General features: G+C 44.1%; 4 protein-coding genes and 1 long non-coding RNA gene across 7 annotated transcripts; 1 reads left to right on the top strand and 4 right to left on the bottom strand.

Annotated features, from left to right (window-relative positions):
* Nucleotides 1–12,832: 12,832 nt before the first annotated feature.
* Nucleotides 12,833–14,000, bottom strand: LOC133898329 (germin-like protein 8-10). Its single transcript, XM_062338988.1, has 2 exons — nt 13,787–14,000; nt 12,833–13,630 (listed from the first exon to the last, which is right to left on the bottom strand). The coding sequence occupies exons 1-2, from the start codon at nt 13,902–13,904 to the stop codon at nt 13,071–13,073; spliced, it is 678 nt and encodes a 225-aa protein (XP_062194972.1). The 5' UTR covers nt 13,905–14,000; the 3' UTR covers nt 12,833–13,070.
* Nucleotides 14,001–16,104: 2,104 nt separating this feature from the next.
* On the bottom strand, nt 16,105–16,834 carry LOC133899469 (germin-like protein 8-5; the record flags this gene model as incomplete). Its single annotated transcript, XM_062340453.1, has 1 exon — nt 16,105–16,834. A coding segment is annotated over one exon (540 nt), but the record flags the coding sequence as incomplete, so codon positions are not given.
* Nucleotides 16,835–35,710: 18,876 nt separating this feature from the next.
* Nucleotides 35,711–36,897, bottom strand: LOC133898233 (germin-like protein 8-7). The gene is made up of 2 exons (XM_062338842.1): nt 36,680–36,897; nt 35,711–36,515 (listed from the first exon to the last, which is right to left on the bottom strand). The coding sequence occupies exons 1-2, from the start codon at nt 36,789–36,791 to the stop codon at nt 35,956–35,958; spliced, it is 672 nt and encodes a 223-aa protein (XP_062194826.1). The 5' UTR covers nt 36,792–36,897; the 3' UTR covers nt 35,711–35,955.
* A 19,081-nt stretch (nt 36,898–55,978) lies between these two features.
* On the bottom strand, nt 55,979–57,102 carry LOC133898331 (germin-like protein 8-10). Its single transcript, XM_062338991.1, has 2 exons — nt 56,907–57,102; nt 55,979–56,749 (listed from the first exon to the last, which is right to left on the bottom strand). Exons 1-2 carry the CDS (start codon nt 57,022–57,024, stop codon nt 56,190–56,192), a joined length of 678 nt encoding a protein of 225 aa, XP_062194975.1. The 5' UTR covers nt 57,025–57,102; the 3' UTR covers nt 55,979–56,189.
* A 6,294-nt stretch (nt 57,103–63,396) lies between these two features.
* Nucleotides 63,397–71,143, top strand: LOC133899684 (uncharacterized). 3 transcript variants are annotated; one of them, XR_009906383.1, is made up of 5 exons: nt 63,397–63,601; nt 63,706–63,807; nt 63,924–64,015; nt 70,508–70,602; nt 70,678–71,143. It is a non-coding gene; the product is annotated as an uncharacterized LOC133899684 (long non-coding RNA). The 3 variants fall into 3 exon arrangements; XR_009906382.1 differs by having other exon boundaries at nt 70,508–71,143; XR_009906381.1 differs by having other exon boundaries at nt 63,572–63,807; nt 70,508–71,143.
* The last annotated feature ends 946 nt before the right edge of the window (nt 71,144–72,089 follow it).

The raw sequence follows: 72,089 nt of genomic DNA, 5'->3' as shown, positions 1-72,089 counted from the left end.
GTCCAATGGTGTGAGAGGTTGTGAGAGGATGAAAGATATAGAATGAAAGGGTATTTCTCTTAGGTGGAGTTAAAAACTTTGAAATATGGAACTTCCAGGTGTACCCGAAACTTTCGAGTTGGCTCAAGATGGGAAACTGAGAGGGGTCATCTAGAATGAACTTGAAACTTCTAGATGGATTGATAGAATCTGGAACTTCCGGGTTGAGACCGGAACTTTTGGTTTCTGGAGGATGACAGAAATGATTTGAAGGAGATTTGAGCTGAGATTTGAAATGGATCTTGGAGATATTGAAAGGTTGGACATATAAGAGGTTTTACCACTTGTGATCAGCCAACAAACAACATCACATAACAATGATCTTAAGTAGCAAAGCATGACCATAAGATCAAAGAATCAAATCTTTTGACAAACACTCCTAAAATAATATTTTCGTAAACTCCTATCTACAAAGCTACTAGACCCAAGCAACCAAGTTTATGCAACATATCAAGCCATGTTACGAGAATATTTAGTTCACTTCTCAACTCACAAAACCTATGCTCATCTAGCGGTTTGGTAAGGATGTCGGCTAATTGTTTTTCGGTTCTCACATGGCGAATATCGATATCCCCTTTTGTTGAATGGTCTCACAAGAAATGGTGTCGGATATCAATGTGTTTGGTTCTTGAGTGTTGCACGGAATTGCTGGCTATTTTTATGGCACTCTCATTGTTGCACAAAAGTGGGACTTTGGTCATATTGTATCCATAGTCTCTCAAGGTTTGCCTTGTCCAAAGTAGTTGAGCATAACATGAACCTACTGCAACATACTCGGCCTCAGCTGTGGATAGGGCTATAGAGTTTTGTTTCTTTGAGGACCAAGAGGCCAAGTACCTACCCAAGAATTGGTAAGTCTCTGAGGTACTCTTCCTATCCACTTTGCAACCGGCATATCGGAAAATGAATAGCCAACACTACTACAGAAAAAGGCTTATACGCCGGCCCATCACTATCGGTTTCTTACGAGCCGGTAATGATGTAATATCACTATTGATTCGTATCATGGACTGGTACTAAAAGGCCATTAGAAAATAATCGGCAGTGAAAATCCACTATCACTGCCAGCTCTAGCCACGTAGTGAAACCTTGACTATCACTACCGGCTCTAGCCACCAACCGGTAGTGATAGTCAAGGTTTCACTGTCGGCTCCGAAACCAGCAGTGAAACCCCTCTATGGGCCGACAGTGGAGTTTTTTATACTAGTGAAATTAGGTTCAAGGATGAACCTTTATGATACCATAAGCCAAGGCAAGGGGCATGAACCAAATATCTAAGAATTCTCTTAATGGTCACTAAATGACACTCTTTTGGAGCGACTTAAAATATTGTACACATGCACAAACTAAGCATCATATCGGGCCTAGATGCACATAGGTAAAGCAAGCATCCAATCATGGAGTGATATACCTTTTGATCCACGACCTTTCCATCTTCATTGAGATCGAGGTGTCCATTGGCTTGCATGGGAGTCTTGATAGACTTGGCATTCTTCATGTCAAACTTCTTGAGCATATCCTTGATATATTTGGTTTGACATATGAATGTCCCTTCCTTAAATTGTTTGATTTGAAATCCTATGAAGAACTTCAACTTCCCCATCATTGACATCTCAATTTTTTTGTCATGATCCTACTAAATTCTTCACAAAAGTATTGATTAGTAGAACCAAATATAATGTCATCAACACAAATAAATAAATCATTATCAACTCTTTTAGTGAAGAGAGTTGTCGGTTTTACCTATTTCAAAGCCCTTTTTTATGAGAAAGTTCCTAAGGTATTGATACCATGCTCTAGGTGCTTGCTTAAGCCCATAGAGCACCTTATAGAGTTTGTAGATGTGGTTAGGGATTAGGATCTTCAAATCTAGGTGGTTGCTCTACATACACCAATTCATAGATTGGGCCATTGAGAAATGCACTCTGCACATTCATTTGATATAGCTTGAAATCATGTTGACTAACATAAGCAAGTAATATATGAATTGACTCAAGCCTAGCTACGGGAGCATAAGTCTCACTAAAATTCAAACCATCTATTTGAGTGAACCCTTGAGAAACCAATCATGCTTTGTTTCCTATCAGAATCCCATTCTCATCTTGCTTGTTGTGAAAGACCCATTTGGTGCCAATCACATTTTGATTAGGTCTTTCCACTAAGGACCAGACTTCATTCCTTGTGAAGTTGTTGAGCTCTTCTTGCATAGCCATCACGTAATCCGGATCTCCAAGTGCGTCGTCGACCTTCAAAGGCTCCAAAGAGGAAACAAAAGTGTAATATTCACAAAAATTTGCAACTCTTTATCGAGTGGTTACCCCTTTTCATATATCACCAAGGATGTTGTCAACCGGGTGATCTCTTTGGATACTTTGATATACTCTTGGGTGTGGCACATGGGATTGGGTTTAGACATCTTCAACTTCATCATTATAAAGAAGATTGTTGGAGTCACCATGAGCTTGATCTTGACCTTGGCCTTGATCTTGAGTTGATGTAGGTGACTCCACTTGAGTTGAGGAACTAGGTTGATCTTGACCAATATTGGGCTCTAGCTGATCTTGTGGATCTAGAGGATTTATCTCACAAATTGCCATCTTCTTGATTGCTTCACTTGGACTTTCTTCATCACCTAACACATTTCGATCAATTTGCTCCACTTGGGAGCTGTTAGATTCATCAAATATCACATCACGTGTGATTTCAACACAACCAATGGTTTTGTTAAAAGCATGGTATGTGTAGGTATTTGATCCATAGCCAAGCAAAAATCCTTCATCAACCTTAGGTGAAAATTTAGAACTTTTTGCCTTCTTATTAAGAATGAAGCACTTACTACCAAAAACTCAAAGGTATGGCACATTTGGTTTGTTACCGATTAGAAGCTCATAAATGGTCTTCTTCTAGATCTTTTGGATATACAACCGGTAGATGGCATGACATGCGGTGTTGATGGCCTCCGCCCAAAATTGATCCGATATCTTGTACTCATCAAGCATGGTCCTTGCCAACTTAATTAGAATCATATTCTTCCTCTCAACAACTCTATTTTGTTGAGGGGAGTAGGGTACCAAGAACTCATGCTTGATCCTTTCTTCATCAAGAATATCTTCGACTTGAGTGTTCTTGAATTCGGTTCCATTGTAACTTCTCACTTTCTTGATCTTCACATCAAACTCATTTTGGGCTCTTCTTGCAAATTTCTTGATTGTAGCTTGAACTTCACTTTATTATGCAAAAAGAATACCCAAGTGAAACGAGAATAATCATCAACAATAACTAAACCATATTTTTCACCGCCGATGCTTATGTAGGAAATTGGTCCAAATAGATCCATGTGCAGAACCTCCAATGGTGTTGTAGTCATCATCACGTTCTTGGTGGGGTGTGGAGTTCCAACTTACCTTCGCGCTCGACATGCACTACAAATTCTATCTTTCTCAAAAGAAATATTTGTTAGTCCTATGATGTGCTTCCCCTTTAGAAGTTTAGACAAATTCCCCATTCCAACATGGGCTAGTCGACGATGCCATAGCCAACCCATGATAGACTTAGCAATAAAACATGTCTCAAGCTTCACTTTATCTGTTGTAAAATCAACAAGATAAAGCTTGCCCTTCAAACGACCCATGAAAGCTATTGAGGATTCCTCCCTTCTAGAGACGATCACATCCTCATTAGTGAAAAGACAATTGTAGCCCATTTCACAATATTGTGATACGAATAACTCAAAGACTTAATAAGAAGTACATTAGAAATTGAATGATCAATTGAGATAGCAATTTTACCTAGACCCATTACCTCTCCTTTCCCATCATCACCAAATATGGTGTTTTCATGTGATCCTTCATTTTCTTCAAATGATGAGAACATGCTCTTCTCTCCAGTCATGTGATTTGTGTATCCACTATCAAGCACCCAACTTGTCCCACTGGAGGAGTATGTCTATAAAACAAATTAAGATTTTGTTTTAGGTACCCAAATTTGTTTGGGTCCTTTCACGTTAGTCACAAGAACTTTTGGCACCCACACACTCCCTTTTACTACACGATTCTTTGTGCGGGCACTAACATATAGATCAACCACTTTACCAAGATGATTTCTCTTAAGCACATAAGACACATAAAATGTGGATTGGGATGCATGGCCTCGAGGATGCTTGGCTTGTGAGGTGTGGTCAACTTGCTTACTTCCTTTGATGAATTTGAGGCACTCCTTTCCATTGATCACAGCACGATCACTTGGCTTTCTCTTAAGCATATCAAATCCAAGACCCTTCTTTTGCTTGTTATCCTTAGCCTCAATAGTCTTGTATATGGCATCCTTAGATTTGTATGTCTTCAAGCACCCATACTTGACCAAAGCATTTAACCTCTCATTTTCCTTTTGTAATGCTTGCAAGGATTTAACGTTAGTAGCACAAGCATTTATATTAACATTATAGCAACGAGAGCAACCTTGACTAGTGGAAGCATTAGAAAGCAAAGTTGCATCATAAGAGGAGGTGTTACTCCTTAGGGAGTCAAATTTCACTTCAAGAGCTTTATGAGTTTCATAAAAACATTTGAAATTCTCTTGAAGTGTGTTATTTACACCCTTTAGATTAGCACTAGATTCATTGGCCAAGCTTAATTGCTTGGTCAAATCCTCAACCTTCTCCATCTCTTTAGCAAGGAGTTTCTCGAGTACAAGGTTTCTTTCTTTTTCAAAGATAAGAAAGTCCTCTTGCTTCTCGAGACTTTCCTCTTGACTTTCTATTGTTTCCATTAGTTCTTTCATTTTAGTTATGACATTTTTATTCAAACCTTTAGGCAAGCTTCACAACCAACTATCACTATCACCATGACTATCACTATCTAGGAGCCTGGGTTGTGATTGTACCTTACACCCTTTTGCCATAAGACAAGTGGGTGTGTCGCCGTCATCGCTCATGTCACTAAAAAGTGAGCTTGTCAGTGGAGTGGAGCAAACGGTGATGCTGGCGACCCCTTCATCATCGGAGTCGGAGCCGTTGGAGTCCCACTCCTCGCTGATGTGAGCTTGACCCGAATAGATCTTCTTGTGGGTCCTAAGTTTATCCTTCTTGTAAGGCTTACTCTTCTTCTCTTCCTTGTCTTTGTTCCTCTTCTTGTTAGGACACTCGTCTATAAAGTGGCCAACCTCGCCACACCCTCATAGCAAGGTCTCTTGGATTGTCTTTCTTGTACTTCCTATAGCCGCCCTTGTTCAATAATTTCTTGAACTTCTTCACAAATAAAGCAATTTCTTCATCATTTGAGCTCTCTTCTTCACTTGAGCTTGATTCTTCAATTTTCTTGCTCTTGCTTGCCTTGAATGCTACTTCATTGGTCTTGCAGCTTAAGCTTTGCTTGACTAGGTTTTTTACTTCCATGGTTTCTTCCTCTATGAACTCATGAGCTAGGATCCTCCCTAGCACATCACTCGATGTGAGTTTCTTGTAATCCCTTCTCTCACAGATGAGTGTAACCAAGGTGGGATTCCTTGGTGCGAAGGCTCTCAACAATCTTCTCACCACCTTGTGGTCATCTAGCTCATCACTTCCAAGCCCTTGGATCTTTTTGACAAGCACCATCATGCGATCATACATCTCTTGGGGGCTTTCATCATTTTCCATCACAAATCTTCCCAATTTTCCCTCCAAGAGTTCTATTTTTTATTCTCTCACACTCATAGTGCCTTCATGTGCCAATTGGAGTGTGTCACGTATCTCCTTGGCCTCTTCAAGCTCATCCACCTTATTGAATTCCTCGAGGCTCAAAGCACCAAGTAGCACACTTGCGGCCGCATTGCGGTGAAGATTTTGCACTTGTTTGGGAGTAAGCTCTATGTCTTCATCCGACAACACAAAACCTGTGCAAACAATCTTTGAAATACTTGGATGAAGAGAGATTAGATGCAATTTCATCATGTGCCTCCAAGCAACATAATGTGTACCGTCAAAGTATGGTGCACACCTAGATGGCACGGATATATAAGAGTTAGATGCATTCAATTTATCATAATTGAAACTGATTTCAACTCCCTTGTTCTTGCAATTGCTTGATGTATCATCCTTCAGACTTTTCGAACTCTTCTCCCTGGATGCTGACATCTTCAAATTCTCCAAGTGATGAAGCCTTGTAGGAGATTAGGCTCTAATATCAATTGAAAGATCGAGATGTCACCTAGAGGGGGGTGAATAAGCGTTCTTAATAAATTAAAAACTTCACAGCGGATTAATCAGAATCTGGAACTTCCAGTCTTATCCGTAAGTTCTGGGCTCAACCCGGATAATCCGGTCGTAGTGAGTAAATTTGAAAATGAACAACGCCTAGGGACTTCTAGTTGATTCTAGATGTTACCACATGTTATAAAAGATGTAGTGAGTCCTTTCTAGAAGACACCTGCATCAACAAACACACAACCTCATAGACCGGGGAAAATCGCCCAAAAGTCAACTAGAACGCGAACGAACACAAGAACACAAGAATGTGAGTAAGGAATCAAGTGATTAGTTTCCTAAAGTTCGGATCTAAAGATCCTACATCTTCGTTGAGGAGCTTACAAATAGTAAGGTCTCTTTCAACCCTTTTTCTCACCAAGCGACCATGAATATCGAGCTCGACCTTGCTCAAGTGTCCTCTTTCCTTGCGGAGGCAAGGAGATGCCTTCACAAACTTCATGCGGCACTCCACAAGCTTGGATGCTCAGTGGGTGACACCTAGCCGTCTAGGAGGATTAACCTTCAAGACTAACAAATGCGATGTCGATGCGGCTTGACGATGTCTTCAAGTGCCCAAAGATGGGAATGTTGTTCACTAGCACTCATCTCAAATCCTCTCAAAATCTATCAAGAATTTGAAGCAAAGAGAGTGAGAGAGCTCTAAATGTGCTTTAAGGGCTTTTAGTTCAAGGTGGTTCAGCACCCCTGGGTGAAGGGGTGAGGGGGTATTTGTTGGAGCAAGAATTCGTCTTGCCCCAGCAAGTACAGCGAGAGTTTCTTCTAAAGAGGAGACTCAACCTTAGAAATGAAGTTTAAGAGGAAGGAACACCACGATGTATTGATGGTAGAAAAATGTATCACTTAGGGGGGAGTATCACAGCGTGACTTGGTGTGCTTTTACCTTTGTGTCTTTTTTTTCTGTCTTGCTCCTTGTCGTCCCTCTCCCAGGCGACCATGGCCCCCTATTTATAGGGTCATGAGTAGCTTGGTGTACAAGTTATCGCAATGGAAAAATATCCAGGATCTGACTGAATTACTGGGCCTTATCCTGGATAACTACCTTCTACCCTATTAGGGAGACAAATATCTACCGTAGTAACTATCGTGGTGCCTACCCCCTGAAGGGGCGAGCCGGTTGCCGATTGCGGCCTGGCGTCGCACTGTCAGGGGTGTCAGGATAGTCTCCATCACATCGGGGTGTCAAAGCGGCATCCATTAGCTTAGGCCTTTAATGCCGGTCACTTCCTTGCAGGCAAAGCACGACCGGTGCTCACCTTCCGGCAGATATTTCCCTAGGCCTGCTGACTCACCCTGCTGCCTTCGGTAAGGCAGCCCGAGCAGCCCAAGGCTGGGGCCTCGTGAGGCATGGAACCGGGAGGTGAAGGCTTTGGGAAGCAGGACCCCGGAGGGCCAGGCCTTCGGGGGGGGGGGGGCGAAGCATCGGAGGACCGAGGCTTCGGGAGGTCGTGTTTTGGGGAGGCTGGAGATCGAGCCGGCGGAGCCAAGGGAGGCTTCGTAGGTACGAAGGGGTACTGTGAAGGGATTTGATGACAATGGAGATCGAGCTTTTAACATAGGGTCCGGAGATCAAGGATCCGGAGGGACCTGGATAGTGATCTTCAACATTATCCTCAAGCTAGTTTATTTTCCCCCCAACAAAGGGTCCGGAGATCAAGGCTCTGGAGGGACCTGGATGGTGATCTTCAACCATTATCCTCAGGCTGGTTTATTTCCCTCCCCCCCAACAGTATTTATACCCAACCCCTAGAAACTAGTCGTTACTGTACTCTCTGGCTCAATCCAGAATATCCATATTAATCTAGAACTTCTGGATTGCCTTGAGATAGCTACCCTCAAAACCCTACTAAAGTAATAGGGTCCAAAGGTTCCGGAAATATCTGGAACTTCCATATTCAAGAAATTAATACAACCCGAGAGCCCCAACTGGAGATAATCTGGAGCTTCCGGAGCTCGAGAATTTGGAGGTTCCAGAAATATCCGGAACTTCCAGGTTCAAGAAACAAATACAACCCGAGACCCCTATCCGGAGAGAGTCCGGAGGTTCTGGCTATCCGAAACTTCCAGAATAGCCTGGAACTTCTGGATTCAGGCATTACACTAGAGTTTCCCAGTGTTCATGGGATGTTTTGTGTCTCTCACAAATATGCTAAAAGGTACTTTGAGCACTGAGACATCTTCAAGTCTATCTAAACGTATCACTCTTGATAGTACGTCATGCTTATACTCAAATTCAAAATAAAAGATAATTTTAAATCTATTGAGTATTCACAAGCCACTTCTCTCTTTCTTTCTAAAGGACTCTAGCGTCATTTAACACTTCATGAGATAATACCTGTTCATAAACTCATTGAACATCATTAGTCCCTTAATCACTTGTCATCAATTATCCAAAACCCGCATGGGAGGCATAGATGCACTTTTAATACCCCAAGTAAGTGAAGAAGAAAACAATATCCTTACATCACCCTTTAATGAAGAAGAGGTGAGTTATGCGATATTTCAGATGAAGCATAATAAGGCTCTAGGCCCAGATGGCTTCTTGGCCGAATTTTATCAGGTATTTTGGGAAGTGATCATGGGTGACCTCATGGCATTGTTCTCTGATTTTCACCAGGGGAAATTGACCATATATAGCCTTAATTTTGGGGTCATAACACTTATCCCAAAAAAATGGGGCATTGAAGATCCAAGAGTACCATCCCATATGTTTGTTAAATGTTAGCTTTAAGACATTCACCAAAGTTGGCACTAACAGGATATGTACTATGGCACAAAGGGTAATAAAACCTACACAAATCACCTTCATACCAAGATGAAACATAATGGAGGAGTAATAATCTTACATGAAACCATCCGGAAACTAGTTAGGAAGAAACAAAATGGTGTGATCATGAAAATTGACTTCGAGAAAGCCTATGATAAAGTGAAATGGTCCTTCCTTCAACAAACCTTGTGAATGGAAGGATTCTCCACACAATAGTGTGAGTGGATCCAAAGCTTTGTGTCGGGAGGAAATGTAAGAATTAAGGTCAGTGATGAGGTTGGCCCAACCTTCCAAACGGACAAAGGACTAAGACAGGGTGACCCCTATCGCCATCATTTTTAATATTGTAGCAGATATGCTTGCAATACTAATATCCAGAGCAAAAAGTGATGAACAAATAATAAGTGTGGTTCCACATTTGGTAGATGATGGTATGTCTATAATGCAGTATGCGGATGACACCATCATTTTCATAGACCATAATTTGGAACAAGCTAAGAATATGAAACTCATCCTACGTGTGTTTGAGCACCTCTCGGGGTTGATAATAAACTTCCACAAAAGTGAGTTGTTCTATTCTGGAACGCAAAAGGAATGTGAAGACCAATATGCACATTTATTTGGGTGCAATACGAAAACATATCCTTTTAAATACCTTGGAATTCCAATACATTACCCAAAATTAAGAAATAGTGATTGGAAGGGGGTTGAAGAAAGGTTTGAACGGCAGTTGAGCAGTTAGAAAGGGAAGATGATGTCAACTTGAGACCGGTTAGTGCTTCTAAATTCAGTCCTCAACAAGTCTTCCTGTTTTCATGATGTCATTCTTCGAGATCCTACATGGTGTCCTAAAAAGGTTGGATTACCTATGATCTAGGTTCTTCTGGCAAGGGGATAATCACTGGAAAAAAATATAGACTAGCACATTGGGATATTCTTTACCAACCCAAGGACCAAGGTGGTTTGGGAATTACCAACCTTTCGGTCAAAAATATATGTCTCCTAAGCAAATGGCTCTTTAAGCTGCTTAATGAGGATGGGGTTTGGCAACAACTGCTCAGGAATAAATATCTTGGTTCCAAAGTGCTCACACAAGTCCAACGACAACCAGGAGACTCACACTTCTGGTTTGGTCTTATGAAGATTAAAAATGATTTCCACAAATGGGGATCTTTTCAATTACAGAATTGGAAGCAAACACAGTTATGGAATCATATTTGGCTATGAAAATGCCCACTATGCCAACAATTTCCCTCGCTATACAATGTTGGGAGACATAAGCAAGCCACAGTCGCGAAAGTAATGAGAAGCATACCTCTTAATTTATTCTTCCGTCGACCGATCACAGGGGACAAGCTAAATGAATGGCAATAGTTGACATTGCAACTAGTTCATATTCAGCTCTCTAGTGACAGAAACATTTACAAGTGGGAAGTACATGGGAAGGGACAATTTATAATCCAGTCGATGTACAAACAAATGCTAAACCACCCTATCAACACCCCTAACATGTGGCTATGGCAACTCAAGCTTTCGTTAAAGATAAAAAATTGTTATGGTACATAGGACATGCAACTATTTTGACCAAAGATAATATATCCAAAAGAAACAGGAAAGGTAGTCTCCAGCGCTTCTTTTGTAATCATAACAAAAATATCCAACACTTTTTCTTTGAATGTTCCTTGGCTAAGATAATTTGGTATATAGTCAGAATAGCCTTAGGGATTAAGAAACCGAGGAACATTTCACATATGATGGGTACTTAGTTACAGGAGATAGGAGCCAAGAGAAAGAGAATAATCTTAGTTGGGATAGCTACAATTTTTTGAGCTATTTGGCTTTGTCGTAATGATATTGTATTTCACAAAAACCAAATATGTCATTCATGTAGACACTTTTCAGAGGTACTTACTAGCTAGGGTTCTGGAGACTGCTACATATGGAGGACCAAAGGGAAGACTTTCTGAAGGCATGCCATACATTGGAGGTGGTGACAATGGAGCTCTTTGCCAAGCACGGGTGGTCATATAGTTATAGATTATAGGCTTCCTGAAATTTTTATTCAATTTTATCATGTTTTCTCCCCGTGTGTGTTTGCTACACATAGCTGGAATATTGTAATAATCAATTGTTGGCTGTATGCATCTCATGATACAAAAAGCCGGATGCTTTTATCCATTTTTCTAAAAAAAGGTACTGCATGTTGGTGCCCTTTTCGCAGCTGCCCTTTTGTTCGCCAAAATCAGGTGTTGCTGCATCCTGCTACTGATTTCACCAAGATCATAAGCATCTGATCGCTGCCGTGATCTTTGAGTTGTGTGCAATTTTTGTGTGAAATACAAACAACATAGCCTTTGACTGTCATCCACCCGCCCATTTGCAGGTCGAGGCTGTTTTTGTTAGCGTGAGGTTGGAGCACCTCGACTAGTGCAAGGCAGGGTTGGGATCAAGATCTCTATATTTTTCTAGGCGTATCTTTTTAGTCAACCCAAAAACCATGATTACAAGTCGCAGTGTTACAACTACTACGTGAAAAACAGACAAAGGAGACACGAAATTAGCGACGGGTTGCCAGGACTTGTAGATGGCAGACAGAAGTTGGATATGCTTTGAGTCTCGGACTTGTCCAGAGTACCTGAGTAGGGTGAAGTATTTCATGAGTGCTGCGTTGGAAGATATGAAAGATCAGGGTAAAATGGCAATGTATTGTCCATATTGCGATTGCAGGAATGATAAGAAGTTCATGAAACCAGACAATGTCCATGCATACTTGGTCATACGTGGATTTAAAAAGAATTATATATATTGGAACAAACATAGTGAGGAAGGCCTTAACGAAGGAGAGATGGATCGGGGCCTCCATGCTGACAGTGTGGATCAATGACTTATACCCGGTGATATGGATCATGATCTCAGGGATGAGGACATATTAGGTTTCAATGGTAGATAATAATCTCATGGATTTTGTGGAGAATGTGGACATGATGGTGTGGAATGTCAAGTGGCACAACCTGTATAATAATGGTGAGTTTGCTAAATTCTAGAAATTTGTGCGAGATTCCAAGGCGCCCTTTTATCCCAACTGTAAGAAGTACATGATGCTATTTGGGGACCTAAAGCTTCTATAGCTGAAGGCAACCCATGGTTGAACTAATAAGAGTTTTGAAGCATTGCTGGATTGTTAAGGGATATGATATCGGAGGGGAACCTGGTGACCAAGGGCATCTATGATGCAAAGAAGATAATTTATCCTTTAGGACTGAAAATGGAAAAAATACATGTATATAAGCAGGATTATACCTTGTTTCGTAGAGAGTATGCAAAGCTGGATCCATGCCCCGTTTGTGAAACCCATCAATATAAGCGTAGAAATGATAGTGGTGACTAGGATAGAGGCAAGAAAAGTAAAGGGCCTCCTAGGAAGGTGGTGTGGTATTTTTTTCTGTAATTCCCTGTCTGTAGCGATTGTTTGCCAACAGAAAGGAGGCTTAATTGGTGCATTGCCATAAGGAGGGTCCTAACAACGACGTAATGATATGACACCCAGTGGATTCCGCCTAGTGGAGAACCATTGATTCCACATTTGATTAGTTCACTGAAGAATTGAGAAATATTAAGTTTGCTATGAACATAAATGACATGAATCCATTCAGTAACATGAGTACCTCACATGAAAACAACTAGCCTTATAAAAGTCGTAGCACCTTGCCCTCACTAGTGATTGCATGACTTGCTTTTATGAATTTTGCGACATTTATAAGTACTTATCGTGTACTACCATAACAAAACTTCTAAAAGCTCTTTATGCATCACATCTTTTTATTAATTGGATAAAAAACCACACCACGGTACATCACACAACGTCAATCAGACAAAGAACCTGACGCGAATTCGAAGACCAGTAATACAAATGGGACAACATTACGTGCCATACACTTCTATTGCTTAAAACATAGAAAGTATTACACATCTTTGGCGGATTCTAAATATGCATCTTCTCATACAGCCTACAAATTAGAGCTTTCAGTAGTGGTTGTTCTCCCAGAACTGAGCCTGGAGCCAATCAATTGTCCCCTTTTCCACCTGAAAAGCCTTGGCCAAAACTTCATCTGAGATTGGTGGCTTTGATCCAAAGACAGCATTGGCGATGGTTATAACCCCAGGGTTTTGGCTACTAAGTGCAGCAATTGCAACCGCCGGCTTGTCATGGACGGGGTTGAATTGGAAGTGGATGAGCCCCTCAGGGAATACAAACACATCACCCTTGTTGAGCACCTTGGCGAAGAGTTTGTTTGGGTTGGAGGTGACAAACCCGACATAGAGCGTCCCCTCGAGCACCGTGAGGATCTCAGTGGCACGTGGGTGGGTGTGTGGCGGGTTCTCACCTAATGGGGCATAATCGATGCGCGCCAGAGATATTCCTAGAGTGTTGAGGCCAGGGATCTGCGTGACATTGATCAAAGTAACAGTGGACCCCACCTTGCTCATTTTGGTGTCCCTAGGCTTGTCAAGGTTGGCTGCCTTGAAGAAGTCATCCGCATTCACGGCCATCGGGTCCTTGCAAACAAATCCATTCACCCGCACTGCACGTAAAAGAAGCATTAATTATAGATAGATACACAAAGATTAGATTATTAACATATACATGTTTGTAGTTAACGTTCTAACAAAAAAATATAGATGTGATCATTGATTTTGTGCAAGAAGATCAGAAAATGACTGTGTAAAAGCATAAATACCAGGAGAGTGCACGTCGGCGACACAAAAGTCCTGGAGCGGGCTAGGATCAGAAGCAATGGCCTGAGAAGCAACCAATGCAACAAAAGCAGCGACAAGGAAGTAGGAGAAGGCGGCCATTTGTTTTAATTTGGCTTTCTCCTCACTTTTGTGGATTGATTCTCTCTGTAGGAGGCTAAGCAGTAGCTGTTTGTCTTGTTGATGCTTTGGCCAAGGAGGGGATGGACGTGTTTATATAGCAACAGCATGCAGCAACGTGAACTTGTTAACGATTGAACAAGTCAAGTTGAAGAGACCAACAGAAGAAATGGTCTGGCTGCTAGAACCTGCTGATGAGACAAAGCAATTATCTTGTATCAACTTTTCAAAGGTAGCTCGCTTTTAATATTTCTTGCACTCTACAAACTAATCTGACGTGGTCTCTTTGCTACTAGCAAAACATTAGAAAAATTATACCTTTCTTTCCTTCATGTATTTTGTTGGTTACCCTTTTCAAATTTAAATTTTGATATAAAAAAATTTAGGAAGCAAAAAGAAGAAGAAATTTGCAGTTACCAAACCTTGATCACCTAGTATTTTTCTTAGACCGGTAAATGAATAATTGATCGGTGATGGTTATCTAATTGTTACATGTAGTAAGTAATTTTCATCCTATTCAGAAAAAATAATTTTCCTCGTCCATTATTTACTAAACTGAAAATAGTCTAATATGAAGAGGATTTTCAGGTTTGTAAGAAAACATTGCATAGAATACAACATTAAATTCACATGCCTTTCAGGATTTGACACCCTAGCCCATATGTCAATGACTTAGAGTGACCCCACATGTCATTTTGATATGAGTGTTGTTAAATCCTGAAAGGCACGTGAATTTAATATTGTATTATGACATCTCCCAACATGCATACTTAGCTTGCAGATTGTGCTAGTGGTGTAAACTAAGAAGAAATCAAGGTTCATCGGTCAATCTATGCATATGCACTGACATATACGTAAGAAAGAGTCAACAGCGCCGAGAAGATCACAAACAGATCTTATAATATCTTCATTTTGTACCTAATACATCTAATGAGCAATCTCAATGTGGTCATTGATGAGTCATATATAGAAGATTAACCTTACCAACATTATATTTACTTGGTCTCCATTTTGTTGGAGTACGTGGTTACTTGCACGAATCCAATGCAATATTGTATTTGTACGAAGAAGGAGAGAACTGGTACAAGGGTAGCTGCCGCACGTATATGCTTTACTTGTGAGTTAATCAAGTAGGGATTCTATATCAATACCAGATCAATAGCCAAAAGATCTTCCTAGTCAATTTCTTGACCTGTTTCTTCTGAGGCAACAAGCAGCTGCATGTGAAAAGTGGTGTTTAATTAAGCCACATAATTGGCTGCTACGCTGCGTAATGGTTTACATTAGTATGTATCATGAGGATGAATTATAAACTACATAAATCATGATTAATCATGTTTTACTAGATAACTTATTTATAATACTGACAAATAAATTATTTTCCTACAGAAATATTTTTTTGCTGATGAATCTTGAATATAAATTATAAATGTACAATATTTCAACAGGCGTATTAAATATTTTTTTGCTGATGAATGTTGAATATAAATTATAAATGTACAATATTCCTACGGGCTTATTATCAATACATAGTTGTTCATAACATACACTCCAACCAGTGGCGGACCATACCCAGAACTTCAGAAGGGGTAGAATTTACCTAAGGCTTCCGACATCTACCGTTTAACCATGCTCACTCTCCCATCGCCCTATAGCACCGTCAGCCTCTTCCGAGTCTTCTCCATGTCCCTCTTCCTCCATACATTTTCATGCTTTCTTCCTCCCGTTTCCTGATGCAAAGGCCCACGCGGCCATGCCTGTAGCTTCTTTGCGTCAACTCCGGCCGCCGCGGTGCCCAGCTCGGGCAGCTGCCACGCTCTGCCTAATGCGGTGGTCCGTCTCAGACTCTGTGTAATCATCCTCATAATGGTTACCCTAACATATATATCTTTCATTACAACGCTAACTTTAATATAGAGCAAAATCATGCAACTTTTTTGTTTCCATTTACTGATTCCAGTGTCTTGTTGATTGATAAATTGCTATAAAAGGTACTATTTACTACTATAAAAGGTAAATTCGCTCCAACATGTTACGTGACAATGGAAAACACCATTTAACCTCCATGTGTATGTCCACATTCGAACAATCTATACAGTCAGCATTACGCTTGAACTGTCATCAAAACATTTATGCGGGAACTTTACGCACCATATCTTTTTACTAATGGAAAGAAAAACAGACCAAGGTACATCATAAAACATTAATAGCCCAGAAATCTATTTGTCAGGGATTTGATTGATATCCCGCAACAAAATTGTTATAGAAGTACATACATGACACTTTTTTATTGCTTGTAACATAGAAATTAAAACACAGCCTCTGCAAATTATAAATATACATCTTTTCATACAACCAACTAGTTAAGTCCTTCAATAGTGGTTGTTCTCCCAGAATTGAGCCTGGAGCCAATCAATTGTACCCTTTTCCACTTGAAATGCCTTGGCCAACACATCATCTGCGATCGGTGGCTTCGATCCAAAGACAGCATTGGCAATGGTAATAGCACCAGGGTTTTGGCTGCTCAGCGCAGCGATGGCGATCGCCGGCTTGTCATGGACAGGGTTGAATTGAAAGTGGATGAGTCCTTGGGGGAATACAAATACGTCACCCTTGTTGAGCACCTTGGCAAAGAGCTTGTTTGGGTTGGAGGTGACAAACCCAACATAGAGTGTTCCTTCAAGCACTGTGAGGATCTCAGTGGCACGTGGGTGTGTGTGTGGTGGGTTCTCTCCTAAGGGAGCATAGTCGATGCGTGCCAATGAGATGCCTAATGTGTTGAGGCCTGGGATCTGCATGACGTTGATCAAAGTGACGTTGGACCCCACCTTGCTCATCTTGGTGTCCCTAGGCTTGTCAAGGTTGGCTGCCTTGAAGAAATCATCCGCATTCACAACCATTGGGTCCTTGCAACATAGACATTAAAACACATCCTCTGCAGATGAAACGATGCACTACCTTGTAGCGACTTTTCAAAGCTAGCTTTCTTTTAATATCTTGACACTATACTAACTAATCTGACGTGGTCTCTGGTGTCTGCGCGTTTTGGTGCACTGCACGTTTACATTTGGCAAGAGAGTTTGCCCTTTTCTCTTACTCTCGTCAGAAACCTTAGAAAAACTATGCACATCGTTTTCTTAATGTTTGGTGTTGCCGGGTTCAAGATTGCGGTGTTCTTGGCATCTTTTCCTGAATCTGTACTTGGCCTCAATTTCGTCAAAAAATTATATCCGGATGAGGCCAGCAGTATTTATAATTACTATATCCGGAGGACTTACTAGCAGTAATTATAATTGTTTCATAATTTTGGTATGGTATTTGTAGCAGTTTTAGAAGATAACCCTTTTCCGTATTCAAATCTAGACTAAAAGATTTCGGCAGTAAAAAAAGTGTGATTTCCATTACCGCTATTAACTTAATTGGAATCTCAGTTCTTGCAGGCATATATGTACTCTTAAAGAAAGGATTTGTCCTTGTCCATCATTTAGTTTAATCATGGAAAATCCTAATATTTAGAGAACTCAATTTTGTGAAGAGGAAGACATAGTCACACGGTAGAAGATAGTGGGTAAACTAAGCAATTGAGACGCATCAGTCAACCCATGCATGGAGTCACACATGTACCCAAGAGTTGACAATGACAATGATGTTACAAACAGAACTTATAATATCTTCAATTTGCTTCTAATCCGAATAATGAACATCCTCATATTGTCATCGATCACTAGAGTCATGGAAAATTAATGTTTCCAACATTTACTAGTTTTCTCGAGTGGTTACTTGCACGAATCCAATATGCAATGTGCATACTAAGCGAGGAGAACTCGTAGAAGGCTAGCTATGGCACGTGCTAATTTACTTGTGATTTAATCAAGTAAGACTTGTAGTAATACCAGTTCAATAATTAACAAAGCTATCTAAGTAGTAAATCTTATTGACTTGTTCATAACATACCTAACCTGCAGCTCCTACTGCCACAAGCAGCAGCTGTGATAATACATTTTATATTAGGCCAAGTAGTCGGCTGCTGACAGCATGTATCATACGGATGGAATATATACTAAATTAGTACATCATGATTAATCATGTTTAACTTGACAACTTTTTTCACTTGATAACTTGTTTATTATACTGTAAGTATATTGTTTTCATCACATTACTACAGAACATGCCATCACTGCCTATTTCAAAGAGAAATCACTACCGATTTTGGAGCTAGTAGTGGGCATTCGGCAGTAATATGAACCCTTGTCACTGCCGGTTATAGAACCAGCGGTAATAGAGCTTCCCAAAATCAAAAACAAAAAAATGGGGCCATCAGCACTTGACGCTGTCAGGACCCACCATCGACGACCTCAACGTCCACCTAGGCAAAGTAGGCCACCAATCCAAGAAGACGTGGAGGAGGTCGCCATGTTCAAGAGCAATCTTCTGGATTTTTGTCTCCTCGTGCTGAGGAGCTCACCGTGGAAGCCTTGGAGGAGCTCACCGTGGAAGCCACAACGAGGATCTCGAAGAGGTGGTCGCTGACGTGTGGATCCAAAGGAGGTTGTCGCCGAGGGTGTTAATGGAGAGGAAGAGGCTGAGTTGGTGGAGGATGTGTACCAAGGCATCGAGGGTGGAGAGGAAGAGGCTGAGCTAGCAGTGGTCGAGCTCGACAGAGGCTGACGGGTCAAAGGCGTTGCTGGATCTCAATCGTGGCAGGGGGCACCATGGCGACGGCGAGGAGGAGGGCCAATACCTCCACGATGAGAAGCGAGGTGGCCATTCACATTGTGGCATCATCGTAGTTGGGGGCCAAATGCGATTTTGGTGAGGTGGTGGCCTCAGTGGTTTGGATCGAGCATAGAGATAGAGATAGGAGAAATGTGTAAGCAAAGAAATAACGGGCACGTGGGAGGATAATAACGGTGGTTCGGTTCACTACAGGTTCGTATTGAAAACCAGGAGTTATAGTATCACTGCTGTTTTTTCTTTATAACCGGTAATGACACTACTACAAAATGGGTCATATATAGTGCCCCCTCAGTGCTAGTTCAACGATAACTGCTACAATAGACGTATCAGTGCCGGTTCTAAAACTCCCACGCGTGAAAGATGACCGAGGAGCTAAGAACCGGCACTGATAATCACTATTAGTGTTAGTTCTTGGCTGAAACTGGCACTGATACATCAGCGTCAGTTCCAATCACGAACCGGCACTGATAGTCAACTATCAGTGCCGGTTACAGTCACAACTGACACTGAAGGTACCCGGACCCAAAATTTTAGTTGAATCGCGTTTTGGTTCGCTCTCACGTCCGTTGGCTCTGACCGCTCCAGTGCCCTTCCTCCCGCGTCCTCCACCACAAGTCCACAAGCTAGCCTCTCTCTCCACCTTATCTCTTCCCCTCTCTCTCTCCTGCACCACCACCCATCTAGTCATTGTCGGTGATCTGGGAACCAGGGGTTCCCGAGTCCCAAGGCCAGAACAGCATGGTGCCACGTGGCGCCATCTGCCCGAGGACCCGAGAAGGGCTAGTTTTGGGAGGGGTGATCGGGGCCATGAACAGTTGGCCGCCGAGTACCCGGAGTTCCCCGAGGATCCGAGAAGAGCCAGTTCTGGGAGGGGTGCTCGGGGCCATGAACAGTTGGCCCCCGAGTACCCGGAGTTCCCTGAGGACCCGAGAAGGGACAAATCCAGGAGAGGGTGCTCGGGGCCATGAACAGTTGGTCCCCGAGTACCCTGAGTTCCTCGAGGACCCGAGAAGCCCCTTGCCGCTGGACCCCAGGAGGGCTTCACGGTGAGGTGTCAATCGGTGAGACGCCCAATGCGGCATTTAAGAGGGAGCGTGGCCTGTCACTTCCAACCACTCCCCCCACGCCTGTCGTACTAAGTACGTCAGTCCCTGCCACCGCCTGGCAGGAGGCGTGGGGACATTTAATGTGACGGGTCCCATCGCACGTCACCCTGCGGGGCCCATAAAGGAAACGGCTTGAAATTATCGTCGCTGGGCTCAAGGCGTATCGCCTGCCCCCCTACCGTGTCAGATCTGCTCTGACCGAATGGGCATGCGGGGACGTTCGGCGGCTGCCCGGTGGCCCCCCTGCACCTGCTAAAGTTGGGCGTAATGGGCGACGGGACCGGCCGAAGGTGCGTTTTCAACCCCTGTAACATCAAACTGTAGCCCCATAATGGTTGCTTTCCATTTATGGCTTACGGGGACTAGTGCCCCTGTTCTGGGCACGCCAAGCCTCCTCCTAACAGGATAAAAGGGGGGGGGGAGGGGAGAAGCACTTCGAAGAGGGGACGACGGCTGATAGAAGTCAACCTTTGGACAGGGCGACTCAAAGCAAGACCGAAGCTCAAGACTTAGACAAAAAACCTTGTAATACAGAGATCCAGAGAAAGGCATTCCAAGAGCATTAATAGCACATCAGACACGCAGGAGTAGGGTATTACGCTCCGTGCGGCCCGAACTTATCTAAAATCCCTTGAGCATTTACTCTTACTAGCCGACGATCATCCGTCCTGCCTAGACCTCATACTTTCGCATTAAATCCACGTACGAGATAGATCCTGAATCAGCCCCCCGGCCGAATCTCAAAGGGGGTCCCTCAGGATCCCCGCTTGCGGTGTTCATCCACCGACAGCTGGCGGGCCTTTCGGCAAGGCTTCTACTGGCCTACAGCTCTCTAAGACGCTTCCGAGCTGGTTTGGCGCTGCAGGGCGTGCCAGTTCCACGCAAGGCAGATTCACCAGCCAACTCAGGCTCTTCATACCATCCCCCTGTCTTGGCCCTTCGCAGTTTGGGGGCTGGACATCTTGGATCCATTCCCCTGAGCAATCGGGGGCTATGAGTACCTTTACATCGTCATCGACAAATTCACCAAGTGGCCGGAGGCGGTCCCAGTCGTCAAGGTTACCAAGAACACGGCGATCCAATTCATCCGCGGTATCACAAGTCGCTTCGGCGTCCTGAACAGGATCATCACCGACAATGGCACCCAGTTCACAAGTGCCCTATTTGGGGAATACTGCGAGGACCTCGGGATCAAGCTCTGTTTTGCCTCTGTTGCTCATCCCCATAGCAATGGGCAAGTCGAGCGCGCAAATGCCGAGATTCTGAAGGGGCTCAAAACCCGAACCTACGATGTGCTGGCAAAGCATGAGAAAGGGTGGATCGATGAGCTGCCTGCTGTGTTATGGGCCAACCGAACCACGCCAAGACGGACCACCGGGGAGACACCTTTCTTCCTCGTCTACTGCACCGATGTGGTCCTCCCCTCCGAGCTCATGCTAGGCTCCCCTCGGGTGAATGCTTACTCAGAAGGTGAACAGGAACAACGAAGATGCGACGACGTCGAGCACTTGGAGGAGCATCGACGATGAGCCGCCGTCTGAGCTGCCAGATATCAGCAGAGCCTGAGGCGTTACCATCAGCTCCATATCCAGGCCCGGTCACTCGAAGTTCGGGATCTAGTTCTCCGACTCGCCCAGACGCGCGAAGGAAAGAATAAACTCTCCGTCATGTGGGAAGGCCCCTTCATTGTGATCGGTGCCCCGCGGCAAGATTCATTTCAGCTGGCCACAGAGGACGGGCAGCCTCTCCCAAACGCGTGGAACATCGAGCATTTTCGCAAGTTTTATCTCTAGGTGGGCATGTTTGTGCTCAGGCCAACCAGGACAGGGGCCTTCCCCCTGCCCAAATTGGCCGGGGGCTGCCACGAACCATGTAAGTTAGCACTTATGTACAAATCATCTATATATTTTTCGAGTTTTTCCTCTGGAATCCATATGTTTAATTTGCTTGGTGAGATGCTCAATTTGTGCGAGAAAAACACGCTCTCTCATTTTTTCCGCTGATAAAAACGGATCCCGGTCGGTATGCATGTAGGCAGTGACTGCTGACTTAAGTCTGTCGTGGTAGGTTGTGGTGCCCAACTGCATGGCAGTACCCCAAGTACTACCGAGCCTTTGGGGTTCTCGGTTAATCCTACTGCTCGAACATGAGTGGTCGGGACCACCTAGACCCCAGGGGCGGGCTGTCGGTGCTCGGCCTGGTCAGTCCTACCCTGGGCACCACCGAACCATTGGACCTCTTGGTCATGCCTCTGTCTGTACACTTCGCCGGTCCGGGCATTTGAGAGGTCTTGGGTCAAAAATGAGAGCAGACTATAATGAGTACCGCACTAACAGAGCGCACCAAGCAAAGAACCTTTGCCTATTTTCCAAGCTTACAGATAAATGCTCGAGGACCAAGCAGTCGAACCACAAGGGCCTCAGTGCCCAGGGCGTTGTTCGAGCCTCTGGGGTCCTCGGCTAATCCTACCGCTCGGACATGAGTGGTCGGGACCGCCTAGCCCCAGGTTCTATTACCGGGTTTCCAGTGCTCGGGTGCTAAAAGGATGTCCCAGGGGCTTTGGCGTTCTGCACGAGGGAACCCATGTTCCCAGGCGCCCCGAGCTCAGGGCATCTACCCTTTCCTGGACCGGTCGGCCGGAAGGCTGACAACTACTCGGTGAGTTACTAAAGTCATATGAATTTTCTTTCATACATACGCAATAAACTATTGTTCCCGGGTTATCATCGGGACCCTCGTATGCTAATCTGTTCGCCGAGGCAGTCCCCTCACGCGCAAAACCCTGCCCTCGTGTTCGCTTTTCCGAAACGACAAAAACAAACAGTAGTCGGTGTACCGTACAGGCGGCGATGGCTGACCTAGGTCCTTTATGGTGGCCGTGGTGCCCGGCCGGCTTGGCAGTACCCCGAGCACTACCCGGCCTCTGGGGTTCTCGGGTAATCCTACCGCTCAAATATGAGTGGTCGGGACCGCCTAGACCCGAGGGGCGGGCTATCGGTGCTCGGCTTGGTCAGTCCTACCCTAGACACCACCAAACCGTGGGGACTCTTGGTTGCATTTCCGCCCGCACGCGTCTCCGGTCTATTTGTTTGAGAGGTCGCAGGGCGAAAAGCGTTCACTGGTCGTGGCGTGTACCGTGCCAGGTGGATTAACCTCCCGAGCAAAGAAGCTTGTGTCTGTGTCTCTTTGACTCAGCAGCCGCGCACTCGCAAGGACTCGGGGGTTGGACGCTCGGGTGGCCCCACTGCTCGAACATGAGTGGCCGGGGCAACATAACTTCTCGGGGAAAACTGCCGAGCTCGGCCTGGCCAGTGCCTCTCGGGACATCAAGTAAAAACAAACAACATAAAGAACAAGTACAGAGCGAAGTTCGATTCCAAGAATGGCTTCTATTATATTGAAAGGAACCGTTCAGAAGGGAATCACTCCCATATTTACAACATTAAAAAAGAACAAAAACCCTAACTTTTTACAGGCTAAGGAGGAGGGAACGCTTCGCTGCTATTGTCACTGCTCGGGCCCGGCTCCCACACAAAAGATTCCGCCACCTAGGTGGCGACGTCGCGGATGGCCGCCTAGGTGGCGGCTTCCTCTGCCTCAACCACTCCCTGCCGAGCTGGCTCCAGCGAGAAGGTGGGGTCTCGGCTGCGATAGCAGGCGAGAACATGCTCGGCCACACTTTGGGCCAACGCACGCCCCTCTCAGGTCGCCAGCTCCAGGACAGCAGCAGGGGGAGCCTTGAGGCGCCGGGCGATCTCTATGAAAACCAGGGCGAGGTGGCCTATTGTTTCCAATTCCAGCCCCTAATCACCCACAAACACACGCCCAAGCCCGGCTGCCTCCACGAAGTCCCACGCCTACCGAAGGATATCCCATATCATCAACTTCACATGCGTCCGCTCTTGAAGGACGGTGTCAAGCTCCTCCTCGGCATTCTTCAGCCGAGCCTCGAGGCTGCTGCAGTCGGTGGTGATGGCAGGGACACCCTTCGCGGCCCGTGCCTCCTCGAGTCGGGCAGCCACCTTGATCTGGGACTACTCCAATTGCTCGGCTCGGGCCTTGATGGCTTGCTCACCTCCGCCGTGAGCCGCCCAAGGTGGTCGGCTTCCTCCTGTGCGGTGACTGCCTCATCACGGGCCTCCTCCAGAGCCTCCCGCTCCACAGCCAGCTCCCGCATGGACATCTCGTAGGACGAGCGAGCCGAGGCCACGCGGGTCTCCAGCAGCTTGCAGCCCTCCTCCAGCTGGCCCCTCTCATTGACTAGGGCAGCGCGCTCTTTTTCGAGCTCGGCTCGCTCTGCCGCAACGGCCGCCTCGAGCTGCCTGATGACCTCCCGGGCACTTCCCAGCACCTCGGGGAGGGGTTCTGGGGCCTGGCCAGAAGATGGCTAGGGGCTGGGTCCCCTGCGAGCCGTCTCAGCAGAGGCGCTCGGGGACCCTAACGGTGGCCGCGTCGGCGCCACCCTTGTCACGACCACCTCCCCTACAGCCGTTTGCTCCTTCCTCGGAGGGCTCAGGGCAGGGCCGGCCGGGGCTCTCAGCTCAGGACTGGCCGGGGCTATTGACTCAGAGCTGGCAGGGGCCCTCGACTCAGAGCCCGCCGGGGTGCTCGGCTCAGGGACAGGGGCTGGCCTCAGCTGCTACGGGGACTTCTGGCCTCTTGCAGAGTCCTTAGGCGACCTGAAATGAAAACAGGTTAACCTCCAGCCAAAATCTGGGCAAAATGTGCTCGAGAAAGAAAAAAGGGCTTACATGGTTTTGGGCCCGAGGTACCGCCATCAGGATTGCAGGATCCGGAACTCTGGATCCTATGGCCTGGGCTCAGGCCCGGGCTCTGGTCTCCTCCTTTTCGGGGGAGGGCTCTGGCCCTCGGGCCGTTGTGGGCCGGTCCCAGCGGTCGCCTCGGAGCCTGCGCCCGAAGACTGGCCGGTACGGCCGCCAGCTGTCGTGCTACTGGCCGGGCTCTGGCCCCCAGGTTACTGTGAGCTAGACCCAGCCTCCGCCCCGGAGTCCGCTCCCAAAGACAGGCCGCCTCGGCTGCCCGCCATCGTGTTGCCTACCATCGGCCGTTGTCACGGAGGTGACGGCGATGAGGATGAGGACGGTTGAGGGATATACGCCCGGGGATGCTTCCCCTTATCGCCCCGAGTCGGCAGCTTGCTGTCATCGGTGGCGGTGCCCCTCCCTTCATTATCATCCACCCCGAGGATGTGCAGAGTCCCGGGGTCTCGGCGCCCAGGACGGTCGACCAGCCCTGGGTGTCAAAGGACAGCACTGACTCCAGCAGAGCCCCCATCCCGGGTCTGCGCAAAGCACCAGCTTCTCGCGTGGCAGGACCGCCCGGGTGAGGTCGTCGACGCCGGTCACCACCTTGAGCAATGTCGCCAGGGCCCCCTCAGCGAGGTCCCCGTCCTTGCCTATGCAGGTCCTCGTCAAGTCGCGAGGCCCGGTGTATATCCAGGCGAAGTGGGCGCGTTCCCTCAGGGGGGCCAGACGGCGGTGCAGGAAGTCAGCAACCACCATGAGTGAGGTAAGCCCCGCCCGGCGCAGCTCTTCAATGCGGTTCAGCACCGGGCACAGACGGGCATCCTGCACGGGGATCGCTTCCCAGATCGGCTTGTTGGGCTCCGCCAGTGATTGGGGCAGCAAGAAGCGGTCGTGGGGACTGACATCGATGTAAACCCACTCCCAGCACCAGTCATCCCACCCCCCGACCGAATCTCAAAGGGGGTCCCTCAAGATCCCCGCTTGCGGTGTTCATTCACTGACAGTCGCCATGCAAGAGCCACCTCCTTTCTCGGCCGCCCGAGGGAGCCACTTCCTCTCCCATAGCCTAAGCTTGCCACCTCCTCTCTAGGGTAGAGCTCAACACTACTATCTCTTCTCCCAAAGCCAGGGTTTGAAATGACCGTCGACGCCGATGCCACCGCGTGGTGGATACCCGCATTCCAGTGTTGTGTCAATGCCATGCTTCGCTCAACCGCTGCACTCGCCATTGGGGAGCTCCACCAGATCCGGGTCCGGCACTGCTCCGAAGACGCACTGGCTTTCATCATCGAGAGGTGCGTGGGATCTTTGATTTGTGAGAACTGGTGGGTGTGACCTCAATTGCCCAATTGTTTGAGCAAGATTGGGGCTTGCATATCTGTGCAAAGTTGTTTCTCCACTGGAATTGGAATAGGTCCATGAAATCTTTGGGGTTTTGTTGCAGCGAAAGGTGCCAACGAGCGCGGAGGCCGGATGATCGTGTGTTTTGTCGAAGAGTTGGTTGGTTTGCTCGTGGCCTGCTCGCTTATATGTGTTCTCTTCTTTGTAACCTGGATACTGTTGCATATATGCATTCTCTGTATGAAAAATAGTTGGTAGATTCTCTTGCGTTGTTGTATGGACGAGATAAGAATTGTTGTATTGAATTTGATTGTGAGATGTGTTTGATTTGAGCTTGCGGGGGTGGCGGCGGTGGTGGCTGGAGCACCGCGGTGACAATAGCGGCTACCGACGAGCCGGCTCATTTATTTTTTGGCTCCTGGAAACTTTTCAGTGTCAGTTGGAGCTACCAACTGGTAGTGAAAAGAATTTTTACTGCCGGTTCCAGACCTGGCACTGATAGTCATGTACTATCAGTGCCATGTAATCAGTGTCGATTAAAAAGCCGGCATTGATGGTATTTTTTGAACTGGCACTGATGTGCCTTTCTGAAGAAGTGTGATAAGTTAAATATCACTGTCAGTTTTTAACAAGAACTAGCAAAGATAATTATTTATCACCGCAGGTTTTTCCCAAATGGACTATTACTGCTAGTTTTTTTTAAAAGTACCAACAACGATAAGTTCTCGTCGAACCTGCAGTGATAGAGGGACAAGAAAGGGTATTTCTATAGTAGTGTCAGAAACTATAATTTAAAATTTTCTAATTTGTGTTATAGTTGTCCATAAATGAACTCCAATCAATTTTCCATATATTCTCCATAATCACAGGAGCATAGTTCCATCTAACATGAGGCATATATATTTTGGTAAAGACTTCTTTCTGATTACGCATGCATTTGGCTTCCCACATGCACAACCTACCACCCACCACCTTATGCACACACCACCACTCAACAGGTGGGCCCCACCATCCACATGCCCACCACCTCCTTATCCACACACCACCACCCGCTACCACCTTATCGATACACCAACCACTACCAGTAGAAGAATCAACCATGGTGCTGCACCGACACGCTGCTGATCAGAGAGAAGATCCCAGCCCTTGCGCCCGCCAAGGAGATGCAGCCCAGGTAGACCTACTTCCTCTTCCCTATGCACCTTTTCTGCTCCATCCTCTCGTTTGTCTCCCTTGCCTCCTCGCTGCTGCTCCTCCTCCTCTCCACCTCCTTCACGGACAGCGGTGGCAGTTCTAGGCCCCCAAGTCGGCAAGGCGCCAGTTCGAGGAGCCACAGACACGGACATCCCCGATTCAAAAAATAGAATATGGGAAGATCAGGCAGTCGGGGTCGAGCATAGTCCTACGGGCTAGGCTATAACTGCCCTATTCATATGTGCAGGAACTAGGAAGACCAGAGAAACTACATCCCTCATGATCGGCATGATCTATGGAGAGTGATAGACAACCGTTGCAAGGAACACCATGAGGAAGACCGGCGCTATAATGAGAGCAGATCTCCAGGATGGGACGGTCAATGTGACTCCCCTGTTCAAAGGAACATGCGTGACAATTCTCATCCTCTGCCTCCTAAAGAGTTTGATGGGGGTTGCGAAGCCTTCGCGCCTAAGCTCCAGTCGATACGGTGGCCTGAAAAGTTCAAATTAGGTTCGATCCAAAAATATGATGGAAAGCTCAATCCCAATGAGTGGTTGTAGATCAATACTATTGTTATTCGAGCGGCAGACAGTGACAACAAGGTGATGGCCAACTATCTGCTGACCATGTTGGATGGGCCGGCACAATCCTGCATATTGAATTTGCCTCCCAACTCAATCTGATGGTTGGCTAAGTTGAAGGCTCAGTTCATCACCAACTTGAAGGGCACGTTTGAACGCTCAAGAATGGAGAACGATCTTAATCAGTTGAACCAACGCAAAGACGAATCTCTTTGAGACTTCATCTGAAGGTTCAACGATAGGAGTAATACAATCCCAGAAATCTCCAACGAGTCAGTCATCATTGCCTTTAAGCGAGGCATCAAGGACACAGATCTAGACGACAAGTTAGCAACTAGAAAGATCCAAACGGTCAAAGAGCTCTTTGATTTGGCCGACAAGTCTACAAAGCATGCAGAAGCTCAGGCACATGCCAAAAATAGTCAACCTGGCAAGGACAATCCTGAGTCCTCAAAGAATGGGGGAAAGAAGAATAAACTTGGTGACACGTACAAAGGTCCTAAGATGACTGTAGCTGCGGTCGATAGGAGTAAGTCTTGCAACACCAGGGATAAAAAAGGCCTGATCCGAGGTGGTGGAAAGTGGTTGTACATTGCGGACTCCGGATCCATTAGCCTCTTCAAAGTCCCTCTTTCCTGATGGAGGAGGAGGGAAGGCGTGTGACGACCCTGCTTGTGAGGTTGATTTCTCGAGTTCGATGCTGGGGGTCAGGGTTGCTTGCACAAGCTCCCGTCAGAGCCGCTCTTCCTCCGCACATGTATATTCCTCAAATTTACACATGAAGGCCTCCATCAAGTGCACAGAGTGCTAGTGCAATCGATCGAAGACGGTCCCATCGGCCAGACCCTGGGTTGCCATGTCGATGATCGATGACTCCGAGATGCCTTCAATATGGGCCTTGGTTCAGGAAAACCACTGAAAGTAATCCCAGAGGGTCTCGCATGGTTGCTACTTGACATCAAACAAGCTCCTAGAGGTTACCGGTTCAAAAAATGTACCTTGGAGGTTGTTGCAAAAGAGGTCTCAGAAGCCGAGCCCAGGCGTAAATAGTCCCAGGTTCTAGTGTCCAGAACCATTAGAGGGATAACCCTTCCAGGGTGAGAGGGAAGCACTTGGCCATGGCGGTCTATCCACCTCCGTTGGCTTCTCAAGCTACGGCGTACGAGCGAACAAACTCATCTGGGTTTGAATCACCCCTAAACTTAGGTAGCTTCTGGGTCCAAAAACCATTCAGGACAGGTGTGGCCTACAGGTCTGCCTACAGGAGAGTCGTAGTCTTGTAACGGAGCCTCGTGATGATGGACCCGAGGTTCCGGAGCCTACGCATCGACTGCGGGAGATGCCAAGCGGTGATGGGTCGTGATGACAAAGCCTTTGCCGGCCCTAGGAGGCTGGGTCGGGACGGCGTTGGCTGTTAAGGGAGCAGCGGTGGTTATGCGGGTGTGTTGCTGCGCGTCCTACAGGGCCGCCTCCAGCTCCTCTAGCTGAGCCTAGAGGGTCACCATGCATGACTGCTATTCGGCCAAGGTGGCGTACGCAGTGACGGTGTTAGCTGCAGCCCCTAGGGATGCAGCGGGGCCCTCACTACGTTGTTGCTGCTGCTGGGCCTCCAAGGCGAGGGCCCCCCTAGTGTCAATAACTGCTAAGGTTGTGGCCGGGTTGGTGGTGGCCAAAGGACCCTCATCCCCCCTGGTTGGGGGGCTGTCGTTGGCGTAGCGTGCACTTGATCGCGATGGTCGTGTGGATCTTCGCATAGGTGTGGACAAGGAGTCAGCTGCATATGCTATGGCCTTGGTGGTTTTCTTTTTGGGTGGCATCCTACCTCTCTAATACTTCTATGTTCAGAATCCCCACGGATGACACGCTGTTGGGGGAAGAGAAGATGTCTTCCACGAACAAAGTGCAGTGAGAGTCTCTTCAAGAGAGGAGACTCAAGCTTGGAGAAGAAGTAGAAAGGAGGGAGAACCAAAGACATGTTGATAGTAAAAAAGATCAGTACTCTGGCCTGATGGCCATGAGTCTGTATTTAAAGTGTTGTTCAGGGTGTAAATGTGCAGGCATACCCATATAGAGATAGCGGTACAAACTATCACTATACCATAGGGACCTAGGGCCGGTCGAATCGTACAAGATGGGTGTAGGTAGGATGCATTTGCCCCTAATCAGAAAATCTTATGTACTATGGCAATACAGTGGTGCAAGTGGCCCTAAGGGCATGGCACTCAGCCGGTTGCTTATTGCGGTGCCGCACTGTCCAAGGTGTCAGTCCAGCTCCTACTTCCACTGGGATGTCAGAATGATCTCTACTTGCATCGGTATTAAGTTTTAGTCACTTCCCTGCGGGTGGATAATGACTGGCAGGCCCCCTCTAGCTGATCTTTCTCCAAGACTTGATGACACCCCCCCCCCTGTGCTTCAGGGAGCTTGCCTAGGCCCCAGAGGACTGGGGCTCCGGGAGGCTAGGGCTTCGAAAAGTTCTAGAGCCTAGAGATCTGTAAGGCCTCTGTGGACCCGTGGTCCATAGGTGTAGGCTGGCGGGGCCAGGGGCGCTAGGGTCCTTAATGATGACCCCCAACAACAGTGGACCTCACCTTGCTCATTTTGGTGTGAGAAGCGACCAATGCATCAAAAGCAGTGATAAGGAAGTAGGAGAAGGCGGCCATTTGTTTTAATTTGGGTTTCTCCTCACTTTTGTGGATTATTTCTCTCTGTAGAAGGCTAACCAGTTGCTTGTGTTTGTCTTGTTGATGCTTTGGCAAAGGAGGGGATGGATGTGTTTAGATAGCAACATGTGGCAACGTGAACTTGTTAAGGATCGAACAAGTCAACTTGAACAAACCAACAAAAGAAATGGTCTCTGGTTGCTAGAACCTGCTGATAAGACAAAGCAATTATCTTGTATCAACTTTTCAAAGGTAGCTCACTTTTAATATTTCTTGCACTCTACAAACTAATCTGACGTGGTCTCTTTGCTCATAGCAAAACCTTAGAAAAACTATCACTACTACAGAACTGGCCTTATATGCCGGCCCATGACTTCCGATTCCTAATGGGCCGGTAGTGATGGGGCATCCCTGCCGGTTCATAAGCCGCGCAGAAAGAATCAACCAGCGTGGCTTATGAATCGACAGTGATAAGGGTCATCACTGCTGTTCGATGGATTGAGCCGGCAGTGATGCTCTGCTCCCTCATCACTGTCGGCTTAATCCACTGATTGGCAGTGATAGAATAACATCACTCCCAGCTTGTTAAATGATTTCCTTCTCCTTCCGCAAGCTCGAGCACAACAGAGAGGAGCTCTGTTCTTGCTCGGTGGCGGCCATTTTTGCTCACCAGGATCTTGGTGGCTTCAAAATTTTGAGGACTCCTCATGCCCTAGGTGTTCCAAGGTGTGTAACTTCCCCTCCAATCCATTTCTATTTGAATTTTATTTGCTAAATTGCTCTAGATTTTGAAATGATGGAGATGAACCTATGGCCATGATGTTTTTAGACAATGTAGATGCAATTATACCTCATTTATGATATGGAAGCTTCAATTCTGGTAGAAAGTGTCTTTATTATTGATTTACATTAGCTATATGTATGAGCATATTTATTTTTGGTTCTTAATGAATTAGAAAATTTAGCCATGATATTAAGGTATATAGCAAACTCCAATTATATTTTTTATATTTTAATGAATTAGGAAGCTCCAATATAGAAACTTTAGGTATGAGCATATTTATGGTTGATTTTTAGTGAATTAGAAAATTAGCCATGATATTTAGGTATGTAGAAAGCTCTAATTATATTTTTTTTCTATTTTAATTAATTAGCATGTTCCCAATATAGAAACTTTAGGTATGAGCGTATTTATTTTTATTTTTAATGAATTAGAAAATTTTGCAATGATATTTAGGTATGTAGCAAGATACAATTATATTTATGTATGAGCGCATTTATTTTTCATGTTTCCTTAATGAGTCATAGATAAGGTGTTGAATAATAAAGAAAATTTCTAGGGATGGCACCAACAAATACTCATCGGAAGCGGACGCGAAAGCATGCAAAAGGCGGCTCCTCCAACCCGGGCCAATTGTTGGTAGGAGATGACGAGGTAATTTATTTGTTGGTGATCGTAAAATATTCTAGATGTTATGAATTTGGATTTACAATAATGATATAATTGTAGATGGATAGAAGATGATGTACGATGCGAGCTGTGTGAGCGCAGAGTACAAGAACAGCATGGATTATTTCCTGGTACAAGCCGCGACGCACAAGTCAAATACACAATCTCAATACATGTGGTGTCCATGTGTCGATTGCGAGAACAAGAAGCAGTTCTCCACCACCTAGCAGATACATTCCCACTTGCCAAGGGGCTTTATGCCTAGCTATACCCGTTGGACCGAGCACGGTGAAGCTGTGATTGTACAGGAAGGGCAATACATTGAAAGAGAAGACGATGACATGTGCACCGATATGCCGGTCGACGAATACATCGATATGCCACCTGCCGGAGACACGTTGGCTGATGATGATCTAGGGGAGATGTTGGCCGACGCCAACGTCAATGATCTGGAGCAGATGTTGTGCGATGGGGAGGGGAACTTCACCAATGAAAGAGAGTTCCAAAAGTTCCAGTGTGTGTTAGAGGAATTTAAAACACCGTTGTTCCCGGGCTACGAGAAGGAGCACACAAAGTTGCTTACCGTGCTTTCATTGCTACAATTGAAGGCAAGCAACGGGTGGTCTGATACAAGCATCATAGAGTTGTTACTATTTTTGAAGAAATTTCTTCCAAAGGAAAATGTGCTGCTAGAAAACACGTACCAGGCCAAACAGGTTGTGTGCCCATTGGGAAGAACATTTGTGTGATAGCTTGATTAGTATGTTACTAGACATACCCGGCAAAACAAAGGATACACTCCAAGCACGAAAGGACTTAAAATGTTTGAAACTCAGACATGATCTACATCCCAAAAAGATGGAAGAAGGCCACAAATATCTTGGCCCTGCGAGCTACAATCTGAGCAAGGCAGAGAAAATTGCAATGTGCAAGTGCATATAAGCAAGGCCAACGATCCGACCAAGCTAGATAAGCTGCAGGAAGATGTGGTCGAGACTCTATCCCAGCTTGAGGTGTTGTTCCCTCCATCGTTTTTTGATATCATGGTACATCTCATTGTTCAAATTGTGAAAGAGATACAGATTCTTGGTCCCATGTTTCTATATCAGATGTACCCTTTCAAGAGGTTCATGGGAGTTCATAAGAAATATATTCGTAACCGAAATCGACCGGAAGGCTGCATGGCCGAGGGCTGGGGAACCGAGGAGGTCATTGATTTTTGCGTCGACTACATGAATCTCAAATTGATTAGTGTGCCTGTATCTCACCATGTGGGGAGGCTACATGGGAAAGGGACGATAGGTGCAAATGCATTCCACACTAACAACCCCATTTCATTCACGCAAGAACATTTTGTAGTTCTACAACAGTCAATTATAGTGGATCCATTTGTCGAAGAACACCAAAAGATGCTACGCACCCGAAATGCAGGGAAGTCTGATTTTTAGATCACGCAAGAGCACAAAGATCATTTTGGCGCTTGGTTACATAGATAGGTAATGCATAAGCAGATAGAGTGTGCTCAGTTGAATGTATTGGCTCACGGACTGTCTACTACAATCCTCACATTCCAAGGATATGACATGAATAGCTATACATTTTAGACGAGATTTCAAGATAATAAGAGCTCCAACCAAAATAGCGGTGTATGTATAGATGCCTAAGACTGTAATAGAAATAGGGAGATCTTTTACGGATTCATAGAGGATATCTTGGAGCTCGACTATGGAGTGTTAAAGGTTACTCTTTTCTGGTGCCAATGGGTCAGACTCCCAGGGGGTGTGAAGATCGACAAGTACGGTATGACTACATTGGACCAAAAACTCGTTGGATACAGAGAAGAACCATTTGTACTTGCGAATGATGCTATGCAGATCTTGTATGTTAAGGACCTGGACCCGGCTAACAAGAAGGAGCGCCACGTGGTTCTTCATGGAAAAAGAAGGATTGTCAGAGTGGAGAATGTTGTTGACAAGGAAGACTACAATCAATTCGACATGCTACCTCCTTTCGGAGAGGACGTTACCTAGATCCCATGGAAGACATCGACGAACCTCCCTATGTACGTCGTGATCATAATGAAGGGTGAATCGTTGAGACAAAGTAGCTTTGTGATTCCAGAGAATCACTACTGGCTGAATCCTTCAGCCGGTTGTGCTAACCCCCTTCACTACCGGTCCATCGAGCCGAGCCGGTAGTGATAGTCCTTGGCTATCACTGCCCGTTGCCCACTGCCGGCTCCAAAACCAGCAATGAATGGGGTTTTGGAGCTAGCAGTAAAGGGATTTTCTGTAGTAGTGTATGTCTTTCTTTTCTTCATGTTTTTGGTTGGTTACCCATTTCAAATTTAAATTTCAATATAAAAAAATTTAGGAAGCAAAAGGAAGAATAAATTTGCAGTTACCAAACCTTGATCACCTAGTATTTTTCTTAGACCGGTAAATGAATAATTGATCGGTGATGGTTATCTAATTGTTACATGTAGTAAGTAATTTTCACCCTATTCAGAAAAAATAATTTTCCTCGTCCATTATTTACTAAACTGAAAATAGTCTAATATGAAGAGGATTTTCAGCTTTGTAAGCAAACGTTGCATAGAATACAACATTAAATTCACATGCCTTTCAGGATTTAACACCCTAGCCCATATGTCAATGACTTAGAGTGACCCCACATGTCATTTTGATATGAGTGTTGTTAAATCCTGAAAGGCACGTGAATTTAATATTGTATTATGAAATCTCCCGACATACATACTTAGCTTGCAGATTGTGCTAGTGGCGTAAACTAAGAAGAAATCAAGGTTCATCGGTCAATCTATGCATATGCACTGACATATACGTAAGAAAGAGTCAACAGCGCGGAGAAGATCTATCACAAACAGATCTTATAATATCTTCATTTTGTACCTAATACATCTAATGAGCAATCTCAATGTGGTCATTGATGAGTCATATATAGCAGATTAACCTTACCAACATTATATTTACTTGGTCTACATTTTGTTGGAGTGGTTACTTGCACGAATCCAATGCAATATTGTATTTGTACCGAGAAGGAGAGAACTGGTACAAGGGTAGCTGCCGCACGTATATGCTTTACTGCTTGTGAGTTAATCAAGTAGGGATTATATATCAATACCAGATCAATAGCCAAGCGATCTTCCTAGTCAATTTCTTGACCTGCTTCTTCTGAGGCAACAAGCGGCTGCATGTGAAAAGTGCTGTTTAATTAAGCCACATATTTGGCCGCTACGCTGCGTAATGATTTACATTAGTATGTATCACGAGGATGAATTATAAACTACATAAATCATGATTAATCATGTTTTACCTGATAGCTAATTTATAAACCATGCTCGCCCGCCACCAAAGTGCTCCCATGCCCGCAGCTATCTAGCCTGGCACACTCTCCCGTTGCCCTATACCACCGTCAACCTCTCTTCGGAGTCTTCTCCATGTCCCTCTACCTCCATACCTTTTCATGCTTTCTTCCTCCCGTTTCCAGATGCAAAGGCCGATGCCTGTAGCTTCTTTACGTCGACTCCGGCGCCGTGGTGCCCTAGTGCCCAGTGGAGGTGGAGAGGGGGGGGGGTGGGCTTTTGTGCATCAGGTAGCCCGGGCAGCTACCGTGCTCTGCCTAATGGGGTGGTCCGTCTCAGACTCCGTGTAATCATCAACATAATGGTTATCCTAATATATATATCTTTCATTACAACACTAACTTTAATCTAGCGTAAAATCATGCAAGTTTTTTGTGTTTCCATTTACTGATTCTAGTGTCTTGTTGATTGATAAATTACTATAAAAGGTACTATTTGCTGCAATAAAAGGTAAATTCGTTCCAACTTGTTACATGACAATGGAAAACACAGTTTTACCTCCATGTGTATGTCCACGTTCAAAAGTTCTATACAGTCGCATTATGCACGAATTGTCATCAAAACATTTATGCGGGAACTTTACGCACCATATCTTTTTATTAATGGAAAGAAAAACACACCAAGGTACATCATAAAACATTAATAGACCAGAAATCTATTTTGTCAGGGATTTGATGGTTGTCCACAATAAAATTGTTATAGAAGTACATACATGCCACTTATTTTTTTTGCTTGTAACATAGACATTAAAACACATCCTCTGCAGATTATAAATGGACATCTTCTCATACAACCAACGAGTTAAGTCCTTCAGTTGTGGTTGTTCTCCCAGAATTGAGCCTGGAGCCAATCAATTGTACCCTTTTCCACCTGAAATGCCTTGGCCAATACATCATCTGCAATCGGTGGCTTTGATCCAAAAACTGCATTGGCAATAGTAATAGCCCCAGGGTTTTGGCTGCTGAGTGCAGCAATGGCGACAGCTGGCTTGTCATAGACGGGGTTGAATTGGAAGTGGATGAGCCCCTCAGGGAATACAAACACATCACCCTTGTTGAGAACCTTGGAGAAGAGCTTGTTTGGGTTGGAGGTGACAAATCCGACATAGAGGGTCCCCTCAAGCACTGTGAGGATCTCAGTGGCACGTGGGTGTGTGTGTGGTGGGTTCTCACCTAAGGGAGCATAGTCGATGCGCGCCAATGAGATGCCCAATGTGTTGAGGCCCGGGATCTGCATGACATTGATCAAAGTGACGTTGGACCCCACCTTGCTCATCTTGGTGTCCCTAGGCTTGTCAAGGTTGGCTGCCTTGAAGAAATCATCCGCATTCACAACCATTGGGTCCTTGCAAACAAACCCATTCACTCGCACTGCATGCATAAAGCAATTAAGTAAAAGACAAGTAAAAGGATCAAAAAGTGGTGCATTTTATTTGTTGTAGTATACGCAGAAGAGTGTCTCATGTGTTAGATTATATGTGATCAGTGATTTGAACAGGACATCAAGAGATGACTGAAATTAACCACATATTTACCAGGTGAGTGCTTGTCAGCGACACAGAAGTCTTGGAGGGGGCCAGGATCAGAAGCAACGGCCTGAGAAAAGACCAACGCAAGAAGAGCAGCGAGAAGGAATGAAGAGGCCATTTTGGATTTACTTTGGCTTTCGAGTCTCTTTAACTTATGTATTGGTGCTATGCAGTAGGAAAAATGGCTACTTGTGTGTTTGTGGCTTGATGCTTTGGCCGTGGAGGATGGATGTGCTTATATAGCTACACCATGCGGCAGCTTGAACATGTGGTCAACTGAACGAGTCAAGTTGAACCAACCAATGGATGAAATGGTCTCTGTCTCCTATAACCTGCAGATGAAACGATGCACTACCTTGTAGCGACTTTTCAAAGCTAGCTTTCTTTTAATATCTTGACACTATACTAACTAATCTGACGTGGTCTCTGGTGTCTGCGCGTTTTGGTGCACTGCACGTTTTCATTTGGAAAGAGAGTTTGCCCTTTTCTCTTACTCTCGTCAGAAACCTTAGAAAAACTATGCACATCGTTTTCTTAATGTTTGGTGTTGCCGGGTTCAAGATTGCGGTGTTCTTGGCATCTTTTCCTGAATCTGTACTTGGCCTCAATTTCGTCAAAAAATTATATCCGGATGAGGCCAGCAGTATTTATAATTACTATATCCGGAGGACTTACTAGCAGTAATTATAATTGTTTCATAATTTTGGTATGGTATTTGTAGCAGTTTTAGAAGATAACCCTTTTCCGTATTCAAATCTAGACTAAAAGATTTCGGCAGTAAAAAAAGTGTGATTTCCATTACCGCTATTAACTTGGAATCTCAGTTCTTGCGGGCATATATGTACTCTTAAAGAAAGGATTTGTCCTTGTCCATCATTTAGTTTAATCATGGAAAATCCTAATATTTAGAGAACTCAACTTTGTGAAGAGGAAGACATAGTCACACGGTAGAAGATAGTGGGTAAACTAAGAAATTGAGACGCATCAGTCAACCCATGCATGGAGTCACACATGTACCCAAGAGTTGACAATGACAATGATGTTACAAACAGAACTTATAATATCTTCAATTTGCTCCTAATCCGAATAATGAACATCCTCATATTGTCATCGATCACTAGAGTCATGGAAAATTAATGTTTCCAACATTTACTAGTTTTCTCGAGTGGTTACTTGCACGAATCCAATATGCAATGTGCATACTAAGCGAGGAGAACTCGTAGAAGGCTAGCTATGGCACGTGCTAATTTACTTGTGATTTAATCAAGTAAGACTTGTAGTAATACCAGTTCAATAATTAACAAAGCTATCTAACTAGTAAATCTTATTGAATTGTTCATAACAGACCTAACCTGCAGCTCCTACTGCCACAAGCAGCAGCTGTGAAAATACATTTTATATTAGGCCAAGTAGTCGGCTGCTGACAGCATGTATCATACGGATGGAATATATACTAAATTACTGCATCATGATTAATCATGTTTCCTTGATAAATTGTTTATTATACTGTAAGTAAATTGTTTTCATTACATTACCACAGAACATGCCATCACTGCTGGTTTTAAAGGGGAATCACTACCAATTTTGGAACTAATAGTGGGCAATCGGCAGTAATATGAACCCTTGTCACTGCCGGTTATCGAACCAACGGTAATAGAGCTTCCCACACCCAAAAAGAAAAATGGTGCCATCAGCACTCGGCGCTGTCAGGACCCGCCGTCGACGACCTCACTGTCCACCCAGGCAAAGCAGGCCACCAAGCCAAGAAGACGTGGAGGAGGGAGCCATGTTCTAGCGCCATCTTGTGGATTTTTGTCTCCTCGTGCTGAGGAGCTCACCGTGGAAGCCTTGGAGGAGCTCACCGTGGAAGCCACGACGAGGACCTGGAGGAGACAGTCGCTGACGTGTGGATCCAAAGGAGGTTGTCGCCGAGGGTGTTAATGGAGAGGAAGAGGCTGAGCTGGTGGAGGACATGTACCAAGGCATTAAGGGTGGAGAGGAAGAGGCTGAGCAGCAGAGGTCGAGCTCGACGGAGGCTGACGGGTCAAAGGCGATGACGGATCTCAGTCGTGGCAGGGGGCACATTGGCGGCGGCCAGTAGGAGGGCCAATACCTCCATGATGAGAAGCGAGGTGGCCATTGGCATCGTGGCGTCATCGTAGTTGGAGGCCAAATGCGATTTTGATGAGGTGGTGGCGTCAGTGGTTTGGATCGAGCATAGAGATAGAGATAGAGATAGGAGAAATGTGGAAGCAAAGCAATAATGGGCACGTGGGAGAACAATAACGGTGGTTCGGTTCACTACAGGTTCGTATAAAAAACCAGCAGTTATAGTATCATTGCTTTTTTTCTTAATAGCCGGCAATGATAAGTTAAATATCACTGTCAGTTTTTAACAGAAACTAGCAATGATAATTATTTATCACTACAGGTTCTTCCCAAATGGACTATTACTGCTGGTTTTTTTTATAAGTACCAACAGTGATAAGTTCTAGTCGAACCCACAATGATAGCGGGACAAGAAAGGGTATTTCTATAGTAGTGTGAGAAACAATAATTTAAATTTTTTAATGTGTGTTATAGTCTTCCATAAATGAACTCCAATCAATTTTCCATATATTCTCCATAATCATAGGAGCATAGTTCCATCCAACATGAGGCATATATATTTTGGTAAAAAATTCTTTCTGATTATGCATCCATTTGGCTTCCCACATGCACAACCTGCCACCCACCACCTTATCCACACACCACCACTCAACAGGTGGGCCCCACCATCCACATGCCCACCACCTCCTTATCCACACACCACCACCCACTACCACCTTATCCACACACCAACCACCACTAGTAGAAGAATCAGCTATGGTGCCGCATCGACACGCTGCTGATTAGAGAGAAGATCCCAACCGTTGCACCTGCCAAGGAGTTGCAGCCCAGGCAGACCTACTTCCTCCTCCCTGTGCACCTCTTCTGTTCCATCTTCTCCTTCATCTCCCTTGACTCCACACTGCTGCTGCTGCTCTCCACCTCCTTCATGGCCAGTGGCGCCAAGGATGGCAAAAGCAAGAACTGGCCCTTCGAGCTTCTTTGCACCACTTCCGGCACACTGCAGATCAAGTTCTCCAATGACTTCCTCGTCACCGAGGAAAAGTTGTTTTTGATTTTTGTACCAATTTGCCTATGAAATATCTAATGTTGCTTCTTTTTCCCCTATTTTGCTTCTCCAAAATCATCCTATTTCCGCACCGCCTCCGGCACGCTCTAGATCAAGTTCTCTGACAACTTCCTCGCCAGCGAGGAAAAGTTGCTTTTGATTTTTGTACCAATTTGCCTACAAAATGTCTAAGGTTGCCTCTTTTCTCTCCCTATTTTGCTTCTCCTAAATCATCCTGTTTTTGTGCAAATTTGTGGAGATTGTACGGTTTTTTACATGGTTCTTTAACTGCTCACGTGTTTCACCTTGATTTGCTCATTAAAACCCAGAAGCAAACCAATTTTGTTGAAAGGAACAATACAAATTGCTCTGATTTTTGTTCAAGAAACATATGTATCTGATTTGCCTTCACATGTTTTCTATTTTGCTTTCACAATCTAGTCTAATATGCCTACGCATTTAACATAATTGCTTTTCTATATTTGGGTGAATAAGGGAAGAACATATGGTCTTCCCATCCGCATGGGTGCATCTTTTTTTTCTTGTTATCCTTAATCTCAATAGTCTTGTATATGGCATCCTTAGATTTGTATGTCTTCAAGCACCCATACTTGACCAAAGCATTTAACCTCTCATTTTTCGTTTTGTAATGCTTGAAAGGATTCAACATTAGTAGCTCAAGCATGTATATCAACATTATAGCAACGAGAGCAACCTTGACTAGTGGAAGTATTAGAAAGCAAAGTTGCATCATTAGAGGAGGAGGTGTTACTCCCTAGGGCATCAAATTTCAACTCAAGAGCGTTATGAGTTTCATAAAAACATTTGAAATTCTCTTGAAGTGTGTTATTGGCACCATTTAGATTAGCACTAGATTCATTGGTCAAGCTTAATTGCATGGTTAAATCCTCCATCTTCTCCTTCTCTTTAGCAAGGAGTTTCTCAAGTTCAAGGTTTCTTTCTTTTTCAAAGATAAGCAAGTCCTCTTGCTTCTCAAGAATATCCTCTTGACTTTCTATTGTTTCCATTAGTTCTTTCATTTTAGTTATGACATTTTTATTCAAACCTTTAAGCAAGCTTTCACAACCACTATCACTATCACCATGACTATCACTATCTAGGAGCTTGGGTTATGATTGTACCTTACACCCGTTTGCCATAAGACAAGTAGGTGTGTCGTCATCATCACTCATGTCACTAAAAAGTGAGCTTTTCGGTGGAGTGGAGCAGACATCGATGTTGGCGACCCCTTCATTATCAGAGTCAGAGCCGTTGGAGTCCCACTCCTCGTTGATGTGAGCTTGACCCGAATAGATCATCTAATGGGTCTTACGTTTATCCTTCTTGTAAGGCTTTCTCTTCTTCTCTTCCTTTTCCTTGTTCCTCTTCTTGTTAGGACACTCGGCTATAAAGTGGCCAACCTCGCCACACTCATAGCAATCTCTTTTGGATTGTCTTCTCTTGGACTTGTCTTTCCTGTACTTGCTATAGCCGCCCTTGTTCAAAAATTTCTTGAACTTCTTCACAAATAAAGAAATTTCTTCATAATTTGAGCTCTCCTTTTCACTTTAGCTAGATTCTTCAACTTTCTCGCTCTTGCTTGCCTTGAATGCTACTTCTTTGGTCTTGGAGCTTAAGCTTTGCTTGACTAGGTTTTTTACTTCCATGGTTTCTTCCTCTATGAACTCATGAGCTAGGATCCTCCCTAGCATATCACTCGGTGTGAGTTTCTTGTAATCCCTTCTCTCACGGATGGGTGTAACCAAGGTAGGATTCCTTGGTGCAAAGGCTCTCAACAATCTTCTCACCACCTTGTGGTCATCTAGCTCATCACTTCCAAGCCCTCAGATCTTGTTGACAAGCACCATCATGCGATCACACATTTCTTGGGGGCTTTCATCATCTTTCATCACAAATCTTCACAACTTTCCCTCCAAGAGTTCTATTTTTTATTCTCTCACACTCGTAGTGCCTTCATGTGCCACTTGGAGTATGTCCTATATCTCCTTGGCCGCTTCAAGCTCATCCACCTTATTAAATTTCTAAGGGCTCAAAGCACCAAGTAGCACACTTGCAGCCGCATTGCGGTGAAGATTTTGCTCTTTTCGGGAGTAAGCTCTATGTCTTCATCCGGCAACACAAAACCTGTGCAAACAATCTTCCAAATACTTGGATGAAGAGAGATTAGATGCAATTTCATCTTGTGCCTCCAAGCAGCATAATGTGTACTGTCAAAGTATGGTGCATGCCTAGATAGCATGGATATATAAGAGTGAGATGCATTCAATTTATCATAACTGAAACTGACTTTAGCTCCCTTGTTCTTGCAGTTGCTCGATGTATTATCCTTCAGACTTTTCGAACTCTTCTCCCTGGATGCCGACATCTTCAAATTCTCCAAGCGATGAAGCCTTTTAGGAGAGTAGGCTCTAATACCAATTGAAAGATTGAGATGTCACCTACAGGGGGGGTGAATAAGCGTTCCTAATCAAAATCTGGAATCTTTGGGTTCAATTCGGAACTTCCGGTCTTATCCGGAAGTTCCGGGCTCAACCCGGATAATCCGGTCATAGTGAGTAAATTCAAAAACGAACAACACCTAGGACTTCTAGTTGATTCTAGATGTTACCACATGTTATAAAAGATGTAGTGAGTTCTTTCTAGAAGACACTTGCATCAACAAACACACAACCGCATAGATCAGGGCAAATCGCCCAAAAGTCAACTAGAACGCGAACGAGCACAAGAACACAAGAATGTGAGTAAGGAGACCAGTGATTAGTTTCCTGAAGTTTGGATCCAAAGATCCTGCATCTCCGTTGAGGAGCTTACAAATAGTCGGGTCTCTTTCAACCCTTTTTTCTCACCGAGCGACCATGAAGATCGAGCTCGACCTTACTCAAGTGTCCTCTTTCCTTGCGGAGGCAAAGAGATGCCTTCACAAACTTCATGTGGCACTCCACAAGCTTGGATGCTCAGTGGGTGACACCTAGCCGTCTAGGAGGATTAATGTCCAAGACTAACAAATGCGATGTCGATGCAGCTTGACGATGTCTTCAAGTGCCCTAAGATGGGAATGTTGTTCACTAGCACTCAATCTAGAATCCCTCACCAAACTCTCAAAATCTATCAAGAATTTGAAGCAAAGAGAGTGAGAGAGCTCTAAATGTGCTTTGAGGGCTTTTAGATCAAGGTGGTTCAGCACCCCTAGGTGAAGGGGTGAGGGGGGTATTTATACCCAGCCCCTAAAAACTAGTCATTACAGTACTCTCTGCTCAATCCAGAATATCCAGATTAGTCCAGAACTTCCGAATTGCCTTGAGATAGCTACCCTCAAAACCCTGCTAAAGTAATAGGGTCCAAAGGTTCCGGAAATATCCGAAACTTCCACGTTCAAGAAATTAATACAACCCGAGAGCCCCAACCAGATATAATCAGGAGCTTCCAGAGCTCCAGAATCTGGAGGTTCCAGAAATATCCGGAACTTCCAGGTTCAAGAAACAAATACAATCTGAGACCCCTATCCGGAGAGAGTCTAGAGGTTCTGGTAGCCTGGAACTTCTAGGTTCAGGTATTACACAAGAGTTTACCGGTGTTCGTGGGGTGTTTTGTGTCTCTCACAAATATGCTAAAAGGTACTTTGAGCACTGAGACATCTTCAAGTCTATCTAAACGCATCACTCTTGATAGTATGACATGCTTATACTCAAATTCAAAAATAAAAGATAATTTTAAATCTATTAAGTATTCACAAGCCGCTTCTCTCTTCCTTTTTGAAGGACTCTAGCATCATTTAACACTTCATGAGACTAATACATGTTCATAAACTCATTAAACATCATTAGTCCCTTAGTCACTTCTCATCAATTATCCAAAACCCGCATGGGGGGCATAGATGTACTTTCAATACCCCAAGTAAGTGAAGAAGAAAACAATATCCTTACATCACCCTTTAATGAAGAAGAGGTGAGTTATGCGATATTTCAGATGGGGCATAATAAGGCTCTAGGCCCAGATGGCTTCTTGGCCAAATTTTATCAAGTATTTTGGGAAGTGATCATGGGTGACCTCATGGCATTGTTCTCTGATTTCCACCAGGGGCAATTAGCCATATATATCCTTAATTTTGGGGTCATAACACTTATCCCAAAAAAATGGGGCATTGAAGATCCAAGAGTACCATCCCATATGTTTGTTAAATGTTAGCTTTAAGATATTCACCAAAGTTGGCACTAACAGGATATATACCGTGGCACAAAAGGTAATAAAACCTACACAAACCGCCTTCATACCAAGAGATGAAACATAGTGGAGGAGTAATAATCTTACATGAAACCATCCGGGAACTACTTAGGAAGAAAAAAATGGCATGATCATGAAAATTGACATCAAGAAAGCCTATGATAAAGTGAAATGGTCCTTCCTTCAACAAAACTTGTGAATGAAAGGATTCTCCACACAGTGGTGTGAGTGGATCCAAAGCTTTGTGTCAGGAGGACATGTAGGAATTAAGGTTAGTGATGAGGTTGGCCCTAACTTCCAAACGAACAAAGGACTGAAACAGGGTGACCCCCTATTGCCATCCTTTTTAATATTGTAGCAAATATGCTTGCAATACTAATATCCAGAGAAAAAAGTGATGAACAAATAATAAGTGTGGTTTCACATTTGGTAGATGATGGTATGTCTATAATGCAGTATGCGAATGACACCATCATTCTCATAGACCATAGTTTGGAACAAGCTAAGAATATGAAACTCATCCTACGTCAAAAATATATGTCTCCTAAGCAAATGGCTCTTTAAGCTGCTTAATGAGGATGGGGTTTGGCAACAACTACTCACGAATAAATATCTTGGCTCCAAAGTGCTCACACAAGTCCAAGGACAACCAGGAGACTCAAACTTCTGGTTTGGTCTTATGAAGATTAAAAATGATTTCTTCAAATGGGTGTCTTTTCAAGTACAGAATTGGAAACAAACATGGTAATTGAATGATATTTGGCTAGGAAAATGCCCACTAAGCCAACAATTTCCCTCGCTATACAATGTTGGGAGACGTAAACAAGCCACAGTCGTGAAACTAATGAGAAGCATACCTCTTAATTTATCCTTCCGTCGACCGATCATAGGGGACAAGCTAAATGAATGGCAATAATTGACATTGCAACTACTTCATATTCAGCTCTCTAATGACATAGACATTTACAAGTGGGAAATGACAATTTATAATGCAGTCGATGTACAAACAAATGCTAAATCACCCTATCAACACCCCTAACATGTGGCTGTAGCAACTCAAGCTTTCATTAAAGATAAAAAATTTATTATGGTATATAGGACGTGCGGTTATTTTGACCAAAGATAATCTGGCCAAAAGAAACTGGAAGGGCAGTTTCAAGTGCCCCTTTTGTAATCATAATAAAAATATCCAACCCTTTTTCTTTGAATGTTCCTTGGCTAAGATAATCTGGTATATAGTCAGAATAACCTTAGGGATTAAGAAACCGAGAAACATTTCACATATGATGGGTACTTAGTTACAGGAGATAGGAGCCAAGAGAAAGAGAATAATCTTAGTTGGGCTAGCTACAATTTTTTGGGTTATTTAGCTTTGTCGTAATGATATTGTATTTCAAAAAAAACAAATATGTCATTCATGTAGGCACTTTTCAGAGGTACTTACTAGCTATGGTTCTGGAGACTGCTACATATGGAGGACCAAAGGGAAAACTTTCTGAAGGCATGCCATACATTGGAGGTGGTGACAATGGAGCTCTTCGCAAGCACAGGTAGCCATGTAGTTATAGATTACATGCTTCATGAAATTTTTATTCAATTTTATCATGTTTTCTCCCCGTGTTATGTTTGCTACACATAGCTGTAATATTGTAATAATCAACTGTTGGCTGTATGCATCTCATGATGCAAAAAGCCGGATGATTTTATCCTTTTTCAAAAAAAGGTACTGCACGTTGGTGCCCTTTTCGCAGCTGCCCTTTTGTTCGCTAAAATCATAAGGTGTTGCTGCATCCAGCTACTGATTTCACCAAGATCAAAAGCATCTGATCGCTGCCATGATCTTTGTGTTGTGTGCAATAGAAACAAAATAGCCTTTGACCATCATCCACCTCAACTCAGTGCAAGGCAGTGTTGGGATCAAGATCTCTATATTTTTCTAGGCGTATGTTTTTAGTCAACCCAAAAACCATGATTACAGGTCGCAGTGTTACAACCACTACGTGAAAAACAGACAAAGGAAACACGAAATTAGCGACAGGACACCATGACTTGTAGATGGCAGACAGAAGTTGGATATACTTTGAGTCTCAGACTTGTCCAGAGTACCTGAGTAGGGTGAAGTATTTCATGAGTGTTGCGTTTGCAGACATGAAAGATCAGGGTAAAATGGCAATGTATTGTCCATGTCACGATGCCGATAGTGTAGATCAAGGACTTACACCCGGTGATATGGATCATAATATCAGAGATGAGGACATATTTGGTTTCAATGATAGATAATGATCTCATGGATTTTGTGGAGAATGTGGACCTGATGGTGCGGGATGTCGAGCGGCACAACATGTATAATAATGGTGTGTTTGCAAAATTCCATGAATTTATGTGAGATTCCAAGGTGCCCCTTTATCCCAACTGTAAGAAGAAGTACAGGTAGCTATTTGGGGACCTAAATCTTCTATAGCTGAAGGTAACCTATAGTTGAACTAACAAGAATTTCAAAGCATTGTTGGATCTGCTAAGGGACATGCTATCGGAGGGGAACTTGGTGCTCAAGGGCATCTACAACGCGAGGAAGATAATTTATCATTTAGGAGTGGAAATAGAAAAAAATACATGTATGTAAGCAGGATTCTACCTTGTTTCCTGGAGAGTATGCAAAGCTGGATCAATGCCCCATTTGTGAAACCCATCGATATAAGCGTACAAATGACGATAGTGACGGGGATGGAGGCAAGAAAATTAAAGGGCCTCCTAAGAAGGTGGTGTGGTATTTTCCTGTAATTCCCCATATGAAGCGATTGTTTATCAACAGAAAGGAGGCTCAATTGGTGCGTTAGCATAAGGAGAGTCGTAAGAATGATGCAATGATACGGCACCTAGCGGATTCCGCTCAGTGACGAACCATTGATTCCACATTGGTTAGTTCACTGAAGAATTGAGAAATATTAGGTTTGCTATAAGCACAGATGGCACAAATCTATTCGGTAATATGAGTACATCACATGAAAACAACTAGCCTTATAAAAGTCGTAGCACCTTGCCCTCACTAGTGACTGCATGACTTGCTTTTATGAATTTTGCTACATTTATGTAACACCCTACTTTACAACTAAGCATAATTATAAGAAAATAGGAAATTTTGGTAGCATTTCCTCTATAGGGCGGTATAACTGACCACAAAAAAGATCACAGGCGGACAGAACATGATATAACCAGCATATATATAGAAACCTTCACGACGCTACCAGCGTTGTACCACAACATAAACCAAGCAAACAACAGACCACCAAAAGCACAACTTCTAAGCACCGGTTGAGTTATCAACATTGTGACGAGGTAGTGCGTGCAACTACCAAGATCCATCCCCAAAATGCACGTCATCATCTAAACATACCTGTAAAAGATTCAACAGGGGGTGAGACGAGCTCAGCAAGTAACAGCTATGAATATAAACATATCTCACTCCATTCAAAAGTTTTTTTTTTTGGGAAAAAAACACTCTTCTCATAACAACAAGAAAACACATGGTTTTCAAGAGAATAGCCCTTCAGATCATTTGTCGAGAAAGTAATGACAAACTTCAACCCGGTCTCCCACAAAATATGGCATTCAACCCCCAGAATTCTGTATTCTCCAAATATCATAAAAAGAAATGTATGAATGCCATGATGCAACTCCATTTGAGAGCTGGACAATGCCAACATCTCATGCAACTCCATGTACCGGTACGAATCACGCGCGATGACAGTGATCGGCCTTTATCACCATATGAAGTGCATAAATGCATATGTATGCATGTGAATTGACGTCAATTCTTAATTTCCTTTTTGAATGACTCGTGATAAAAAACCACAACTGATTCATGAAGACAAAGGTACAATCCAAATCAATAAGAAAAGCATGGATTTAAATAATCAAATGCAACATCATCCATGATTTGAATGAATTAGAAAATGCCATATACTTCAATTTTATTTGCAAAAGAAGTAAGACATGAATATAAACATAGCACGGAATCACACCCCCACGTTACTTGCCTCTTACCAAAAGCGACGAAGAAATTTCGATCAAGAACGTCCAGAAGTAGTACCACCTGTACATGTATGTTATTAGCACTAAAACACATTTAAAACACATAAAATATGAAGCGTCAACCCTACGTCTAAAAACGTCGCGTATACGCCTATAGTTTGAAAAACCGAACAGAAAACTGTATCACATGAACTGATACACTATTTCCAATTCAGAGTCGAACCAAAATTCTCATTAATTAGACTTCGCTCCGATGAACGAAAAGAATACTTTGACTCGCATGTCGTATCTTCGAATCAATAACGATTATTGAAACGAAACAGACTATTGATCACATGAAATGATACGACAGGAATTGATTGATTTGATTTAATTCAACCACAAACGTCCAGAAATTACCGAGAAATCACCTTCGAAGGATTGACGACGAATCTGACAAAATTCCGAAATTTCCAACTTTTCCCTCTTTTTTTCCTCTCTTTTTTTTTCTTCCCTTTTTTTCCTTTTCTTTTTTTTCTTCTCTTTTCTTTTATTTTCTCCTTTTCTTTTTTTTTCTTTTCTTTTCTTTCCTTCTCTTCTTCCCTGGCTTTCTTCCGCGTGCTTGCTTCTTTCTTTCTTTGCTTGCTTCGGTTAGCTTCTTCTTTCTCACAGCAGCCAGCACAGAGCCGCACGGAGCACGCAGCAGCAGCGTGCAAGCGCACGACGGCGTGCAGGCGGACGGCAGCGTGGCAGCACGCGGCGCGGCGCACAGGCGCGCGGCGGCGCGACAGCTAGCAGCAACGGCGCGACGGCGAGGCACGCGGGCGGCGTGTCGGCGAGCAGGCGCACGGTGGCGCGGCAGCGGCACGCGGGTGACACGCACAGCGACGAGGAGAGAGATAGAGAGAGACGAACGCGAGAGGTATCTGGATGGATCGGGTTGAGGGCCGATCCATCCGCTACTTATCCTCTTTTTTTTATTATTTTTTTAAACAACCAGTGGTCTAAATTTATTAGGCTTGCTACGGGTTACAAAGTTACCGGAACGGACATATGAATAGAAAAATAGGTTTGTCTCGACGAGATGAACGCAACCACGGTCTCCGATCGTCCATACGAGCAACGGATCAAAAAGTCAACTTTTTGTCAAATCTCTCTCTTTTTTTTCTCAAAAATTTAGTATTACATTCTCCCCCCCCCCCCCCCCCTTAAAGGAATTCGTTCCCAAATTCTACCGCTTCCATGGCAACTATGGAATGGAGGTAAAATATTTCAAAACTTATGACTCGTTAGTCTCAAAGAGCTCAGGGTACTCCTTGCGCATTTGTTCTTCAAGCTCCTAAGTTGCTTCTCGTTCTGATTGATTTGTCCAAAGGACTCTCACAAACTTGATAGTTCTCCTCCTCATAGCTCGCTCTGAGGAATTGAGAATACGTACTGGGTGGCACTTTACGGTCAGGTCTTTCTCTATCGTGATTGATTCAACATCAATTTTATGCTCAGGGTCTCTCAAATATTTTCTTAGCATAGAAACATGGAAGACATTATGTACTCCACTCATTGAGTCTGGTAAATCAAGACGGTACGCCAAATTGCCTACTCTGGCTGTGATTAGAAATGGGCCAATGTACCTCGGGTTAAGCTTCCCAGAGATACCAAAACGTACAACACTTTTGGTTGGCGACACTCTGAGAAGAACATAGTCACCAACTGAAAATTCTAGGTCTCGTCTTCGAATATCTGCATAGCTCTTCTGTCGACTTTGAGCAGCCAACAGGTTCTGACGTATTTGGTATACCTTTTCTGATGTTTGCTGAACCAAATCTGGAAGTAGTGACCTCTCTCCAACAGAATCCCAACACAAAGGGGAAACACACCTTCGACCATACAAGGCCTCAAAAGGAGCCATCCGAATACTAGCTTGATAGCTATTGTTATAAGCAAACTCTGCTAAAATTGGGATACAAATTTGGAATCTCGATCTGAAATGATCGATTTTGGCACACCATGCAACCTCACTATTTCCCTGATATACAAGGGAGCCAAATCATGTGCCGAACTGGTTGTCTTCATTGGGATGAAATGTGCGGATTTGGTAAGCCTATCCACGACAACCCAAATAGCATCTCTGCCTCAAGGTGAACGAGGCATCTCCACCCAGATGAATTGTATAAGGAGTCCAGTGGGCCTCTCTCAAGATATTCATTTTCACATCTGCCTTTTGTAGTACACAAAGACGTCCTCTGAAGTGTATTGCGCCATTCTCATCAATGGTAAATTCTTTTGAATTTTTTTCATCGAAGTCCTCTTTCGAACTTCTAAAAGAAGACGATCATATTGTTGAGCTTCATGAATACACTCAGGTATAGCAAACTAAATAAACATTTGAGTCTCCTTCTGTATCGTACTAGTAAAACAAAATAAATCTTCATCCGGCTCGAATCCAACAGTATAGACATTACTGTTTTAGGAACACCTGTTCTGCTAAGAGCATCTGATACAACATTTGTCTTTCCTGGATGATACTGAATTATCAGATCATAGTCTTTGATTAATTCTAACCATCTTCGCTGTCTCAAATTCAGATCTCTTTGAGTGAAAATATACTTGAGACTCTTATGATCAGTGAAAATATCACATGACTCACCATACAGGTAATGCCTCCAACTCTTCAAGGCAAAAACCACTGCAGCCAATTCTAAATCATGAGTGGGATAATTCTGTTCATGAGTTTTCAATTGTCTGGAAGCATATGCAATTATTTGACCTCCTTGCATAAGCACACAGTCAAGTCCAATTCGGACAATATCGGTGTAGACTGCGAAACGCTTGCCACTCTCGGGCAAAGCCAGAAAAGGAGCGTTCACTGACTTATTCTTCAAAGTTTGGAAATTTATCTCACATTCATCAGTCCATACAAATGGAACACACTTCTCAGTAAGTCTAATCATAGGCTTTGCAATAAAAGAAGAACCTTGTATAAAATGTCGGTAATGGCCAGCAAATCCAAACTCTGTTACATTGGATGGTCTTTACCATTTCGTTGCCTTCTCACTCTTAGAAGGGAAAACGAATCCAAGAACACACAACATTTCTGCTAATACTATACCAGCCAATTATGAGACACTCTCTTCGACTAGTTCTAAAACCAAGGCATTAGTTGCCCAGAAACATCCTTTTTGATGGATGCAATCACACCAAAAATATTGTTTGGCTAACTCCCCAAACTCGGGTCGAAACCCCCAATAAGAATATAAACCTTCTTCGCTTCAACTTCAACTCCTTCACAGGGAGGATCAATTTAAAACCTTTATGGTTCAGGATTAAAGAAACATCAACACTTCACCTCTTCTACCAACATCACTAACTCCAAAAAAAAATACTAGTGTGGGTAGATCTACACAAGAGACAATCACAACGTTAAGATATAAACCTCCAGTTGGTCATTTTCATCCCGATGTATTACCAAGTATAGAAGGGGTGATCAGGAGATTACAACCACTTGCCTAATTCAATCCTTCCAAACATCTAACGACTCGTCCTTCATGGTACAAGTTTAGACTTGCACTTTCCAACTTGAATACCAGAACACTTCCATCCAAAGGCAGTTGGACCAATAGGTAAACTGTGTTGACCGGTACATTCAGAAACATGCCAAACTGGCATACTAAAGAACTTCACATCTTGCTCACATTCCCAGGACAGTCATACTATCGGTAACTACACCATAACTTCTTCAAAGTAAAAATTGCATGCAAAAACATATTCTCCTCAAAAGTTGGAAAGACATCGGTTAATCCAACCGACAAGATGATCACTGCGGAAAGCTCATGGAGAAGGTTGAAAATATGACTTCTGCAAACTCAACCCTATTAATCCAACTCCAATTTAATTATTTTGCGAATTTAGTTTAGAAAGCACCATTTGCAACACCAGTTTACCGTCAACGGGTTGAGGGTTAGTATACAATGCTTCTCTCCGGGTCCTTAGAAGGCATACCCTCTCCTAAACAGCAACAAAACTACAAAGATACACCCCAACATGGGTCATCCTCTTTCACAACACTCCTTTAAACAGGGGAGCAACCCTTAGCTCCCAACTCTAATCTCAGCACTTAAATTCCGTAATGAACTCCACTTTTACAACACTCTTCCCTTGAACCAGGGTTTGGATAGACTTACTCCCAATAGAGACAAACTTCCGGCATGTAAACCTACTCAGACATCTCTCAGTCAAATCTCCATCCTTAGAGAGAACTGGGTCACCAACAAAAATCCAAAACTCTCAAGTCAGAAACTAGTCAATTACTTCTTTAACTTCATTCACTCCACAAGAGCCAACAAGAAACAAAGTTATAGAACGGATCATGTTAAAAATCTGTCAAAAAAACACGACGACAAGCCCTAACAACACCTTCGGTTATTAGGTTAGGAAAAGTTCAGGCGACCTTAAATTTCAACATTCACTCAACGAGCAAAACTCACCAGGTTCAATTGATAATGCTCCCATGGTGACAAGCCAACTTAGCATCCTATCATGATGTTATAGGTCATAGACTATTCAGCAAACCCTTGGCAAAGCTAATGCTCCTACAACCCAAGTATATTCTTGGCTTCAAGCTTCAAAGCAAATGAATTCCCATGTCAAAAATGACAGGTTTAGCTAAGCGATATCAGAAACATAACACGATTCAACCAAAATCTCTACCTCAGCCCCACAAAGGCCAACCTTAGGTATTCCAATTGTGAAACCTCACAAAACAGGTTTGAAACAACTGATGCCTCCTTAAGGAAGGTGTCACTCCATTAGCATCACTTCGACACAAATCAGTTGTTTCAACGCAATCGATAACTCCAACTCCCATAGCCAGTGGATTATTCCACAAAGGCTAACTTAACAAAAAAATAACTACCTCAAATAATCATTTCAAAACATGCATAGATATTCCAACTACAAAAGATTATTCTTAGATATTAAAGAAACTGACACATAAGATATGTAAACATTTCAACTTAAACACGGGGTGTTAACTAATCCTCAAAACATCAACAACTAGGGTACAAGTCTAGAAAAAGATTAGAAACAACTCCCAGAACCCCATTAGGATCTCGCTATCAACACATCTTCACACAATCGGCAAAAAGATCGCCCCGACTCCATGGGGGAAAAAATTCCTACACCATTCTAATGTTTAGGTTGAAAACATCATCACCTTATCTTCTATGATAAGGCACACATCGATCCATTTCTCTGACATTCCGAGAACGAATAGTTAGGGTAAACGATATGGGGGCCAGTCCATCTCGTACCCCAAACATTCACTCTGTATGTGGATAGTTGGATCGCAAACCTAACTCTTGGTCAACCTCACCTGGCAATGCAGAAAAGGCATCATGGGGCCCTCCACTTAACCCATCTGCAGTGCCATAAAACAGTTATGCTATTGATCCTCTGAAGCTTCTCAGGTTCTAATGACCAGGGTAACAATTTTAACGCCCTGACAATTTCACCATTCCAACGGAATTGACTCCAACAACTTAACAATATATATATCAATGATAAAACACTAAAGAATATGTGAACAATCAAACAAGTAACTTCAATAATACTTATTTGAGATAGTGAACATAAGTGAACAAAGATAAACAAGACGTATGCAATGCAATGCATCCCATACACATTCTATTTGTGCAAGTGTGTCAGGTTCATCATTCAATTACCTAGGACCTAAAGCCTAGGCTCTGATACCAAGCTGTAACACCCTACTTTACAACTAAGCATAATTATAAGAAAATAGGAAATTTTGGTAGCATTTCCTCTATAGGACGGTATAACTGATCACAAAAAAGATCACAGGCGGACAGAACATGATATAACCAGCATATATATAGAAACCTTCACGACGCTACCAGTGTCGTACCACAACATAAACCAAGCAAATGACAGACCACCAAAAGCACAACTTCTAAGCACCGGTTGAGTTATCAACATTCTGATGAGGTAGTGCGTGCAACTACCAAGATCCATCCCCAAAATGCACGTCATCATCTAAACATACCTGTAAAAGATTCAACAGGGGGTGAGACGAGCTCAGCAAGTAACAGCTATGAATATAAACACATCTCACTCCATTCAAAAGTTTTTTTTGGGAAAAAAACATTCTTCTTATAACAACAAGAAAACACATGGTTTTCAAGAGAATAGCCTTTCAGATCATTTATCGATAAAGTAACGACAAACTTCAATCCGGTCTCCCACAAAATATGGTATTCAACCCCTAGAATTCTGTATTCTCCAAATATCATAAAAAGAAATATATGAATGCCATGATGCAACTCCATTTGAGAGCTGGACAATTTCAACATCTCATGCAACTCCATGTATCGGTACGAATCACGCGCGATGGCAGTGATCGGCCTTTATCACCATATGAAGTGCATAAATGCATATGTATGCATGTGAATTGACGTCAATTCTTAATTTCCTTTTTGAATGACTCGTGATAAAAAAACCACAACTGATTCATGAAGACAAAGGTACAATCCAAATCAATAAGAAAAGCAAGGATTTAAATAATCAAATGCAACTTCATCCATGATTTGAATGAATTAGAAAATGCCATATACTTCAATTTTATTTGCAAAAGAAGTAAGACATGAATATAAACATAGCACGGAATCACACCCCCACGTTACTTGCCTTTTACCAAAAGCGACGAAGAAATTTCGATCAAGAACGTCCAGAAGTAGTACCACCTGTACAGGTATGTTATTAGCACTAAAACACATTTAAAACACATAAAATATGAAGCGTCAACCCTATGTCTAAAAACGTCGCGTATACGCCTATAGTTTGAAAAACCGAACAGAAAACTGTATCACATGAACTGATACACTATTTCCAATTCAGAGTCGAACCAAAATTCTCATTAATTAGACTTCGCTCCGATGAACGAAAAGAATACTTCGACTCGGATGTCGTATCTTTGAATCAATAACGATTATTGAAACGAAACAGACTATTGATCACATGAAATGATACAACAGGAATTGATTAATTTGATTTAATTCAACCACAAACGTCCAGAAATTACCGAGAAATCACCTTCGAAGGATTGACGACGAATCTGACAAAATTCCGAAATTTCCAACTTTTCCCTCTTTTTTCCTCTCTTTTTTTTTCTTCCCTTTTTTTCCTTTTCTTTTTTTTCTTCTCTTTTCTTTTCTTTTCTCCTTTTCTTTTTTTCTTTTCTTTTCTTTCCTTCTCTTCTTCCCTGGCTTTCTTCCACGTGCTTGCTTCTTTCTTTCTTTGCTTGCTTCGGTTAGCTTCTTCTTTCTCACAGCAGCCAGCACAGAGCCGCACGGAGCACGCAGCAGCAGCGCGTAGGCGCCCGACGGCGTGCAGGCGGACGGCAGCGTGGCAGCACGTGGCGCGGCGCACAGGCGCGCGGCGGCGCGACAGCTAGCAGCAACAGCGCGGCGGCGAGGCACGCGGGTGGCGCGTCGGCGAGCAGGCGCATGGCGGCGCGGCAGCGGCACGCGGGTGACACGCACAGCGACGAGGAGAGAGAGACGAACGCGAGAGGTATCTGATGGATCGGGTTGAGGGCCGATAGCACTTATCCTCTTTTTTTATTTTTTATTTTTTTTAAACAACCAGCGGTCTAAATTTATTGGGCTTCCTACGGGTTACAAAGTGCCCGGAACGGACATATGAATAGCAAAATGGGTTCGTCTCGACGAGATGAACACAATCACGGTCTCCGATCGTCCATACGAGCAACGGATCAAAAAGTCAACTTTTTGTCAAATCTCTCTCTTTTTTTTCTCAAAAATTTAGTATTACAATTTATATGTACTTATCGTGTACTACCATAACAAAACTTCTAAAAGCTCTTTATGCACCACATCTTTTTATTAATTTGATAAAAAAACCACACCACGGTACATCACACAACGTCAATCAGACAAAGAACCTGACGCGAATTCGAAGACCAGTAATACAAATGGGACAACACTACGTGCCATACACTTACATAGAAAGTATTACACATCTTTTGCGGATTCTAAATATGCATCTTCTCATACAGCCTACAAATTAGAGCTTTTAGTAGTGGTTGTTCTCCCAGAACTGAGCCTGGAGCCAATCAATTGTCCCCTTTTCCACCTGAAAAGCCTTGGCCAAAACTTCATCTGAGATTGGTGGCTTTGATCCAAAGACAGCATTGGCGATGGTTATAACCCCAGGGTTTTGGCTACTAAGTGCAGCAATTGCAACCGCCGGCTTGTCATGGACAGGGTTGAATTGGAAGTGGATGAGCCCCTCAGGGAATACAAACACATCACCCTTGTTGAGCACCTTGGCGAAGAGTTTGTTTGGGTTGGAGGTGACAAACCCGACATAGAGCGTCCCCTCGAGCACTGTGAGGATCTCAGTGGCACGTGGGTGGGTGTGCGGCGGGTTCTCGCCTAATGGGGCATAATCGATGCGCGCCAGAGATATTCCTAGAGTGTTGAGGCCAGGGATCTGCGTGACATTGATCAAAGTAACAGTGGACCCCACCTTGCTCATTTTGGTGTCCCTAGGCTTGTCAAGGTTGGCTGCCTTGAAGAAGTCATCCGCATTCACGGCCATCGGGTCCTTGCAAACAAATCCATTCACCCGCACTGCACGTAAAAGAAGCATTAATTATAGATAGATACACAAAGGATTAGATTATTAACATATACATGTTTGTAGTTAACGTTCTAACAAAAAAGTATAGATGTGATCATTGATTTTGTGCAAGAAGATCAGAAAATGACTGTGTAAAAGCATAAATACCAGGAGAGTGCACGTCGGCGACACAAAAGTCCTGGAGCGGGCTAGGATCAGAAGCAATGGCCTGAGAAGCAACCAATGCAACAAAAGCAGCGACAAGGAAGTAGGAGAAGGCGGCCATTTGTTTTAATTTGGCTTTCTCCTCACTTTTGTGGATTGATTCTCTCTGTAGAAGGCTAAGCAGTTGCTGTTTGTCTTGTTGATGCTTTGGCCAAGGAGGGGATGGACGTGTTTATATAGCAACAGCATGCAGCAACGTGAACTTGTTAACGATTGAACAAGTCAAGTTGAAGAGACCAACAGAAGAAATGGTCTGGCTGCTAGAACCTGCTGATGAGACAAAGCAATTATCTTGTATCAACTTTTCAAAGGTAGCTCGCTTATAATATTTCTTGCACTCTACAAACTAATCTGACGTGGTCTCTTTGCTACTACCAAAACCTTAGAAAAACTATGCCTTTCTTTCCTTCATGTATTTTGTTGGTTACCCTTTTCAAATTTAAATTTTGATATAAAAAAATTTTGGAAGCAAAAAGAAGAAGAAATTGTAGTTACCGAACCTTGATCACCCAGTATTTTTCTTAGACCAGTAAATGAATAATTGATCGGTGATGGTTCACTAATTGTTACATGTAGTAAGTAATTTTCACCGTATTCAGAAAAATAATTTTCCTCATCCATTATTTACTAAACTGAAAAAGTCCAATATGAAGAGGATTTTCAGCTTTGTAAGCGTACATTGCATGAAATACAACATTAAATTTGCACGCCTTTCCGGATTTGACACCCTACCCCATATGCCAATGACTCAAAGTGATCCCACATGTCATTTTGATATGAGTGTTGTTAAATCCTGAAAGGCACGTGAATTTAATATTGTATTATGATATCTCCCAACATACATACTTAGCTTGCAGATTGTGCTAGTGGTGTAAACTAAGAAGAAATCAAGGTTCATCGGTCAATCTATGCATATGCACTGACATATACGTAAGAAAGAGTCAACAGTGCCGAGAAGATCACAAACAGATCTTATAATATCTTCATTTTGTACCTAATACATCTAATGAGCAATCTCAATGTGGTCATTGATGAGTCATATATAGAAGATTAACCTTACCAACATTATATTTACTTGGTCTCCATTTTGTTGGAGTACGTGGTTACTTGCACGAATCCAATGCAATATTGTATTTGTACGAAGAAGGAGAGAACTGGTACAAGGGTAGCTGCCGCACGTATATGCTTTACTTGTGAGTTAATCAAGTAGGGATTCTATATCAATACCAGATCAATAGCCAAGCGATCTTTAACCAGTGGCGGACCATACCCAGAACTTCAGGAGGGGTAGAATTTACCTAAGGCTTCCGACATCTACCGTTTAACCACGCTCACTCGCCACTGAAGTGCTCCCATGCCCACAGCTATCTAGTCTGGCTCACTCTCCCATCGCCCTATAGCACCGTCAGCCTCTTCCGAGTCTTCTCCATGTCCCTCTACCTCCATACATTTTCATGCTTTCTTCCTCCTGTTTCCTGATGCAAAGGCCCACGCAGCCATGGCTGCAGCTTCTTTGCGTCAACTCCGGCCGCCACGGTGCCCATGTGCCCAGTGGAGGGGGGGGGGGCTTTTGTGCATCTAGGTAGCTCGGGCAGCTACCACCCTCTGCCTAATGGGGTTGTCCGTCTCAGACTCTGTGTAATAGTCCTCATAATAGTTATCCTAACATATATATCTTTCAATACAACACTAACTTTTATAGAGCAAAATCATGCAACTTTTTTGTTTCCATTTACTGATTCCAGTGTCTTGTTGATTGATAAATTGCTATAAAAGGTACTATTTACTGCTATAAAAGGTAAATTCGCTCCAACATGTTACGTGACAATGGCCGAAAACACCATTTTACCTCCATGTGTATGTCCACATTCAAAAAATCTATACAGTCGCATTACGCATGAAGTGTCATCAAAACATTTATGCGGGAACTTTTACGCATGAAGTGTCATCAAAACATTTATGCGGGAACTTTACGCACCATATCTTTTTACTAATGGAAAGAAAAACAGACCAAGGTACATCATAAAAAATTAATAGCCTAGAAATCTATTTGTCAGGGATTTGATTGATATCCCGCAACAAAATTGTTATAGAAGTACATACATGACACTTTTTTATTGCTTGTAACATAGAAATTAAAACACAGCCTCTGCAAATTATAAATATACATCTTTTCATACAACCAACGAGTTATGTCCTTCAGTAGTGGTTGTTCTCCCAGAATTGAGCCTGGAGCCAATCAATTGTACCCTTTTCCACCTGAAATGCCTTGGCCAATACATCATCTGCGATCGGTGGCTTCGATCCGAAGACAGCATTGGCAATGGTAATAGCCCCAGGGTTTTGGCTGCTTAGCGCAGCGATGGCGATCGCCGGCTTGTCATGGACAGGGTTGAATTGAAAGTGGATGAGTCCTTGGGGGAATACAAATACATCACCCTTGTTGAGCACCTTGGCAAAGAGCTTGTTTGGGTTGGAGGTGACAAACCCAACATAGAGTGTTCCTTCAAGCACTGTGAGGATCTCAGTGGCACGTGGATGTGTGTGTGGTGGTCAACTGAACGAGCCAAGTTGAACCAACCAATGGATGAAATGGTCTCTGTCTCCTATAACCTGCAGATGAAACGATGCACTACCTTGTAGCGACTTTTCAAAGCTAGCTTTCTTTTAATATCTTGACACTATACTAACTAATCTGACGTGGTCTCTGGTGTCTGCGCGTTTTGGTGCACTGCACGTTTTCATTTGGAAAGAGAGTTTGCCCTTTTCTCTTACTCTCGTCAGAAACCTTAGAAAAACTATGCACATCGTTTTCTTAATGTTCGGTGTTGCCGGGTTCAAGATTGCGGTGTTCTTGGCATCTTTTCCTGAATCTGTACTTGGCCTCAATTTCGTCAAAAAATTATATCCTGATGAGGCCAGCAGTATTTATAATTACTATATCCGGCCGGAGGACTTACTAGCAGTAATTATAATTGTTTCATAATTTAGGTATGGTATTTGTAGCAGTTTTAGAAGATATCCCTTTTCCGTATTCAAATCTAGACTAAAAGATTTCGGCAGTAAAAAAAGTGTGATTTCCATTACCGCTATTAACTTGAATCTCAGTTCTTGCGGGCATATATGTACTCTTAAAGAAAGGATTTGTCCTTGTCCATCATTTAGTTTAATCATGGAAAATCCTAATATTTAGAGAACTCAACTTTGTGAAGAGGAAGACATAGTCACACGGTAGAAGATAATGGATAGCCTGCGGATTGTGATAGTGGAGTAAACTAAGAAATTGAGACGCATTGGTCAACCCATGCATGGAGTTACACATGTACCCAAGCGTTGACAATGATGTTACAAACAGAACTTATAATATCTTCACTTTGCACCTAATCCGACTAATGAACAACTTTGTATATATTGTCATTGATCACTAAGAGTCATGGAAGATTAATGTTTCTAACATTTACGAGTTTTCTCGAATGGTTACTTGCACGAATCCAATATGCAATGTGCATACTAAGCGAGAACTCGTAAAAGGCTAGCTATGGCACGTGCTAATTTACTTGTGATTTAATAAGTAAGACTTGTAGTAATATCAGTTCAATAATTAACAAAGCTATCTAACTAGTAAATCTTATTGACTTGTTCATAACATACCTAACCTGCAGCTCCTACTGCCACAAGCAGCAGCTGTGGAAATACATTTTATATTAGGCCAAGTAGTCGGCTGCTGACAGCATGTATCATACGGATGGAATATATACTAAATTAGTACATCATGATTAATCATGTTTAACTTGACAACTTTTTCACTTGATAACTTATTTATTGTACTGTAAGTATATTGTTTTCATCACATTACCACATAACATGCCATCACTGCCTGTTTCAAAGAGGAATCACTACCGATTTTAGAACTAGCAGTGGGCAATCGGCAGTAATATGAACCCTTGTCACTGCCGGTTATAGAACCAGCAGTAATAGAGCTTCCCAAAAGCAAAAAAAAATAAAATGGGGCCATCATCACTTGACACTGTCAGGACCCACCGTCGACGACCTCACCGTCCACCTAGGCAAAGCAGGCCACCAAGCCAAGAAGACGTGGAGGAGGTCACCATGTTCAAGAGCAATCTTCTGGATTTTTGTCTCCTCGTGCTGAGGAGCTCACCGTGGAAGCCACAACGAGGATCTCGAAGAGGTGGTCGCTGATGTGTGGATCCAAAGGAGGTTGTCGCTGAGGGTGTTAATGGAGAGGAAGAGGCTGAGCTGGTGGAGGACGTGTACCAAGGCATCGAGGGTGGAGAGGAAGAGGCTGAGCTAGCAGTGGTCGAGCTCGACAGAGGCTGACGGGTCAGAGGCGATGCCGGATCTCAGTTGTGGCGGGGGGCACCATGGCGACGGCGAGGAGGAGGGCCAATACCACCACGATGAGAAGCGAGGTGGCCATTGGCATCGTGGCGTCATTGTAGTTGGGAGCCAAATGCGATTTTGGTGAGATGGTGTAGTTGGGAGCCAAATGGGATTTTGGTGAGGTGGTGGCCTCAGTGGTTTGGATCGAGCATAGAGATAGAGATAGGAGAAATGTGGAAGCAAAGCAATAACGGGCACGTGGGAGGATAATATCGGTGGTTCGATTCACTACAGGTTCGTATTGAAAACTAGCAGTTATAGTATCACTGCTGTTTTTTCTTAATAACTGGTAATGACACTACTACAAAATGGGTCATATATAGTGCCCCCTCAGTGCTAGTTCAACGATAACCGCTACAATAGACGTATCAATGCCGGTTCTAAAACTCCGCGCGTGAAAGACGACTAAGGAGCTAAGAACCGGCACTGATAGTCACTATCAATGTTAGTTCTTGGCTGAAACCACCACTGATACATCAGTGCCGGTTCCAAACACGAACCGGCACTGATAGTCAACTATCAGTGTCGGTTACAGTCACAACCAACACTGAAGGTACCCGGACCCAAAATTTTAGTTGAATCGCATTTTGGTTCGCTCTCGCGTTCGTCGATTCTGACCGTTCCAGTACCCTTCATCCCGTGTCCTCCACCACAAGTCCACAAGCTAGCCTCTCTCTCCACCTTATCTCTTCCCCTCTCTCTCTCCTGCACCGCCACCCATCTGGTCGCTATGCAGGAGCCACCTCCTTTTCCAGCCGCTCGAGGGAGCCACTTCCTTTCCCGTAGCCTAAGCTTGCCACCTCCTCTCCAGGGTAGAGCTCAACCCCGCTATCTCTTCTCCCAAAGCCAGGGTTTGAAATGACCGTCGACGCCGACGCCACCGTGTGGTGGATACCCGCATTCCAGCGCTGTGTCGAAGCCATGCTCTGCTCAACTGCTGCACTCACCGCGGGGGAGCTCCACCAGATCCGGGTCCGGCACTGCTCCAAAGATGCGCTGGCTTTCATCGTCGAGAGGTGCGTGGGATCTTTGATTTGTGAGAACTGGTGGGTGTGACCTCAATTGCTCAATTGTTTGAGAAAGATTGGGGCTTGCGTATCTGCGCGAAGTTGTTTCTCCACTGGAATTGGAATAGGTCCACGAAATCTTTGGGGTTTTGTTGCAGTGAAAGGTGCCCACGCACGTGGAGGCCGGATGATCGTGTGTTTGGTCGAAGAGTTGGTTGATTCGCTCGTAGCCTGCTCGCTTACATGTGTTATCTTCTTTGTAACCTGGATACTGTAGCATATATGTGTTCTCTGTATGAAATATAGTTGGTAGATTCTCTTGCGCTGTTGTATGGATGAGATAAGAATTGTTGTATTGAATTTGATTGTGAGATGTGTTCGATTTGAGCTTGCGGGGGCGGCGGCGGTGGTGGTGGGAGCACCGCGGTGACAATAGCGGCTACCGACGAGCCGGCTCATTTATTTTTTGGCACCCGGAAACTTTTCAGTGTCGGTTGGAGCTAACAACTGGCAGTGAAAAGAATTTTTACTGCCGGTTCCAGACCTGGCACTGATAGTCATGTACTATCAGTGTTGAGTAATCAGTGTCGGTTAAAAAGCTGGCACTGATGGTATTTTTGAACTGGCACTGATGTGCCTTTCTGTAGTAGTGTGATAAGTTAAATATCACTGTCAGTTTTTAACAAGAACTAGCAATGATAATTTTTTATCATCGCAGGTTTTTCCCAAATGGACTATTACTGCTGGATTTTTTATAAGTACCAACAACGATAAGTTCTTGTCGAAACCGCAGTGATAGCGGGACAAGAAAGGGTATTTCTATAGTAGTGTCAGAAACTATAATTTAAAATTTTCTAATGTGTGTTATAGTTGTCCATAAATGATCTCCAATCAATTTTCCATATATTCTCCATAACCACAGGAGCATAGTTCCGTCCAACATGAGGCTTATATATTTTGGTAAAGACTTCTTTCTAATTATGCATGCATTTGGCATCCCACATGCACAACCTACCACCCACCACCTTATCCATGCACCACCACTCAACAGGTGGGCCCCACCATCCACATGCCCACCACCTCCTTATCCACACACCACCACCCGCTACCACCTTATCGATACACCAACCACCACCAGTAGAAGAATTAGCCATGGTGCCACGCTGACACGCTGCTGATCAGAGAGAAGATCCCAGCCGTTGCGCCCTCCAAGGAGATGCAGCCTAGGTAGACCTACTTCCTCCTCCCTACGCACCTCTTCTGCTCCATCCTCTCCTTTGTCTCCCTTGCCTCCTTACTGCTGCTCCTCCTCCTCTCCACCTCCTTCACAGCCAGCGGTGGCAAGGACAACAAGAGTAAGAACTGGCCCTTCGAGCTTCTTTGCACCACTTCCGGCACGCTGCAAATCAAGTTCTCCGATGATTTCCTCGTCGGTGAGGAAAAGTTATTTTTGATTTTTGTATCAATTTGCCTATGAAATATCTAAAGTTGCTTCTTTTTTCCCCTATTTTGCTTCTCCAAAAACATCCTATTTCCGCACCGCCTCCAGGACGCTCTAGATCAAGTTCTCTAACAACTTCCTCGTGGGCGAGGAAAAGTTGCTTTTGATTTTTGTACCAATTTGCCTACAAAATGTCTAAGGTTGCTTCTTTTCTCTCCCTATTTTGCTTCTCCCAAAGCATCATGTTTTTGTGCAAATTTGTGGAGATTGTACGGTTTTTTACATGGTTCTTTAACTGCTCACATGTTTCACCTAGATTTGCTCATGGAAACCCAAAAGCAAACCGATTTTGTTGAAAGGAACAATACAAATTGCTCTGATTTTTGTTCAAGAAACATATGTATTTGATTTGCCGTCATATGCTTTCTATTTCTATTTCACAATTTAGTCTAATATGCCTATGCAATTAACATAATTGCTTTTGTATATTTGGGTGAATAAGGGAAGAACATATGGTCTTCCCATCTGCATGGGTGCGTCTTGCAACCTGCCTTGATTCTTTGTGCTGCTATCGAATATCTAAATATGAGGTATATATGCATAAGGAATACACTATATATGGGCGGGTATATCATGCACATGTATAACAACTCTGGATACTACAGAATCGAATCTGTGGTACCTAGTACACTCAGAAATCTAGAAGACGTATACTAGTAAGGTCTCGATTGGTTGCCCAACTCAAGAACGACCAGTATCCAAGTCAGATGAATCTGCTTTCTCTTGGTAGACAAGATAGAGAACTCTCTATCAACTATGACTGGATAGGAGGAGGCATATCAGCTCTATAAAGCGAGGACCCAGCCCCCGAAAAAAAGGAGGGAAGGAAGAGAAAAACTCATGCATCTGCAACTCGATGTAAGAACCAAGACCATAGGAAATACTTGGTGACTTCAGCTCTAGATTTGCTTAGATCTGATCTGCTTCTTGTAATAGGTCTATCCACATTGCTTGTACTTGAGAGAATACATACGCATCGTCAGTCATGCAGGATGTAGGAGGGAAGGAAGAGAAAAACTCACGCATCTGCAACTCGAAGCAAGCACCAAGACCATAGGAAATGCTCGGTGACTTATGCGTTGGATTAGCTTATATCCGATCTGCTCCTTGTAATAGGTCTATGCGACATTGCTTGTACTCGAAAGAATACATATACATCGTCATCCATACAGGATGTAGGGTATTACTCCAACGGAGGCCCGAACCTGTCTACATCGTGTGTCTCACTTCGTGTTCAATCCCTGATCTCAAAGGTGTCGCAGTCAACTACAGATATATTGTTAGGAACTAATCTTCGACAATTGGTGTGCCAGGTAGGGGACTTCTTCTGCTTTTAAGGATTGATCATGTCTCGAATTCACATCTTAGCTGGTTTCTCTCATGACGGTTTCTATAACCACTTCGAGTCGGTGGAAGCCATCTAATCATTGCCTCCTGCCGGATCTGAGATGCTCTTTGGAGCTATGGTTTTCCGCTAGGACAATCAAGGTGGACTGATCCACACTAGTGTCCTCGAGTCCAGCCCATGGGATGCATACCGTGAGGTGGTACATCTCGACTGGGATCCCAAGGAACCTAATGTTCTCCAGTGCATAGACACCGACAGCGAGGGCGAAGATCATGAGAGTGGCAATGATAACTCGGTCAACATCCAGAGTAGCCGAACGAACCGATTTGTGTTCATGGAACGAGGAGTCAGAACCCCACCCGAAGACCCTATGGCGGTAGATCAAAACACCGCATAGAACAATGACGTCGAGATTCCCACAAACCCAGCAGCGGTAGCCACAGCCCACGTAACCGGTGTCGTTGGAAGTATACCACAAGGAATGTTTGTGGCTGGTGCAAAGTCAGCTCCTAAAACTACTGATCATTGACGAACTACAGGAGTTTAGGTGCCCTCTGGTCTTCAACGATGACTTTTGGTGGGTACCCCTCCACTACCACTGGTCCCAAGATCGAGGAAAAGATATTCTAAGGACAACTATCACGAGGCTTTATTGCCTCAGCCATAGCCAAGCCACGACAGTGGTGTCTTTAATACTCCAGAGGCTAACGTCCAGGGCACTCATCTGATTCTAAGATCCTTCTCTGAGTTGGATCCAGCGAATCCTTTAACCCTGATGCTCAATCAAGTGAAGACTTTACTCGATGTGGCTCAGATCCAGGATGCTTAAGTAGACAACCCCGGCAGTTCTAGGCCCCCAAGTCGGCAAGGCGCCGGTTCGAGGAGCCATGGACATGGACATCCCTGATTCAAAGAATAGCATATGGGAAGATCAGGCAGTCGGGGTCGAGCATAGTTCTACGAGCTAGGATATAACTACCCTATTCATAGGTGCAGGAACTAGGAAGACCTGAGAAACTGCATCCCTCATGATCAACATGATCTATGGAGAGTGATAGATAGCCGTTGCAAGGAACACCATGAGTAAGACCGGCGCTATAATGAGAGCAGATCTCCAGGATGGGACGGTCAATGTGACTCCCCTGTTTGAAGGAACATGCGTGACAATTCTCATCCTCTACCTCCTGAAGAGTTTGATGGGGGTTGCGAAGCCTTCGCGCCTAAGCTCCAGTTGATACTGGGGCCCAAAAAGTTCAAATTAGGTCCGATCCAAAAATATGATGGAAAGCTCAATCCCAATGAGTGGTTGTAGATCAATACTATTGTTATTCGAGCGGCAGACAGTGACAACATGGTGATGGCCAACTATCTGTTGACCATGCTGGAAGGGCCAGCACAGTCCTGGCTACTGAATTTTCCTCCCAACTCAATCCGATGGTGGGCTAAGTTGAAGGCTCAGTTCATCACCAACTTGCAGGGCATGTTCGAACTCTCAAGAATGGAGAATGATCTTCATCAGTTGAACCAAGGCAAAGACGAATCTCTTCGAGACTTCATATGAAGGTTCAACAATAGGAGTAATACAATCCCAAACATCTCCAACGAGTCAGTCATCGTTGCCTTTAAGCGAGGCATCAAGGACACAGATCTAGATAACAAGTTAGCTACTAGAAAGATCCAAACAGTCAAAGAGCTCTTTGATTTGGCCGACAAGTCTGCAAAGCATGCAAAAGCTCATGCACATGCAAAAAATAGTCAACCTGGCAAGGACAATCCTGAGTCCTCAAAGAATGGGGGAAAGAAGAATAAACTTGGTGACACGTGCAAAGGTCCTAACATGATTGTAGTTGCGGTCGATAGGAGTAAGTCCTGCAACACCAGGGATAAAAAAGGCCTGATCCAAGGTGGTGGAAAGTGGTTGTACCTTGTGGACTCCGGAGCCATTAGCCTCTTCAGAGTCCCTCTTTCCTAATGGAGGAGGAGGGAAGGGATGTGATGACCCTGCTTGCGAGGTTGATTTCTCGGGTTCGATGCTGGGGGTTAGGGTTGCTTGCACAAGCTCCCGTTAGAGCCGCTCTTCCTCCGCACGCGCATATTCCTCAAATTTACACATGAGGGCCTCCATCGAGTGCACAGAGTGCCGGTGAAACTGATTGAAGAGGGTCTCATCGGCTAGACCCTGGGTTGCCATGTCGATGATCGATGACTCCGATGCCTTCAATATGGGCCTTGGTTCGGGAAAACCTCTAAAAGTAATCCAAGAGGGTCCCGCATGGTTGCTACTTGACATTGAACAAGCTCCTAGAGGTCACCGATTCGAAAAATGTACCTTGGAGGTTGTTGCAGAAGAGGTCTCAGAGCCGAGCCCAGGCGTAAATAGTCCCAGGCTCTAGCGTCCAGAACCATTAGAGGGATAACCCTTCCAGGGTGAGAGGGAAGCACTTGGCCATGGCAGTCTGTCCACCTCTATTAGCTTCTCAAGCTATGGCGTACGAGCGAACAAACTCATCTGGCTTTGAATCATCCCTAAACTTAGGTAGCTTCTGGGTCCGAAAACCCTCTGGGACAGGTGTGGCCTACATGTCTGCTTGCAGGGGAGAGTCGTAGTCTTGTAACGGAACCTCATGATGATGGACCCGAGGTTCCAGAGCCTACGCATCGACTGCGGGGGATGCCTAGCGGTGATGGGTCGTGATGACAAAGCCTTTGCCGACCCCAGGAGCCTGGGTCGGGACGGTGCTGGCCGTTAAGGGAGCGGCGGTGCTTATGCGGGTAGGTTGTTGTGCGTCCTGCAGGTCCACCTCCAGCTCCTCCAGCTGAGCCTAGAGGGTCACCATGCATGGCTGCTATTCGGCCAAGATGGCGTTCACAGCGATGGTGCTAGCTGCAGCCCCTAGGGACACAGCGGGGCTCTCACTACATTGCTGCTGCTGCTAGGCCTCCAAGGCGAGGGCCTCCCTAGTGTCAATAACAGCTAAAGTTGTGGCCGGGTTGGTGGTGGCCAAAGGACCCTCATCCCCCCTGGTTAGGGGGCTGTCGTTGGCATAGCGTGCACTTGATCACGGTGGTCGTGTGGATCTTCACATAGGTGTGGACGAGGAGTCGGCTGCATATGCTATGACCTTGGTGGTTTTCTTTTTGGGTGGCATCCTACCTCTCTAATACTTCTATGTTCAGAATCCCCACAGACGATGCGCTATTGGGGGAAGAGAAGATATCTTCCACGAACAAAGTGCGGTGAGAGTCTCTTCAAGAGAGGAGACTCAAGCTTGGAGAAGAAGTAGAAAGGAGGGAGAACCAAAGACATGTTGATAGTAAAAAATATTAGTCCTTTGCCCTGATGGCCATGAGTCTGTATTTATAGTGTCGTTCAGGGTGTAAATGTGCAGGCATGCCCATATAGAGATAGCGGTACAAACTATCACTATACCATAGGGACCTAGGGCCGGTCGAATTGTACAACATGGGTGTAGGTAGGATGCATTTACCCCTAATCAGAAAATATTATCTACTATAGCAATACAATGGTGCAAGTGGCCCTAAGGGCATGGTACTCAGCTGGTTGCTTATTGCGGCGTCGCACTGTCCAAGGTGTCAGTCCAGCTCCTACTTCCACTGGGATGTCAGAACGATCTCCACTTGCATCGGTATTAAGTGCTAGTCACTTCCCTGCAGGTGATCTTTCTCCAAGACCTGATGACACGCCCCCTGTGCTTCAGGGAGCTTGCCCAGGCCCTGGAGGACTGGGGCTCCGTGAGGCTAGGGCTTCGGAGAGTTCTAGAGCCTAGAGATCTGTAAGGCCTCTGGGGACCCATGGTCCATAGGTGTAGGCTGGCGGGGCTAGGGGTGCTGGGGTCCTTAATGATGACCCCCAACAACAGTGGACCTCACCTTGCTCATTTTGGTGTGAGAAGCGACCAATGCAACAAAAGCAGCGATAAGGAAGTAGGAGAAGGCGGTCATTTGTTTTAATTTGGGTTTCTCCTCACTTCTGTGGATTGGTTCTCTCTATAGAAGGCTAACTAGTTGCTTGTGTTTGTCTTCTTAATGCTTTGGCCAAGGAGGGGGTGGATGTGTTTAGATAGCAACATGTGGCAACGTGAACTTGTTAAGGATCGAACAAGTCAACTTGAACAAACCAACAAAAGAAATGATCTCTGGTTGCTAGAACCTGCTGATGAGACAAAGCAATTATCTTGTATCAACTTTTGAAAGGTAGCTCACTTTTAATATTTCTTGCACTCTACAAACTAATCTGATGTGGTCTCTTTGCTCATAGCAAAACCTTAGAAAAACTATCACTACTACAGAACTGGCCTTATATGCCGGCCCATCATTGCCGGTTCCTAATGGGCCGGTAGTAATGGGGCATCCCTGCCGGTTCATAAGCCGCGCGGGAAGAATCAACCAGCGTGGCTTATGAACCACTGCTGGTCGATGGATTGAGCCGGTAGTGATGCCTTGCTCCCTCATCACTGCCGGCTTAATCCACTGACCTGCAGTGATAGAATAACATCACTCCCAGCTTGTTAAATGATTGCCCTCTCCTTCCGCAAGCTCGAGCACAACAGAGAGGAGCTCTGTTCTTGCTCAGTGGCGGCCATTTTTGCTCACCAGGATCTTGGTGGCTTCAAAATTTTGAGGACTCCTCATGCCCTAGGTGTTCCAAGATGTGTAACTTCCTCTCCAATCCATTTCTATTTGAATTTTATTTGCTAAATTGCTCTAGATTTTGAAATGATGGAGATGAACCTATGGCCATGATGTTTTTAGACAATGTAGATGCAATTATACCTCATTTATGATATGGAAGCTTCAATTCTGGTGGAAAGTATCTTTATTATTGATTTACATTAGCTATATGTTTGAGCATATTTATTTTTGGTTTTTAATGAATTATTAAATTTAGCCATGATATTAAGGTATATAGCAAACTCCAATTATATTTTTTATATTTTAATGAATTAGGAAGCTCCAATATAGAAACTTTAGGTATGAGCATATTTATGGTTGATTTTTAGTGAATTAGAAAAATTAGCCATGATATTTAGGTATGTAGAAAGCTCCAATTATATTTTGTTCTATTTTAATTAATTAGCATGTTCCCAATATAGAAACTTTAGGTATGAGCGTATTTATTTTCATTTTTAATGAATTAGAAAATTTCGCAATGATATTTAGGTATGTAGCAAGATACAATTATATTTATGCATGAGCATATTTATTTTTCATGTTTCCTTAATGAGTCATAGATAAGGTGTTGAATAATAAAGAAAATTTCTAGGGATGGCACCAACAAATACTCATCGGAAGCGGACGTGAAAGCATGCAAAAGGCGGCTCCTCCAACCCGGGCCAATTGCCGGTAGGAGATGACGGGGTAATTTATTTGTTGGTGATCGTAAAATATTGTAGATGTTATGAATTTGGATTTACAATAATGATATAATTGTAGATGGATAGAAGATGGATGTACGATGCGAGCTGTGTGAGTGCAGCTGTGGTACAAGCCATGACGCACAAGTCAAATACATAGTCTCAATACATGTGTTGTCCATGCGTCGATTGCGAGAACAAGAAGCAGTTCTCCACCACCCAGCAGATACATTCCTACTTGATACTAAGGGGCTTTATGCCTGGCTATAACCGTTGGACCGAGCATGGTAAAGTTGTGATCGTACAGGAAGGGCAATACATTGAAAGAGAAGACGAGGACATGTGCACCGATATGCCGGTCGACGAATACATCGATATGCCGCCTACCGGAGACACGTTGGCTGATGATGATCTAGAAGAGATGTTGGCCGACGCCAACATCAATGATCTCGAGCAGATGTTGTGCGATGGGGAGGGGAACTTCACCAATGAAAGAGAGTTCCAAAAGTTCCAGTGTATGTTAGAGGAATTTGAAATACCATTGTTCCCGGGCTGCGAGAAGGAGCACACAAAGTTGCGTACCGTGCTTTCATTGCTACAATTGAAGACAAGCAACGGGTGGTTTGATACAAGCTTCGCAGAGTTGTTACTGTTCTTGAAGAAATTTCTTCCAAAGGAAAATGTGCTTCTAGAAAACACGTACCAAGCCAAGCAGATTGTGTGCCCATTGGGAAGAACATATGTGTGATTGCTTGATTAGTATGTTACTAGACATACTTGGCAAAACAAAGGATACACTCCAAGCACGAAAGGACCTAAAATGTTTGAAACTCAGACATGATCTACATCCCAAAGAGATGGAAGAAGGCAACAAATATCTTGGCCCAGAGAGCTACAATCTAAGCAAGGCAGAGAGAATTGCAATGTGCAAGTGCAGATAAGCAAGGCCAACGATCCAATCAAGCTAGATAAGCTGCAGGAAGATATGGTCGAGACTCTATCCCAGCTTGAGGTGTTGTTCCCTCCATCATTTTTTGATATCATGGTGCATCTCACTGTTCACATTGTGAAAGAGATACAAATTTTTGGCCCTGTGTTTCTACATCAGATGTACCCTTTCAAGAGGTTCATGGGAGTTCTTAAGAAATATATTCGTAACCGAAATCGGCCAGAAGGCTGCATGGCCAAGGACTGGGGAACCGAGGAGGTCATTGATTTCTGCGTCGACTACATGAATCTCAAATCGATTAGTGTGCCTGTATCTCACCATGAGGGGAGGCTACAAGGGAAAGGGACAATAGGTGCAAACGCATTCCGCACTAACGACCCCATTTCATTCACGCAAGCACATTTTGTAGTTCTACACCAATCAGTTGTAGTGGACCCATATGTCGAAGAACACCAGAAGATGCTACGCACCAGAAATGCAGGGAAGTCTGATGTTTAGATCGCGCGAGAGCTCATAGATGATTTTGGCACTTGGTTACGTAG

This window comes from Phragmites australis, chromosome 18, assembly GCF_958298935.1.
Source record: "Phragmites australis chromosome 18, lpPhrAust1.1, whole genome shotgun sequence".
NCBI lineage: Eukaryota > Viridiplantae > Streptophyta > Magnoliopsida > Poales > Poaceae > Phragmites > Phragmites australis.
This window is presented reverse-complemented; position numbering and strand designations above follow the sequence as displayed.

What these genes read in the sequence shown, in the direction of transcription:
- LOC133898329 (XM_062338988.1), bottom strand. Translation starts at nt 13,904, where the DNA reads ATGGCCGCCTTCTCCTACTTCCTTGTCGCTGCTTTTGTTGCATTGGTT. An exon ending in CGCCGACGTGCACTCTCCTG is followed by an intron (nt 13,631 to 13,786) that starts GTATTTATGCTT and finishes TTTTACGTGCAG; the next exon opens with TGCGGGTGAATGGATTTGTT.
- LOC133898233 (XM_062338842.1), bottom strand. Translation starts at nt 36,791, where the DNA reads ATGGCCTCTTCATTCCTTCTCGCTGCTCTTCTTGCGTTGGTCTTTTCT. An exon ending in CGCTGACAAGCACTCACCTG is followed by an intron (nt 36,516 to 36,679) that starts GTAAATATGTGG and finishes TTATGCATGCAG; the next exon opens with TGCGAGTGAATGGGTTTGTT.
- LOC133898331 (XM_062338991.1), bottom strand. Translation starts at nt 57,024, where the DNA reads ATGGCCGCCTTCTCCTACTTCCTTGTCGCTGCTTTTGTTGCATTGGTT. An exon ending in CGCCGACGTGCACTCTCCTG is followed by an intron (nt 56,750 to 56,906) that starts GTATTTATGCTT and finishes TTTTACGTGCAG; the next exon opens with TGCGGGTGAATGGATTTGTT.